At 34.2% G+C, this 72,089-nt stretch overlaps 4 protein-coding genes, 1 long non-coding RNA gene and 2 pseudogenes across 8 annotated transcripts; 6 read left to right on the forward strand and 1 right to left on the reverse strand.

The window, feature by feature from the left end:
- The first annotated feature begins 22,676 nt into the window (after positions 1 to 22,676).
- On the forward strand, positions 22,677 to 24,242 carry LOC133777402 (tyrosine decarboxylase-like). Its single transcript, XM_062217294.1, has one exon. It carries the CDS (start codon positions 22,680 to 22,682, stop codon positions 24,240 to 24,242), a length of 1,563 nt encoding a protein of 520 aa, XP_062073278.1. The 5' UTR covers positions 22,677 to 22,679.
- A 1,727-nt stretch (positions 24,243 to 25,969) lies between these two features.
- LOC133796133 (uncharacterized) lies at positions 25,970 to 27,990 on the forward strand. Of its 2 annotated transcripts, none has more exons than XR_009875511.1 (4): positions 25,970 to 26,121; positions 26,712 to 26,786; positions 27,207 to 27,463; positions 27,554 to 27,990. It is a non-coding gene; the product is annotated as an uncharacterized LOC133796133 (long non-coding RNA). The 2 variants fall into 2 exon arrangements; XR_009875432.1 differs by having other exon boundaries at positions 27,345 to 27,463; positions 27,554 to 27,823.
- Positions 27,991 to 31,536: 3,546 nt separating this feature from the next.
- On the forward strand, positions 31,537 to 34,880 carry LOC133784046 (phenylacetaldehyde synthase-like; annotated as a pseudogene).
- A 17,384-nt stretch (positions 34,881 to 52,264) lies between these two features.
- On the reverse strand, positions 52,265 to 54,383 carry LOC133796908 (uncharacterized). Its single transcript, XM_062234970.1, has 3 exons — positions 53,186 to 54,383; positions 52,603 to 53,093; positions 52,265 to 52,523 (listed from the first exon to the last, which is right to left on the reverse strand). The coding sequence occupies exons 1-3, from the start codon at positions 53,648 to 53,650 to the stop codon at positions 52,370 to 52,372; spliced, it is 1,110 nt and encodes a 369-aa protein (XP_062090954.1). The 5' UTR covers positions 53,651 to 54,383; the 3' UTR covers positions 52,265 to 52,369.
- A 1,536-nt stretch (positions 54,384 to 55,919) lies between these two features.
- LOC133784081 (tubulin-folding cofactor C-like) lies at positions 55,920 to 59,172 on the forward strand. 2 transcript variants are annotated; one of them, XM_062223604.1, is made up of 2 exons: positions 55,920 to 57,107; positions 59,052 to 59,172. In XM_062223604.1, exon 1 carries the CDS (start codon positions 55,931 to 55,933, stop codon positions 57,029 to 57,031), a length of 1,101 nt encoding a protein of 366 aa, XP_062079588.1. In that variant the 5' UTR covers positions 55,920 to 55,930; the 3' UTR covers positions 57,032 to 57,107; positions 59,052 to 59,172. The 2 variants fall into 2 exon arrangements, with proteins under 2 accessions (XP_062079588.1, XP_062079583.1); XM_062223599.1 differs by lacking the exon at positions 59,052 to 59,172 and adding an exon at positions 58,800 to 58,944.
- Positions 59,044 to 62,381, forward strand: LOC133784099 (phenylacetaldehyde synthase-like; annotated as a pseudogene).
- Positions 62,382 to 63,646: 1,265 nt separating this feature from the next.
- On the forward strand, positions 63,647 to 67,740 carry LOC133784056 (phenylacetaldehyde synthase-like). Of its 2 annotated transcripts, XM_062223590.1 has the most exons (13): positions 63,647 to 63,793; positions 63,881 to 64,001; positions 64,074 to 64,146; positions 64,256 to 64,486; positions 64,586 to 64,749; positions 65,050 to 65,190; positions 65,476 to 65,535; positions 65,608 to 65,772; positions 65,941 to 65,997; positions 66,097 to 66,161; positions 66,258 to 66,381; positions 67,037 to 67,174; positions 67,272 to 67,740. In XM_062223590.1, exons 1-13 carry the CDS (start codon positions 63,672 to 63,674, stop codon positions 67,389 to 67,391), a joined length of 1,581 nt encoding a protein of 526 aa, XP_062079574.1. In that variant the 5' UTR covers positions 63,647 to 63,671; the 3' UTR covers positions 67,392 to 67,740. The 2 variants fall into 2 exon arrangements, with proteins under 2 accessions (XP_062079574.1, XP_062079568.1); XM_062223584.1 differs by having other exon boundaries at positions 66,097 to 66,381.
- Positions 67,741 to 72,089: the final 4,349 nt, after the last annotated feature.

The raw sequence follows: 72,089 nt of genomic DNA on the forward strand, positions 1-72,089 counted from the left end.
GCCTTATTGGAGACTGGGTATGACTCCATGAAAAATTTGGATTATAAGTGGGGGAAAATGAGATATCTAAGGATTCACCATAATCATGCATGTCATTAGTTTCTCCATAATTTAAATTTGATTGCACATAATAGTTGTACTCAGAATTCCAACTATAATTAAAATGATTTATATGAAAAAAACTAAATGACGAACTAATTTTTTTTTTAAGATGGCAATTAAGGAAAAATAAAAAAAAAACAAGAAAATAAAATTAAGAGAACAAAACAATGCTAAGATATTAAAAAATTACACGATAATATGATAAAAGACAAAGAAAAATAAGATAAAATTAAGTAAGATTTGTTGTTGGCTTCTAGTGCCATCTTCTGCTGAAATTGAAACATGTGGTTTAACGGATCTCCCTTTCCATTAAATGCGGGCAAAGAAGGGATGACGAAGTCTTGGGGTTTAGGCTCGTTCTAAATCCACTCCGAGAAGGGAGACTTCTCAGTGGTCCTTGATACCAGATCCATATGCTCCGTCGCGTGAGCTAACCTCTCGTCTAAGAACTTTTGCATCACCTCTCTCATCATCTCTTCTTTTCAATTGTCTAAGAATCGGATCAAGGGAGCGCGGTCCTCAGCGGGTGAGTCATGCGCAGCTCAATGTGCGATTTGCTGGGGCCTGGCTTCGGCGGTCGGCTGAGTTGACTGGGTGGGCTCTGCTCCGGTCCGCACATGTGCGTCACAGAGAGGGGCTCGTCATTCTTCAGTCCCAAGACAGAGATGGGTTGGGGAGGGTGGTGGGAGACCCTGGGATCCTTCGTTACTGAGGTGCGTGGTTTACTGAGGGGAATTGATGCGGTCGATTGGAACTTCGGGTCTGCCAGAGTCAAGACTGTTGTTGCCTTGGGTGCTGCGTGTGGCATCGGCGGATTTGCGCAGTTCAGCGATCTCTGCCTCGAGTCTAGCCTGAGCTTCGGTCAACGACTTAATTGCTTCGCGGGACCTCTGCTGGCTAGCTTCCAGCAGGCGACATATCCTGTCGATCTGGTCTCTTACGTCCGCTGGTGGGACGGCCTGGGTGACTGGCCCCGACACTCCGTTGCCCTTTGGTGGCATGGTTCCAAGGTTTGAGAAGATCTTGGCTGCAGAAAAGAAAGTTCTTGGTTTCTTGATTCAACAGTGTGGCCAAAGCCAAACACGTTCAGACGTTTCCCACAGACGGCGCCAATTGTTGGAGCAACAATTTTGTCTTTCTATATTTAGAGGTTTGGATCAATGGTAAATGATGCTCCGACTCTGCTCCGGTGATGAAGATCGCCTTTGACTCGTCGGGGGTACCAGCAAGAAAGACACTCCGATGCTTAAGTCAGTTCAAAGTTCAGTCCCCTTGTTTAAATAAGAATCTCATATTTATAGAGCAAAAAATGTAAAGTGGTTAGTCGGTTCAACCGAACCCTTGATTGGTGGAGGAAATATAACCGAATTTCCCTTCAAAAAGTGTTGATTCTAAATTATGAATTCTGAAGTCAGAGGCATAGACTGCTTCTGTCCCGTAGCTTCTGACTTCGGAGCTTCTGTCGATCAAAACGATTCGTTTTGAATACTCAGCAAATTCGTTTTGAATACTCGACAAATGAGGAAAGAATTCTGGGCCAAATATCTTGGGCCCAACACATAGTAACATGACTTATGAGAAAGAGCAAAACTAGAGAAAATAATGATATTGAAAATCCAAAAGCAAAGAAAAAGTAGACATAAGAATTGCTTGTCAGTGGTGGGCTAGGTAGATGAGGTGGAGGAGATTGTTTTAAAAGAAAATTGGCAACGTTGCCCAGCAGTGTCAACGTTGCTTTCATTTTTTTTTTATTAGTTAGGTTTATTAAAAAAATTATGATGGGACAACTTAAGCCACCTTTAGTGTTGCTTCCATTTTAGATGCTCTAAAGAAAGGGGAAAAAGTCAGGTGTCCCCAATTCTTGTCTCATTCCCGTCCCCACAAATTACATTTTTCCACCTAATTTATAATGGTGATTGATAATCCATGGTCAACTCAAATGTAAATCTCTTCTCACCCCTCAATTATAACTAGATTTGCTAAATATTATAACTAGATCTGATAATCCATTCTTCAATCCTCTTTTTTTTTCCTTCAGATTTGAAACTTTACAACTCAAACCATTGTTTCTCTCTCCAGAATGTGAGAGCTTGAGAGTGAGAGAGCACACTTAATGGAGGGGATATTAATAATAAATAGTTTTTTATTTCATTATATATAAAAGTTTTGTTCAAGCAACCTTTATATATTCATATCTAAATATATATAGGGCAATTCAGACTTCATTTTAAGCCCTACTTGTGGGACTCTCAATGTTTCTCGTTTGTGAACAGTTTTCAGCACAATTTTTTTATGACTGTGTATATTGTAGCTATTTAGAGCATCCTGCAAATTTTCAGAAAATTCCGAATAGTTTACAATACTGAAAACTAGGTTCAAACATGTTGATTTTCACGCTCATAAAAAAAATTAGTCACGCGTGCAACAACATATTTGAACTTAATTCTCGGTACTGTAAACTATTCAGAATTTTATGAAAATTTGCAAGATACTCTAAATAGTTACAATATATATGGTCATAAAAAAAATCGCACCGAAAACTATTCACGGGTCAAAAATACTGAGAGTCCTACCAGTAAAGCATAAAGTGAAACCCTTGTAAAAAACTTCTCCTATATATCTGTATATATATTTGTTGGTTGGTTTGGTTTCATAAATAGCTTATGATGCTAACAACATTACATTTAATGAAATCACAATAGAATAATAGTCCTCTACCAAAGCTTTCAACTATTTACTATGAACTTGTCTAATCCAACTCAACGTCAGTTCCAAGATGAGAGAGAGGAGTAATTATTATTTTTAATAAAAATATATAACGATATAAATATAAGGAAAAACAACTGGTTTTCCAAACGTACACTAACATTTTAAATTAGGTGGCAAAATGTAATTGGTAGGGACAGGAATGAGACAAAAATCAGGCAACACCTCATTTTTTTCGTAAAAAAAGTATACAAAAAGAAAGCTAAGAACATAAATTTCAAACACTGGAATAATTTATGAATTATTGTAGAGAAAATTGTTGTAGAGAAAACAAGATCAATGGAGAACATTAAAAAAAAAAACAGATCAAAATGAGAATATAGAGAGTCATTGATGTTATTACAATACTTATTATTTTGGTTAAACTTTATTAACTTTAGATAGAAAACAGCTTATCAGAAATAAATGTAGTTAAAGAAGAAAACAGTCTAGATTAAATTTATAGAAAAATGAAAAACCAAAAGATTTTTTTTTCTTTTTCAAATCATGGGGAAAAAATAAAATCTTAATCCAAATATGCAAAAGTAAAATTATGAAAACCATACATACTAATGAAGCAACTTAAGACCATAACATGAGTTGGCCAGAAAATAAATGGGAGAGATCGATGAAAAATGAGTTGATTTTTTTTTTTAATTTATAAAATTGTATAAATTAAAAATATAATATTTGAAATTATTTTTAATGTGTTAGGAAATTTCTTTGGTAGGGCATTCAAAAAGAGCTTTACTGGTAGGGCTTTTTTGTGTTTTCAACTTTTGAACAGTTTTCGGGGCGATTTTTTTTTATGACCGTGTATATTGTAGTTATTTAGAACATCCTGTAAATTTTTAAAAAATTTACGAATAATTTACAGTGCCGAAAACTAAGTTCAAACATGCTATTTTCCACGCGCTTAAAAAATTAGTCACGCGTGCAACAGCTTGTTTTTATACTAGTTTTCGGCACTGTAAAATATTCAGAATTTTCTGAAAATTTGCAGGATGCTCTAAATAACTACAATATACATGATCATAAAAAAAAATCACGCCGAAAACTATTCACGGATTAAGAACACAAAAGAATCCTACCGTATAGCTCTTTTTGGAGTCCCTATAGTATAATTATCCAATGTGTTTGTTGACGCCGTTTTTCGTCAAACAGTGAAAGAAGAGCACATAAACAATAACTGATAATGGCCAATTGAAATAAGACAATACAAACACACGATTTTTACATGGTTCAGCAGTTAAATCTGCCTAGTCCACGAGTCTCTGTTATTAAACTCAAGATTATCTCTGGGAATTCTTCAGGAATGAATTCTCCAGAGTTTTCTCTCAAGGTTCAGAATTTCGGTCATTTACAATGGTGGATCGCCTCTCTATTTATAGAGAAGATCGAAGAATAATATCCCACATATTTTGGGTAGTTACTCTTTTTGTGAATAAAATTAATGACTTTAAATGCCTATAATCAAATATAAAAGGAAACGTCCCCTGAAGACCAGGGGACGTATAACTAACCAAATAATATCCCACGATTCTAGGAGATTTACAGTAATAAATGAGGATTACATCTCATATTTACAACGCTTATAGATATTCAAGGTGGTTATCATATATCTTCGAGGCTTTAGCTTCCCAGGTTTCCCATCATCTATTGAGCTAGAAACATCTCCCGAGGCCACATGGCTTTCGAGATCGTATGTGCATCTAGCTCGAGATCTCTGATCCGAGGTCATCCCTGAAGATGAATGCGTCTCCGGAGCTACCTTTCGAGATCATGAACACTCCGAGGTCACCATACTCGAGGTCGTCTATGTCCTGCAGGCTCGATATTTAATCCTGGAGCATACTTCCAACTTTATGAGTCCACTTGTTTGTGAATCCAACTTTCGAGGTCATATTTAATATAGCTTGAAATTTGGGTATAACATGACCAAACCCAAAATATAATCACACAATCAAATGGGAAAAATTAAAAGGAGAAAAATGGTGAAAATTTGGTCCAAAATGGAATCTTCACGCGCCCCCACGCACCCAAAAAAGTTAAAAAAAAATTTGCTGAAAAATGCCCAAAAACGACATGTAGTTTTTCAACAAACTGCATGTAGTTTGTCAGAAAACGACATAAATCATAAAATACGATAGCACTTCGGAAAATGACAAAAAACAAAAAACGACACTAAATCAGAAAAACGACGTGAGGTTGTCTTCAACCTCCAGCGGGTCTGTTCGACCCGTTTCGAACCCAAATTCTGACCCCGTTGGATTTTAGCCACCAGAGCTCCGATTTTGATGTCGTTTGAGGGGTTTTTCTCCATTTTTCATGCTCTTTCTATTTCCAGTTCTCATTCAAACTTATAAACATCCGAAACCCGTAGATCTAATAGCCATTTTCGGCCATTAACAAGCTTTGAAAAAGCTTGGAGTTTTGGGTGTTTTCAACGTAAACGAAACGGAAAATACAATCTAAAATATTGATAAACTCAATACTCATCCTCCAATCTGATTTTATCTACCAATAATATATAATTTCGATTTTTTTTTTTTATGTAAATGTGATTTGAAAAAAAAAATTATTCTAATAAGCCCTAAAATCAAATAACCTGGCTCTGATACCAATTGTTATAATTAATACACAATGAGCACTAAAAAAACAATAATCAATATCAAATCATGCTCATGAATTTCCATGATCAAACATTTTATTTAGGGCATTAATATAATAATATACGTACCTCCAATTATCGCCTTGATCTCTAATAATCATGTTTATTACACTTCTTTGATCTACACATATAGAGAAAAGGAGAGCTTGGGAGTAATGAACACTACTCTATCATTCTCTCAACACCATAGCCACACTCATTCCACCTTAATCATCAATCAAGAGCAAAACTCTTTATATATGGAATTATAGGCCAATTTGGCTTACATGCCCAATGTGAGAGAATTAGTTGTCTTGGCCCAATGGGCTGACCAAAGACATTTTATAACGTGTCCATGGGCCCCGAGCATGTTAGTACATTATGTCCGTCCCATTATGGCTCGATGGTAATATCATGCATTACTGATTATATAGTTATCATTACATGCTAATACCGACACTGTGTGAGCAACACTTAATTATGTTAGTCCATATAAAATATTCTAACAAGTCAAGCAATGCTTCATGAGTTTCTTGGAGAAAATGAATGTTCTTAGAAAGTTAGAGAGATTTGAAAAGTGTGATAAAGTCTTTACAACTCTAAAGGACCCCTTTTACAGTGTAGACATCGTAATTAGGCTAAGCTAATTGATTAAACCACTTAAACACTTCATTTGGAGCTAAAAGGCCCAATTCCATAATGGATAGGCAACATGTTGCCACATAGGTTGCGACATGTCACATCTCCATTGCCTAGGGTGCCCAAAATTACCCTTAGACACCTACAAATGATTTCAAACTTTTAGGGGAAGCTTAGATACATCACTTTAAGCCCATAAAAGTCTATTATAGACGCCTACAATAATAACTCATATTTTCACTTCAAATTAAATGAAAACCGTTAAGTAATTTACTCCACATTGTGTTAAACTACTTAACCATTATATTTAACCAATCTCAACACAAAAAGAAAACACATTTATAAAAATTCAAAGATCTCGGCGCCAACATGTCCTTGCCTAGACACCTCACCTGAAGCCGAATCTTTGCCCAAATATTTTCGTTCCGCCCGATACCTCAATGTTCACCCACGTTGTCTGAGAGGATGAAGACTTGCTGCACGTTGTCAGAGAGGAAACAAACTCTCATGAAGCTTGAAGGAGATCTAAACAAAAACAATAATTCAATACCCAAAAAAGAACGATAGTTCGAATCCAACATAACAATCTCTCACTAAGTGAGATGGGCAGTCAGATCTATTGCAAAGAGGCCCAAATTCAACCTTAGCATGTGTCGACACCCTCTATCTTTGACAAGCACCATTTTCGTCTCCTTCGTGTGCTCCATTAATCCCCGCCCTCACAAATAGCCTTTCATTTCTCCCCGACCTAGATCTACTGCCTGAAAAACCAAAGGTCTCATGTTAATGAGTTCGCCCAAGTCTCCATTCATCCTTTTTTTTAATGAATCTTTTCCCAGATCTTCATATATGATAATTAGGTTTTGTTTATTTGTTTAGTTTAATTTTGTTATGTTTATCTGAATCAATTGTATGCTGCCACGTAGGCGATTACTTGGCACTTAACGACGAGGTACTTATGGCTGCAAATAAATGTTGACGGGATGTATTTTTGTTATTAAAAAAAGAATTAGGTATTTAAGTGCTACAAAGTGATAAACTTGGGTATTTCGGCTACAGATTACTCTAATCGTTATTAACTTTTAGATAGAAAACAACTTATCATAAATATATGTAGATAGGGAAGAAAAAGAAAATAGTTTAGATCTATATAAAAGTGAAAGATTAAAAGAAGGGTATGTAACCATTTGGTACCTTGTGTTTTTGCAAAGTATCATCTTGGTACCTCGTGTTTACAAATAATGCTCATTTGGTACCCTGCATTTTAAAATCGTACATATTTGGTACCCTGCATTTTAAAATCATACATATTTATACCCTGTATTTTAAAATTGTACATATTTCGTACCCTAAACTCAAATTTAATTAATAAAATTTTACAAATTTAATTAATAAAATTTTACAAATTTAATCAAATCACTCTCAATCATGCGAGCTATATATTATATAACTGCTGACAGTTTGGTCATATTGAAATTTTTTATCAATTACGATACCAAATATCTATGTTTTTTAAATACAGGGTACCATATGAGTATTATTGAAAACAGAGGGTACCATAATGATACTTTGAAAAAACAAGGGGTACCAAATGAGTAAATTCCCTTAAAATAATTTTATTTCCTTTTCTCAAATATTTGGAAAAAAATCCTAATCTCAATCCCAATACGTAAAAGTAAAATCCTAGAAACCATACATACCAATGGAGCAATTTTAGAGTTAAGACCATAGCAGGAGTTGCCTATGGGATCATAGGATGACTTGGGGACGGGTCAGACCCTAGGCTAAGGCGAAACAAGCTCATGCCTAAGGCCTCCACATAAATATGTGTGAGCAACATTAATTAAAAATTCTTAACTCATATTTTTAATTTCTCTCTTTTATTTTTATTTTTTTAAAACTTTATTGTCTATGGAAAGATGTGTTTTTTGTCACTAGTTGCAAGCAAATTGCATTGCATGTCTACTTAGTTTTATTTTAAAAATTTATTAATTATTTTTATTAAGTTTTTATGATTGTCAATTAAATTTTAAATAGATAAATAATATTATATATAAATGAATGACATAAACATATTAAAAGAAAAATTAAACAAAAACATTGTTTATGGTTTTAAAAATAATAATATGATAAAATTTTAGATCACAAACTACCATATTTAAGGTACAAAATATTCATGATTTTATTCAATTCATACCTCAATGATTAGAGAAGAAGTTTGTTTATTCTTGATAGAAGATAAATGTTAATCTAATTTCTAATATAGTTACACAATCATACTAATTTTACACACACAATATCTATATATAATGTATTTATAATGTTTGTTGTTATTTAATATGAATACTAGGTGCAAGTAACATGCAATGCACGTTTGCTTAGTTTTATTTGTAAAATATATTAATTATTTTTATTATGTTTTTATGATTGCGACATAAATTTTAAATAAATAAACAAGATTATATATAAAATAATGCATAATCATATTAAAAAGAAAAATTAAACCAAAACATTAAATATGTTTTAAAAATAAATTAATATGATAATTTTTAGATCACAAACTACCACATTCAAAGTATAAAACATTCATGATATTATTCAAATCACACTTCAACGCACTACAAGAAAAAATGCTTTTAATAACACCAAAAATGTGTTATCAAAACCTACGATAACACTTTCTGATGTGTTAAGACAGACTGTATTATCGTAGGTCAGGGTACTTACCATAACACTTTATCAGTGTTATACAGATGTGTTATTGTACTGTCAACGATAACACAATTTCTGTGTTATTTTAATATATAGATAAGTGTTGAATTATGTTATTTATAGTCGATACTATAACACTTTTTTTGTGTTATACTACACTTTAGTATAACACTTTTTTTGTGTTATACTACACTTTACTATAACACTTTTTTTGTGTTATACTACACTTTACTATAACACTTTTTTTGTGTTATACTACACTTTAGTATAACACATTATTTGTGTTATATAATGAAGTTTCCATAACATAATTCTTTGCATAAAAAGTGTTATTGTAATATATTTTATAACTCAATTTTCGTATTATTGTTATATTTAGATATATTTAAATTCTCATTATATATTTTATTTATATTACACTAATTTATTCTATTATATTTTAATTTTTTTTTTATATAATTAAGATTACCTTTCTAATATATACTAGCATCATCAAATGAACTTGACTTTCAAATAACAAAAAGAAAGAACATTCTACATTGAATTAACAATCCACAATTTAGTTTAAAACATACAACACTGTCATTAACAACAAAATATTCTTTAAGTATTCAAAGAGTCTAAAAGTTACTACTTTCAAGGAGTCTTAAGTATCCTTTTATACTTCGCTTGTCATATCTGCAAAATAAACAAAGAAATATTTTATTGTTATTATCTAGCATCACAAATTACTTCTAGAAAAATGCTATGGAAATTATATCCAAGAAAGGACACCACATACAAAATAATAGATTCAAAACTACACCAAAGCAAACAAAGAAACCAAACACTAAATTATAAGACATTAGTTATTTTTTTAGTATAAAAATGTACCTCTTGGAACAACTTTTTTAGAAGGCCATGCAACTGTGGAACCAACTGCTTCTTATATTGTAAGCATTGCATGATTAGGACGAAATAAGTAAGACTCTGGTACAATAGCAACATCAACCCATACTCGCATAAAGTCTGGTCGAAGAGGCTTTCCATGTACAATTATATTTGGATCACTAGAATCCCAACGACCTTCAGCAACAATTGCATCTGCCCAGTCAAGCAAGTAGCAAGCATTTTTCCCTTCTGTAAAGTTATGTCTTTTTTCTAGTGCAACACTCTACCAAATTTATTTTAAAGACAATATATTAGTTTCTGTAATTGTTCTTCTAAAATGAAAATTTAAAACAATAACAACTTTTATAATTTACCTTAGGGGACTGAACATTGTTTGACTGCGGTACATTGCGAGACTGTCCTTCGCTTGGTGTCACTTTACCACCAACCTAAATATAAAACCAAGATAAGTTTTATTGAATTTCAGTATATTTGGGTTATTGAAGTTTAAAGCTTTATTGAATTTCATTCAGGGGCAGAGTTGCTTGTTCAGAGTTAAATGATCACTTTTGCTGAAGATTCTAGAGTGGAGTTAATTACTTAATTCCAATTTACAAATTTGTTATAGTTCCCTGTAGAGTGTTTGGGATATCTTTATGGTCTCCTACCTTTTCTGATTGTTAATGGATATAAATTTATAATTTATTCCAGATTTGTGGTTTATAGATCATTATTAGTTCTCAGTTTGATTATATAACCGTGTATGGTGAGTTGTGTTCAGAATAAGTGGTAAACATTTCTAGAAGAACAAGGTTATTTTAGATTTAGAGAGAGAATTAAGACAGAAAATAAAATAAAACTTTAGAGAGAAATAGAATAATAACAGAGAAGGTGAACATTTAAAGAGAATCAAGAGAGGAAGTATTCAGCAATTCATTCATTTCTTACTAGTGTCAAAAACAGTGTCAAGAAGACTGTGGATACCATTTTAACAAAGCCCAGCAGGTCTAGTCATTTTGACTTTTCTCAGGTAAGCTCTGCTAATTACTAATTTTTTTTAACAAAAATGTGATGAGAAATATTTTTATCACTAATGTTTACTTAGCTCTCCAAAGTTTCTGTTAGGAGGTTGGAGGATATTGGAACCAAAATGATTAACTTATAATTTATTTCTTTTTGGGCACAGATAAAAACACTGAATTTTTTTCCATTAATTTGATGGTTTCAAGTGAATATTTGTTATCTAATTCTTATCTAGGGTGCATGTGAAGTGGACAACTTCAAATTTGATGCACTTGACTAGGTTTGCTTTACTACTGGAAAAAGAAATAGATCTTTGATGTGTGTATAATTACACAGGAAAAAAACTGTCCTAAGCATTTTTAGACTAGGCTTCATTTCATTCTACTCTAGCTTGTATCCAAATTATTAGATTCATATTCAATAGATGTGTTCAATTTTTCTGGAGACTGATTTTAATTTTAGCGACAAGTATGATAGGCTCAAATTGATATCAAACAATAGGAGAATTTTAAAAGAGCTGTGAGTTATGAATTTTCAAAATTTGATAAAAATTTATGAGAATTTACCATAGTTTCTGGATAGCCAACTTTGAGTATCCGTTTTACCAAGTAAAAATGCCTAAAATGATTTTATTTTTGGTGTGAGTGTTTTTTACACAGCCTATTATGGTTCTAAAAATTTTTGGACCAGATTAATAAACCAAATAGATTTTATAAAGTCTCAAAATTTGAGATGACATTGAGGGCTACTGCTACTGCTATGAATGTAGTCCATTCATAGTGCATGTGTTCCCATCACATCAAGCTCTCCTAAAATAACATCTTTCGAATAAAGCAACTTAATTTGTATGCTACTGTACTGAGTAGAGTAGTGACCTGTGCTGTGACCATATGAGCTATCGTAATAACCAATCCAACGAGCTGATGGCAACTCCTTTGCCATAAGTGCAAGTGTTCAAAAATAGTTAAAAGAGGTGTTTGGTATAGGAGTTGTGTATTATGGTAGTAAAAAATTTAGATTAAGAGAATGTTAAACTCAAATATTTATAAGAATTAAGATTATATAAAGTTAAATTAAAAATAAAACTTATTTGGAAACACAAATCTCAAATTATTAAAAATAAATTTATCTTACATGTAATTTTAAAATTTTCATTCCCACCAAATTTACATGAAATGGGCATAAGGAGCAACAGATTCAAGTATAACTATGCAAGTGAAAGTGTAACAAAGTTGTGAAATTTAAACTCTACAACATAAATAGTTTCAGTAAAAGTCGTTCTATGAAAAAAAAATATTTATATAATTTAAATCAAAGACATTATAAACATATCCATACAACACAAAGTAACTCAATATATGGATAGCACAAATAACTTTGAGTACCCCATTAGTGACATTTTTGTAAGAACTAGTGTTGAAAGCCCTTACTATTTGAGGATAAGCTTTTGGCGTGGAATAAGAATGATTAAGTAAAAGAATAAATGACACAATTACTATTAGAAGCTTCTACATTGAAACAAACATAGATAAAACATTAAAATAGTTGCTACTCTTAAGTCATATATTCCTTATTACTATCAATGCATATAGATCTCTTCATGCCCAAGGGTAGCAATTTTCAAAGTTATTCACCTATGTCTGAGGAAGAGCAATGTAACAGATTAATAATCATATATGATGAAAATGAAACGAACAAAAAAGTAAGCATATAATCCATAATCAGAGTAAGAGGTTTGACAAGTATTTACACTATTTAATAAGTTCATTTCTATCTTTTGACATGATTAACTAATCTAGAAAACAAATTACCACTGAAAAACCATTTTCATTGTCAACTACAAATCATACATCAAATTAATAAACCAACTATCAACAATTTTACTAGCCAACAAAAAAAAAAGGACGATACTTGTAAAATCAACTTTTAAATATAATTCTCCCCCGCTCTTATATTGATTTATGTGTGCGAAGGCCAAAAAAAAGTCTTCTGAACCACACTATCGTTGTCAATAAAATAAATCGACTTTACTGTGATATTATTGACTCTCCCAATTCACCTCAACAATAATAATTATAACAAGGCATTAACCCAATAGCATAAATTTTGTTAGGACGTGAAGAAAATAATACACATTGTCCAAAAAAACTGAGAATGAGCAGCCTCCATAACGCACAACTTCAGATATATAAGCTCACAAATACATTGAATAATAAATTCAGCACTAATGAAACTAATAACTAATTTAAGTTTTAAGTCACAACTATAGCCTGCCAAATAAAATGGCAAGACCAACCATTTTAACTTATTGCATCCAAAACACAATTAATACAAAAGAAACTAACTAAGTCTCAAGGGGCGTTCTATCAAATGGGTGGTGTGCAACTCATTTGTTTGAATTAGATTAGAATGTATGTATAGGATCATGCTCAACCAAAATTTATGTTTTTCTATTTTATCTTAATGGTATAACTAATTAATATTCTAATTATTATATGTAACCGAGCTCTTTCAAGTTTCAATGTTATTAATTGAAAAAGCCCTTAAAACACCCAAAAATGATTTGTATAGGTACATATATTAAAATAAATATATGTATATTTCTTGCTATATGGATAGTAAACTTACTACTCCTTCAAAGTGTCTTTTCCTTTTATTTTATTCTTACGTTCTGAACATTCAACTGATTCCAGAAACTGCAACAGGTAATATACCAAAATCAAATGGGTATAAAATTGAAAGTGAAAGAGAGACAACGAAAAAAAAATATCACCACGTTGCTACTACTTTCTGAAGAAATATACAGAAGCAAGACCCACCTAAAAATTTCTCCAAATCAACATGAATAGAAATAAAGATGAAAAAATTGAGATAAACGATCGAAGGTTTAAACACTATCATAGGCCTTTTGCTCAGGGGATGCTCACAAATCATTCTTGACCATTTACCAAAAACACTCCAATATATAAGTAATATAAATCTATAAGAAAAAAAAAGATAGATTTTACATTAAGCGGAAACATAAAACAAATAAGGTCATTAATTGTAAGAATTGAGACTAATCCGTAGGCTTAGATGTATCTTTTGCTTCAGCTACATATATATAAAGTCAGTAAACAAATATAAATAATGTCTTCATTGGAGAGAAAAGAAATAAATTAAAATCGCAACAAGGAAATAAAAGTAACACACTTCAATTTTTTCATTCACACTATATTTTTCCTCAATAGTATATTGTTATTTACAGGTACTCATCAGCTAGGTTATTATGTTTTGTGTTCTTTAAACACCAACAATCAACTTTTTCAAAAACAAAACTATATATGTTTTATCAAATGGATAAAGAGCACCCTAGTAACAAGCTAATAAAAATTGTTTGTTGCTGAAGCACTAGTATCAAGCTTCATGAAAACATAATGTTAAAAAATACAGTAAAGGTGCCTAATTTGTGTACCTGAGAATGAGTGAAACAGCTAACACTGAATCAATATCCATTTAACACTGAAATGAGCCCAGGCAAATACAGAGGAACTCTTCCAGCAAACAAACAAAAAAAAGATAAAACACAGGGGAACTCATACTCTATTAAAGAAACTGAATCAGATAACAAAGTCACTACAATCTACGGAGTCTTTGGAAACTACAAAACAAAAGAAAGATAAAAATTAAAGTTTAAAAAGACAATAGCCATATTCGGTCCCTGATAGTAAAATCTAACATACAAAGCAAAACTCTGAAATATCACAAAAAAAAAAAAAACCAAAGCAAAGCAAAGCAAAACGGCATCCAAAGGAAGAACAAAACACTATATCACAGTTTATATCAAATGCAAAGTCAACAAGCTGAAAGGGCATATATTCGGTCTATACATATATTAAAAAAATTCAAAACCCAAATCATAATCAAGTGGAAACACAACCAAAGAAATTTTAGTATAGATTTATATCATCTAAATATCAACATGAGAATACATAAACATGATCTAGTGTTTGGAAATATATTAAAATCTCAGAAGAAAAATTAAAAATTACTAAAATTATTTAAGATATGAGAAAATGAAAGATGAGAAGCAAACCTGGAAGAAGGAACACTACTCCGTGATTGCAATTCAGATTCTGAAGAAGAAGAATTCATGAGTTCAGGGATTAACATATGTGTTTTACTTTGGACTTTTATCGAACATGTGGTATGCCAGATAATTATTATCATGCTAAATCTGATTTATTTATTTATACAACCAAGCCTTGAATTATTTAATTTATATAGAGAAAACACATCCAACCATTTTGATTTCTCATAATTGCTACTTTGTTGTGACAACAAATAAATATAACAAAATGAATAAACACACACGCGTACTATATGCAAAAAAAAAAAGTAAAATAAATAAAATGAAACTAAAGAACAGAAAACCCTCTGCTCTTTCTCAGTATCCGAAAGGTATTTCTCAAAAAATCCCTCTACTGAAAATGTGTTGAATGAGACCCTATGATATGTATTGCTAGCAAGCAGAATAACTCTCATACGATGTAAAACAAATATACATATATATATATACACATTGATTATCTGATATTAAATTGAAATCTGAATTAATAAAATACCTCACATAGACAAATGGAGGTCAGAGTACTCTTGCCTGGGTTCTTGCTTCCAGCAGAAGAGATGTTGGCATGGAGGACATAGAGCAGCAAGAATCGCGTGAGGGAGAAGGAGCAGCGGGACTCGTACAAGTCGTGGTGTGATCCAGCGGCTCAAGGGAGAGACCGAGAGAGCTACTAGCCTACGGGAATGACCGAGAGAGATAGACCGAGAGAGCTACTAGCCTTCGTGAAGAGAACATTGAAGATTGAAGGGACTGAGAGGAAGGGGAAGACCGAAGAATGGTTGAGGAAATGGTACACGGGTTGAAAAAAGTTAAGTCAAAAAAAGTTAAGTCAAAAAAGCTAAGTTATTTTGGCGGTGCCTTATTTTAAGTTGCCGCTTGAAAAAAATTTCATTTACCATAACTCTTTTTAAAATCTATTATAATCATGTGTTATGGTAATGGGTGTTTGGTGTAGTGACGATTGAATAATCAGCTTGTTTATTCTTGATGGAAGAGAAAATAATTTTTATTCTAATTTCTTATGTAGTTACACAGTTTTATTATTTATACATACACGATACTTATATATAATGTATTTATAATATTTATTTTTATTTAATATGAATATATATTTATATAAGTTAAATTAAGTAATAAAAAAAAATATTTTCATTCTAAATATAAATGATAAATTTTATTATATATTTTATATTTTATATTTAAATTTAAATTTATATTATTGATATAATTATTAAATATTTAATTTTGTATTAAATATTATTATAATAATTATATTTTATAATCATTAAATACATTTTTTTATATAAAATAGATAATTAATTTTGGTCTACAATTTTGTTGTCGTTTACATTTACTTTTTCGTCCTCTTTGTGGTTATGTATTGTTGTCCCTTCTTTTTTGGGGTTTGGGGAATGAATTATTATTTATTGTTGTCGCACATTTATACATAAACAAGATTAGATTATGCTTAAATTAACGTTGTTATAAACTTTTTCAGTGAAGAAAAAAAACTTGTATTCAGGATCTTATGACAGTAATATTTCTCCAATGAATAGTTACTCTATGATTTGACATGTTTTAAAAAAGAAAATCTCAGGCCTCAATTAGGGCTGATTATTGGACGGGTTGGTCGGGTTACAAGGCATTTTTACCCGTCCAATGTCATAATCGGGTTAGCAAAAGTAAACCCGTAACTTGCCCAATTAAGAAAAAAATAAATTTAACCTGTCCAATAGTTTGGGCGGGTTGGGCGGGTCAACCCACCCAAACCGAAGTGGTATTTTCTTTGGGCGGGTTGGTCGGGTCAACCCGCCCAAACCGAAATGGTATATTTTTTTTATTACATTTTTGTAGTTTTTTTTTCTTTTAAATACTAGTACTAATAGTGTGAAGTTTATCTTTTTAAACTTAAAACAATATTTTAAATTTATAGTAAAAAAATAAAACAAAACTTAATTAATTTATATATTTATTTGAAAAAATTTCTTATATATTAATTGGCAATATATTAATAATTGCATCAACATTAAAATTATTAAACAAAATAACAAAAATATATAATTAAAATGAAAAAGAAAATTAATATAGTCCAAAGTCCAATTACAAGTATAAATTTAATTAAGTATATATATAAATTTAATATATTTATTTAAATATATTAAAAATAATAAATTAATAATAAGTTCTTAATTGGGCGGGTTGATAATTATTTTCAACCCGCCCAATGTAACAATTGGGCGGTTTAAATTTTGGTCGGTTTATTCGAGTTGCGTTTTTTGGCAGTTTTTTCGGGTTGGTTTGGACGGTTTATTCGGGTTGTAAAAATTTATTCTCAGCCCTAGTCTTAACCTGATTAAATCTGTCTTTTCTTACAGTCCGAAATTAGTATTATTTTTTTTATTGTTGTAAAGTAATTGAATTTGAACCTCATAAAACATAGCCGTTGTCCTTTCGCTAAAAATCATGAAATTGATGAACTTGCATTTTATTAAACACTTGGTACTCATACCACCAATTAATCCATATTTCATTTTAAACTATTATTAATAGATAAAACAGTCACAACATAAAACAAATTTCTCTAAAAAGTAACTATTATAATAATTTGAGGGGGGAAATGCCCATAGGACTAGTATTCTGGTTCCATCTTAAAACCAGTTAATGTTAAGTGGAGTAACTATTTTTTTTATAAGGATATTGTTGTTCTTATATATTTTCTATGTGTGACTTTTTTCACATTTAATACACCCCCTCACGTTTGGACCTGAAAATGTGAACATTATGAACGACTTTAGATACAATAAGACCGAACATGAATATTTGATAGAATGTCACAAGACCGACTCAGGATATTAGTTTTGTGGAAATATAGGACATCACAAGGCTAGTCTGGAAATTTGTGGATATACACGCCGTCCAATAGTTTGGGCGGGTTGGTCGGGTCAACCCGCCCAAACCGAAGTGGTATTTTTTTTCTTTTACATTTTTGTAGTTTGTTTTTCTTTTAAATACTAGTACTAATAGTGTGAAGTTTATCTTTTTAATCTTAAAACAATATTTTAAATTTATTGTAAAAAAATAAAACAAAATTTAATTAATTTATATATTTATTTGAAAAAATTTCTTATATATTAATTGGTAATATATTAATAATTGCATCAACATTAAAATTATTAAACAAAATAACAAAAATATATCATTAAAATGAAAAAGAAAACTGATATAGTCCAAAGTCCAAATACAAACCAAAATCCAATTACAAATATAAATTTAATTAAGTATATATATAAATTTAATATATTTATTTAAATGTATTAAAAATAATAAGTTTTTAATTGGGCGGGTTGATAATTATTTTCAACCCGCCCAATGTAACAATTGAACGGTTTAAATTTTGGTCGATTTATTTGGGTTGCGTTTTTTTGGCGGTTTATTCGGATTGTAAAAATTTCTGCTCAATCCTAGTCTATATCTGATTAAATCTGTCTTTTCTTACATTCCGAAATTAGTATTATTTTTTTTATTGTTGTAAAGTAATTGAATTTGAACCTCATAAAACGTAGCCGTTGCCCTTTCACTAAAAATCATGAAATTGATGAACTTGCATTTTATCAAACACTTGGTACTCATACCCCCAATTAATGCATATTTCATTTTAAACTATTATTAATAGATAAAACAGTCACAACATAAAACAAATTTCTCTAAAAGTAACTATTATAATTTGAGGGGGGAAATGCCCATAGGACTAGTTTCATCTTAAAACTAGTTGATGTTAAGTGGAGTAACTATTTCTGTTATAAGGATATTGTTGTTCCTATATATTTTCTATGTGTGACTTTTTTCACATTTAATATGACACCTCACGTTTGGACCTGAAAATGTGAACATTATGAACGACTTTAGATACAATAAGACCGAACATAAATATTTGATAGAATATTACAAGACCGACTCAGGATATTTGTTTTGTGGGAATATAGGACATCACAAAGCTAGTCTGGAAATTTATGGATATACACGCCGTCCAAAATAGGTCATAGAATTCAACACGAATCGACATACATTGGAAATATCAGAAGTAGAGTGCAGCGGATGACGAACCTGCTCTTGATACCATATTACAATTCAAGGAAGGAAATGTCACTAACACTAAGAATGTGGTTCCATCTTAAAATCAATTAGTATTAAGTAGAATAATTATTTTCTTTATAAAGATATTGTTATTCATATATATTTTCCACGTAAGATTTCTTTCACGTTTAATATTGATTTTTCAATTAAACAAAATAGGAGCAAAGCCAGGGCAACAACTGTCTCAATAAATGGTCTCTTTTCCACGTGATGTGTTGTTTTAATTTTTTTTCCAAACTTTTAGCTATTTGATAAATTTGAACAATCCCATTCGAGCTCTAATAGCGTATAAAAAATAATAAGAGACTTGAATACAACAAACAATAAGCCAAGATGTATTAATTATTCCATATACAACCAACATACAATGCAATGCACATTTTGGTTATTTTTATTTATAAAATTTATTAAATTTATATCATTGTCATATAAATTTAAGATAAATAAATAATATTATATATAAAAGAATAACATAAACACATTAAATAAAAAATTAAATCAAAATACTATTTATGATTTTTTAAATATATATAATATGATAATTTTTTTATAAAAATTAAGATTATGTATTATATATTATTATAATGATATTTTATAATATTTAAATTTATATTGATATAAGTATTAAATATCTAGTCTTAGTCTTGTATTAAATACTTTATAATATTTGAATTAGTATTAATATAATTAGTAAAAATTAGAATTATATATTATTATCATAATAATATTTTATAACATTTAAATTTATATTTTATAATATTTTTTAAGTCATTTTGTACTTTGGCATAGTTTTGATAATTTTTTGCAAAATAACTTATGTCTAAAATTTCAACTAGCTGTTTGGAGTGTCAAAGATCATTTTGTAAAATATTATCAAAATAAGCTAAAGTGTCAAATGACTTCAAAAAATAAGTCATTTTGCCCAGGAAGTCTTATTATGAAGGAAAAATGATAAATATATAGCATTTTCTTAATTTTGTATTTAAAAGGAATTAAGAGGTGAATCCTTGTCCACCATTAATTAATATATATTTACTAGAGTAAATAATGACTAAAATATCTAATGTTTTCAAAATGTTGTACTTTTATACCTAATTTTTTTAACGATAAATATACCATAATATTTTCAAAAAATTGTACTTTTATACCTAATATATTTTTTTGTGGTAAGTATATCCAATATTGTCAACAATTGTACTTTTATATTCATGGTAAAGATAGATTAACACTATATTAAAATATTGGGTATATTTACTGCAAAAAAAAAAGAGTATAAAAGTGCAACGTTGTCATTTAGTACATTTACTAAAAAATTAGATATAAAGTACAATATTTTGAAAAAATTAAATATATATTTACTACAAAAAAAATTAGGTAAAAAAATACAACACTTTGAAAACATTGACTATTTTAAGATATACATTTAGTTTATTTACTTTTCACATATCCACCAAAAAAGATGCAACACCATCTCAAAACCTAGCAAAGACTAAGCATTGTCAAAACGATTGAGTCACTCAATTTTCTCTAAAGGAAACAAAGTAACAATGAGTAACCTCACAAAATAAAAGAGCCACCATACTATTTAAGAAAGTAAATACAAACACTACTGATGGAATGGTCTACAGTACCCACAAAACGGGTATTATTTTCAAAACAAAACACAAATAAAAAGACAGTGAAAACTAAAACAACACAGGAAGGTGGCCAAGAACTCCATAAATAGTGACAATCTTAGCGTAGCACCATTGACCAGAACCAAGATGTCAGACAATGAACAATGAAATCAAGAGTGAGCCCCGACAAAACAACAAGCCTAGCAATGATCTTCGCACTAGAGAGCACACAACCCCCACATTGTGAAGGAGCTCAGTGCCATCAGATGAAGAGACCGAATTAGAACCAAAAGCCGAGCTAGCACCCAAAACTGAAGACCACCGAACCCTAAGATCTAAAGACTCCTCTAACAAAGAAAGCAGAAACCTCTCGACCAACACACCACTAGTGCACTGGCAAGCACCAACAATGCTTTAGCATACATGAGGAAGTCTCTTTCGGGATTTCTCAAGAAAGAGAGTGATAGAGAGCAACTTCTTTAGGGGAAAAAATATAACATTTTTTTTTACAAAGCTAATGTAGACATGTTAAGAGCAGCTCCAACCGGCCTGCAAAACAATAAATATAGTGCTAAAAATATACAAAATCAAATTCAACCCAACTATAAATTTTACATCAAATATGATGTTGTCTACCGTGCCACCTTATATATAGTGTATATAGTGTGATACTATAGATAATGATATAATAATATTGTACTTATAAATAATATAATAATATTATTAAAAAATTGTTTCAAATATATACTATATTTATTAAATAAAATAATAAGAATATACTATATATTATTAGAGAGTATATTTTTAGTGTTACGATTGGACTAGAAAAATATTTTCGTGCTAAAATTACACTGTTTTAGTCTTGTTTCAACACAAATGTGTTTGTAGTTGGAGTTGGCCTAAGTACTTTAATAAATTACTATTTTAAAAAAGAAAATACATTAGAGTAAGAACTTTCATATAGTACACCTTTCTTTAATATATCAGTGTACTGTCATATTCCTACTAGTCTGATAGGAACAACAACCAACTAACCAACTGTCCAGCTACCTAGTTACATGCAAAAAATAGATATATTTTGTTAATGACTTGAACTATTTTTTTTTTATTTTAAATATTTATACCTAATTTTCTCTATTTATATTATATATACATGTTTTAATTATTGATCATATGGGATCTATTTCCTATTCTTAAAATATTACATATCAGTTACAGAAATTAGATAAAAGTAAATTAAAAATAGGGTAGGTAACTATTTTGTACTCTGTGTTTTTGCAAAGTATCATTTTGGCACCCTCTGTTTTTAATAATGCTCATATGATACCATGTATTTTAAAATCGTACATATTTGATACCCTAAACTCAAATTTAATTAATAAAATTTTACCAATTTAATCAAACTACTGTCAATTATGTAAGTTCTAAATTTAAATTTAATTACTTAATTATATATAAATGATGACAGTTTGATCATATTGACAAAATTTTATCTATCAAATTTGAGTCTAGGCTATCAAATATGTATAATTTTAAAATACAGGTACCATATGAGCCTTATTAAAAATAGAGGGTATCAAAATGATACTTTGCAAAAACAAAGAGTATCAAATAAGTAAATTCCCTTAAAAATAAAATAACTTAAATTAACCAAGTTAACTATGTTGATTCATCAAGAGCGAGAAAGATAAACATTAACTCAATTGCTAAGGGGTATTATTGGTGTCCAACACTACAAAAAATTGACATACTATTATTAGTTTAATTCAACATGAGATCTCCTTTATTTGAATTTAATAAGTTTTATACGTGGTATGACTAATGAATGCCCTTGTGGGGGTGATGAGCACCATTCAGTAACAAATAAATATATAATATATAATTGCTTATATTCATTCCAATATTCTTAATTATTTTTAATTGGTACGTTAAAATAAATCCTAATCACTAAATTTTGGTAGGAGTCGATCTCAACCACTCATTTTAATTGGAAAAAATCTATAAATAGAGAAGAGATACTTGATGTAATAATAGAAAGAAAGCATTATTAGCGAGTAGAGCTTTTCTTCTTGTAATAACCATGAACCCTTTAGAATCGGCGGAGTTCAGAAGACAAGGCCATATGATGATCGACTTCATAGCAGATTACTACAAGAACATCGAAACTTACCCAGTTCTAAGCACCGTCCAACCGGGTTATCTCCGAACCCGTTTACCCGAATCCGCTCCAAACAACCCGGAACCCATCGAAACCATCCTCAACGACGTGAATCAACACATAATTCCGGGCTTAACCCATTGGCAGAGTCCGAACCATTTTGCTCTCTTTCCCAGCAGTGCCAGCACTGCCGGGTTCCTTGGTGAAACACTAGCCGCGGCACTCAACGTCGTCGGCCTCAACTGGGTCTCATCTCCCGCCGCTACCGAGCTGGAGACCATAGTCATGGACTGGCTCGGAGAAATGCTCAAACTCCCTAAGTCCTTTCTCTTCTCCGGCACCGGTGGCGGCGTTATGCAAGGGACCACGTGTGAAGCCATTATTTGCACACTCGTGGCGGCGAGAGATCGGAAACTTAGCGCTATCGGACGAGAAAATATTGGAAAGCTTGTTGTTTACGGGTCGGACCAAACCCATAGTGCATTTCAAAAGGCCTCCAGGATCGCTGGGATTCATCCGGAGAACTGCCGGATCGTCGAGACGAATAAAGCTACGTCTTTTTCCATGTCGCCAGAGATTATTCGGCGAATGATAATCACCGACATGGAAGCTGGGTTGGTACCGCTCTTTGTTTGCGCCACGGTGGTGACGACTTCAACTACAGCCGTCGACCCTCTCGGACCGATATCTGACGTGGCGAAGGATTACGACATGTGGGTTCATGTCGACGCTGCTTACGCCGGAAACGCATGCATTTGCCCGGAGTTCCGCCACTTCATCGACGGCGTTGAGGGAGTGAACTCGTTCAGCTTCAACGCGCACAAGTGGCTCTTCACCACACTCGACTGCTGCTGCTTATGGGTCAAAGACCCGAATGCATTGACCAGATCCCTATCGACAAGCCCGGAGTATTTGAAGAACAAAGCCACTGAGTCAAAGAAGGTGGTCGACTATAAGGACTGGCAGATATCCCTGAGCCGGAGGTTCCGATCCCTTAAACTCTGGCTCGTGCTTCGTAGCTACGGCGTCGAGGGACTCCAAGGGTTTATCCGAAGCCATGTCAAAATGGCGAAGCAGTTTGAAGCTCTCTTAGCCTCGGACGACAGATTTGAAGTTGTCGTTCCGAGGAACTTTTCATTGGTCTGTTTCAGAGTTTCTCCGTTCGCCATTACTAAAGTCAAACTCATTAGTAAAAATCATCATCATCATTACGAGATCGGAAACGACGTCGTTGGTAAGAAAGAAGAGTGTTATGTTATCAATGGTAATGCAGATTTAAGGGACACGTGCATAAATGAGGTGAACAAAGAGCTGCTGGAGTCGATAAACGGGTCGGGTCGGGTGTACTTGAGCCACTGCGTTGTGGGTGGAGCGTTTGCGCTCCGGTTGGCAGTCGGGTCAACTTTGACGGAGGAGTCTCACGTTGTTAGGGCTTGGAACGTCGTGAAAGAACATGCAGACTCAGTATTAGCTAATTATATATAGAGTGTTTGTATTTTGCACCTTAAAGGGTCTAATACTAAATAAAGCATCGCCTTATGATTGCTAAGCGATACTTCATCATTTTTATTAAATTTAAATAAGTGAGATCTAATATTAGATTGCACTAATAATAGTATGCCACCTACTTGTGGTGTTGGCCATCAATGGTGTCCCTTAGCAATTCTCTTATATATAACACCATTCGGTGCACCCAAACCACCATTTCACTATTTCATTACTTAAATAATTTATTTTTCTAATTTTTTTATCATTGTGTATATTGTTGTCATTTAAGACATCTTACAAATTTTCAAAGAATTCCGAATAATTTACATTATTGAAAATAAAGTTAAAAAAATAGACACCCGTACAATAATATTTTTTCGATACGGTAAATTATTTGAAATTTCTTAAAAATTTGTAAGATGTCTTAAATGATTACAATGTACACCATCATTAAAAAAAAATTATTTAGGTGTCGAAATATGAGAGAAAAAAAAGTAGATGTTCTCGATTGAAAATGTCATAATGATATTAATGTATTGTATTGTGTATTTCAGTGAGAGTATTATAATTCATATATGTTCATCCATTAATATTGGAATTTCATTCCAAAAAAACAATGAACATATTTGTCTTAAATTGTTATTTAATGAATCTAATGAGATTTAGTCATCCTACATCATTTTCGAACCAAATAAAATAAATATGTGTGCACTCTTAATATTTACTGCCCATTGATGATTATTTTAATATTAATCATTGGATTACAATCAATTGTCTATATTTCTAGTTTTTAATTAATATTTCTAAAAGTATATTTTGATTTTTTCAAATTTTTGGAAGACTTACTTGATGACATGTAGGTCACATAATTATTAAATTAAAGAATTTAAAAAAAATCTTATCAAAGCATTATATAGAAAATTTGCATTATACATGTAACTCATCACTTTTGCTTTTGCTTGTGACTGGGTTAAAAAGTAAATATCACAAAAAGAAAATGGGAAGGTTCTTGTTCAAAATCACAAAAAAGCAATCATATTAAACCATCATTTAATAATTGGAAATTACTATTATTGCAATATTAATCATGTTGGTACGTTAATATAAAATATATATATTATAATTGAGTTGTTAGAACAATTGAGAGACAAAACACATGTATGCTAGCTCATTATTTGTTGTCAAACCAAACTTTTATCGTTTTGAATTAAAAAAGAAAATGCGTAAGGATTTTGTATTATTATTTTTTTCGCAACTTGGAGTTCATATATAAAATAAATATTTTGATTATATCAAAAAGTTTGTTAGAACTGGTTCGTCAGTTGTCTTGATAAGTTGCTTTTCCTGTTTTACACTACAAGAAATTTGACATACAATGACTCCCTACAATGTCTTACACCATTGGTGTAAGACATTAAAACTTATCAGGGGTTTTAAATGTCTAATGGTGTAAGACATTGAAAGTTTTTATTAATGACTACAATTGGAAGACATTAAAAATGGTGGAAGACGTTGGAAATAGGTTGAGAAGTGGCCAGGGGGACATCTAATGTCTCCCACTGGGAGACGTGGGACACGTGGCACGTCTCCCACTGGGAGACATTGAATGTATAGAGGGGTACATCCAACGTCTCCCACTGGGAGACGTGGGACACGTGGCACGTCTCCCAATGGGAGACGTTGGATGTACCCCTCTATACATTCAATGTCTCCCAGTGGGAGACGTGCCACGTGTCCCACGTCTCCCAGTGGGAGACGTTGGATGTCCCCCTGGCCATTTAATGAATTTTGGGTCTTCTTCTTCCTCATAACACCAAACAGAGAGAGCACACCAAACAGAGAGCACGAAAGGGGTTGCGATTTTAGGGTTTTCAAGGTTAGTTTTTTTTAATTTTTATGAATTTTAGTTAATTATTTTGATAAAAAATCATAGGTTTAGCATTAGGATGAGTAATATACATGATTTTGTGTTAATTTTACATTTTTATGCATTTTTTTCTATACATTGTTAGATTTATTTGTTTTTCCATGGAGGTTTTTTTTATAGATTTAAGATTTCATAGTTTTTTTTTAATTTAACCTATCACATTGTATATATTTCATTATAATATATATGTTCATGATTTTTTTTTATTTTTATCATTATTTATTTCGAAATTTAGATATATTTTTGTATGTATATTTAAACTTTTTTTTTTTAAATTCTAACTATTTTGTTATATATATAGTTATTATGTTAAAATAAATTTATTAAATCATTTTTAAAATATAAATATATGCAAAAATTTATGTTTTTGTTGATTATTGAGATTTTAGGTTATGAAATTTTTTATTGATTTTTTGTTTAGGTTATAATTAGTGGCTCATTGGAGTTTTTTTTTATTTGTTTACCAATCAATTACTTATTAGGAATTTAGTGATATTTGTTTAGTAATGTTTAACATATTAATTAATTTAATTTCGTAGGTTGTGATTTTGGTGGTGAGATTTTAGAGAGTACTTTGCATCAAAACTTCTATATCTATCAATCACACATTTGAGGTAATTAAGTTTCTAAAATTATAATAATAAGTTATATATTGCTAGATATTTAGTGATATTTTATTTATTATTTATTAATTTATTTATATTGGTTTGTGAATTTAATAGCGAATTCGATTACTACTTGAAGTAATTTTGCTAGCTTTTGAATTATTAATTGCAAGAGGTAAATATATATTCTCTTACTTCTACTTTATATATTATTAAACAAATGTTAGAAGAGTTTGAATATCTTAAATATTCATCCATAGTGAAGTAGGTTCTGAGATTAAAATTGTGTGCTGCGGTGATAACGGAAGGTTGAGAACTTGTGTGTATTAGTGAAGTAGGTTCTGAGAAATTTGACTGTGTGCTGCGGAGCTATAAGGAAGAAACTTATTGTATGTTGTTTGAATTGTTTGTTTTGCTATTCACATGTAGATGGTTAGGTCACTATTATAGGGGAAATGCTGCCCGATTTTATCTAGGATAATAAACAATTAATTTTATATATGCATTCTATAAGGAAGAAACTTATTGTATGTTGTTTGAATTGTTTGTTTTGTTATTCACATGCAGATGGTTAGGTCACTATTATAGGGGAAATGCTGCCCGATATTATTTAGGATAATAAACGATTAGTTGAGAACGGGCATTACTTGATTGAACATGCAAGTCCCAGGCATTACTTGAGAACGGTATTATTAATTAAAATTTACAAATTATTTTTGAAACTATAAATGTAATCAAATAATTAATTAATATATTTTACTTTATATTTCTTGCAGCTAACAAGCACATCATATACAGAGGCACAAATTGATGAGTTGCGACAAGAATGGGCGACATATATGTTGCCGATAATCCAAAGTTACCGACCTCGTTGATAGGTTTTTTTTTAATTTTTTAACTCTTTCTTCATACACAATGCAATATTTGTTCATTTTGAATATTTCTAACAAATATTGTATTTCTTGTATATATCTAACAAATATATTTTTTTATTTCAATTTAAATTAATATTATTTCAATTTAATTAATTATTAAATTAATTTCAATTTAGATTAAAATAATTTCAATTTAAATTAAAATAATTTCAATTTAAATTAATATTATTTCAATTTAAATTAATATTATTTCAATTTAATTAATTATTAAATCAAATTAAAATAATATTAATTATAAATTTATTTAATTTATTTTTTTTAAATGTGGGAGACTTTCAATGTCTCCCATTGGGAGAGGTGGGAGACTTCCCACGTCTCCCAATGGGAGAGGTGGAAAGTCAAATGTTGACTTTCCACCTCTCCCATTGGGAGACGTGGGAAATGACTCACCTCTCCCAATGGGAGACGTGGGATGTCTCCTAGGGACTTCCCACGTCTCCCATTGGGAGAGGTGAGTCACTTCCCACGTCTCCCAATGGGAGAGGTGGAAAGTCAACGTTTGACTTTCCACCTCTCCCAGTGGGAGACGTGGGAAGTGAGGCACGTCTCCCAATGGGAGACGTGGGATATATACCTACAATGACCCTAGCAACAACGTCTCACTAAGTGGGAGACATTGTAGACTTCCAATGTCTCCCAATTAAAGTCATAAAACCTCTATTTTGTTGTAGTGTTAACAAGTTGAGATCCTCAAAAATTCAAGGGAGATTCTCCATTGTGCAACTTCAAGTTGGGTCCATCCTTCATGTACATGAACATCATCATCCCGAGTACCTTCTATATGCAAACCGTCCACATCGACTTCCACTTCATGTTTAGACGATGCATTTTCAGTATTTTTTTCTTCATTTTGCACATAATGTTCGTAACTAGTCATTGCTCAAAGCCAAATTTTCTTGTAGATTTAGAATGTGTATAAAGGATAGATGGACTGTATTTATGTCAAAAGTCAATCCAAATAAAAAGAAGATAATATATTTGGAAAAAAGATAATTATAATAAAAATTTATTAATAATTAACTCAATTACAATTGTGCAACATGTTTTATTTTCCATATATAATTAATAATTTTAATATTAATGTGTACGTATATTTATTATTTTAAAATTTTAATTAATGAAAAATTATAATTTTATTGGTTTCTTCAATACACTTAAGTAGTTAATGAAATATTATAATGCTATTTGTTTCCAAAAATAAAAATAGTAATTGATATATTTAATAGTCTGTAATATACATAAAAATAATTTATTCCTTAGCATCCGTATATAAATATAATATTTATTAAAATATCTTTTCGTTATTTTGAGTTTTTATTAAAAAAATCAATATATTTTTAATAATAAGTTTTTCTATAATAAAATACACATAAATGTTCATTTGAAATAAACTATCACTTAATTTTTTTAACAAAACAATATAAATTATATAAAAAAAATGTCACATATTTATATTTATAGAAACTATTCCGACAGTCAAAAATAAATATTCTTGGGATCCAAATCCTCTGTCCCCATCTCAGTCCGATGAGTTGAAACATGACAACTTATTTATGAAATAGTTACACTAAAGTGGCTCCAAGAATAAAACAATAGCTAAATAGAATATACTAAAAATCACCCCAAAATAAAATAATAATTAAACAAATGGAAAATACTATTTTGGTTTATGTGTTATTTTTAATACACAATTAATCGTGTATTTTATTAAATAATAATTCAAATAACATATTTTACAAAATAAATTCAAATAGTATTATATACTCAGTTTTAGTAAAAATATTTTTAACTAAAAAATCAATTTTTTGATCGTTGGCGATACGATGGGTTCAGAGAAGTAGATAAGGTAGTCAAGATGCTGAGAAATAAATATTATATTTAAAAATATTTTGACTAAAATTGGGTCTATGGTATTATTTTGATATATTTTGTAAAAAATACAAGATCTAAGTTATCATTTAACAAAACATCAAGACTCATCGAGTATTAAGGAAAAACACAAGGGTCAAACTGATATTTTCCTCTAAACAAAACATACCCAAATTTTGCATTATAAAAATGCAAAATGAAAAAAAAATCAAAACCATTTATGAAACAATTAAGGAAATCCATACCCTTAAATAAATTAAAACAAACTATCCTATTAATAATATAAAAAGTGAAAGCTATATGTAGTGTAATTTTAAAAAAAAAAACATGTAATTTTTGTAATAATTTTCATTTAACCCCCTTAAATTTTGTCTTTTTATTTTATTTTTCATTTGCTCCTTCCCCCAATCATCGGGTCTGGATTTGTCCCTGAGTAATCATTAAAGACGGGATTGGTCGACACCCTGAGCAACAAGCTTTGCAAGTCTGCCGATCATTTCTGCAGTTCTACGTGGATCGGTAGACTACTCTGACCAGGATACACAACATTTTTCTTATGTTAAAATATCACAAGAGATTCTCGAGATGTGTATTATATTCCGAGATGTGTATTATTTTCCAAAATTAAATCAGGAATTTAAGTGCTAGTAATATAAAAATATAAAAATTTGGTACTTAGTAGCAATTGTCTTTTCGGGTTACTGAAATTAAATCAGGTATTCAAGTGAACAAAATTGTTTACCTATAACAAACAAACAAAAAATGTAACTCCCACATATTTAAAAAAAAAAATTAAAACAATCTACTACCCAAAATATACCAACTCTAAAAATAACAAAAACTTTTACATAACTAAAAAAACCATAAAAATCTAACTTTTTAAAAATAAAAATAAAAAAACATAAAAATCTAACCTTGGGCTTTGGAAAATCAACATAGTCAACCTTTTCTAAATCAGAGGGCACCATTGAAGTCACTTTAATTTTAGTAGGTCATTTTTTTGTATCGAAGAGTAATGGTATGTGCACCTAAAATATGCACATAAATATTACACACAGTGACGTGTCAGTTTAGCCTGATCAATCACATGTATTAAAATTGAGACCAACTATTTTAAAAATAAGTGTCACGTCACTGTGTGCATATTTTGAGTGTATATATCATTACTTTCTATCGAATGTACACACACGTCTTCTTCATCATCACCGAAGTGTTGATCTTTAGGAATGGGGATAACTTTTTGCTCTTCTATTTTCTCTTTGATTTGCAATTGAGAAGATGCAGAGTTCAAATTTCATATGGAATAATGAGAATCAATATAAGTGAATTTACTTCCTAATATATATTTAATATATCATAATTGAAGGAAGAATAGGTGCAGACTTGTATAAACCTTGTATAGATTTTAATTGATTTAAAACTTAAAAAAGAAATTTAAATTTTAAATTAATAATGTTTAAAAAAACTATAAAAGGTATATTTAAATATATATAGGTATATTTTAAAATTGGGTTATAATATTTACCATTTATTGTAAATAAATAACATGGTATTAAAATTGTATATAAAAAATAGGAAATTTCTATGGTAGGGGCTTTAAAAAGAACCTTATCGGTGTGACTCTTTTGTGTGCGCGATTTTTTTATGATCGTGTATATTGTAGTTATTTAGAGAATTAGGCAAATTTTCATAAAATTCTAAATAATTTACAGTGTCGAAAACTAGTTTAAAAACAGCTTGTTGCACGCATGACTAATTTTTTTATGTGCGTGGAAAATATAATGTTTGAACCTAATTTTCAGCACTATAAATTATTCGGATTTTTCTGAAAATTTGCAGGATGCTCTAAATAACTACATTATACACGATTATAAAAAAATCGTACCGAAAATTATTCACGGTTAGAAAATACATACAGTAGAATCCCCTAAAAAATATTTTGTAATAAGTTATGTAAATTTTGTTTTCTTGAAATGTCCAATGAAGAATCATATCATTCTGTGGTGTGTGGTCAAAACTACTCAAGAGGTGTCCACTCTTCCCTTTATTATCTCTGTTCTCCTCTTCTCACTAGTCACCTAACTACTACACCAAAGAACATGTAAGTTGTGATCATAACTATTTGTGCAATCTCTTTATAGATTTTTTTTGGTTATTTTCTTTCTTATTTTCATGTTTGGATGAGTAGGGAAAATGGATTGAAGCCAATGGACTCTGAGCAACTCAGAGAGTGTGGACATAAGATGGTAGATTTCATTGCTGACTACTACAAATCCATTGAGAATTTCCCAGTTCTCAGCCAAGTTCAGGTCGTTATTCTCTCTCAATCTCTTGCTGAACTATTGAATAGCAAACTGTTCTTATTACTATCTTTATGGCAGCCTGGGTATTTACATGAACTGTTACCGGATTCTGCTCCTGCTCACCCTGATTCTTTGCAACAAGTTTTTGATGGTGAAGATCTCCATCTGGGTTTTCAAATTTTAGCTTTTTTTCTTGTTTTTTGTTATCTAAAACATGGCAGAAGCATATGGTCAAGAACAATTTTATTCTGACATTGCAGACATACAGACTAAAATATTACCTGGGGTAACTCATTGGCAGAGCCCTAATTTTTTTGCATACTACCCTTCCAATAGCAGCATTGCTGGATTTATTGGGGAGATGCACAGTGGTGGTCTCAACATTGTGGGTTTTAGTTGGATTACTTCTCCTGCAGCCACAGAACTCGAATCAATTGTTCTTGACTGGCTTGCAAAAATGTTGAAACTTCCTCAGGAGTTTCTTTCAGCAGGTAAGACTGAAAGAATTAGTTTGTTTGGATTGATCAACATTTGGAACTTGTTTATGGTTTATCTTCTAAGGAAGTGTGATTAGTTCATGAAATTTTGATTGGAATTTTTTTTATACAGGACAAGGTGGTGGAGTCATTCAGGGCACAGCAAGTGAACCTGTTCTCGTTGTACTATTGGCTGCTCGCGATAAGTTTTTGGGGAAGTTTGGTAAAAATTCTTTTGGGAAACTTGTTGTTTATGTTTCTGATCAGACTCATTCATCTTTGCAAAAGGCCTGTCAGGTATCTTCATATTGCACTTTCTATCTGAATGTCATGTGTTTTAAGAATTCCAATGTCCTAGTTAAGCATATTGCTACATGTTTTTCGCATGTGGAAATTCATTAAGCAGGGCAGAATGATCATGTTTATTCGGGATTTCTTAAAAATTTGTGTCTATTTTCCTTGAACATGTTTGGTGTGGGTGTTTGTTTAATCTATGTAGCACTCTTTCAAGGTTGAAATTTTTAAGTCAGAAGTTTTGAGAGGTGATAGTGCCTGTTTAAATCAAATATGCTTATGGTTTAAATACAGATTAGGGGTATTCATCCAGAGAATTGCAGGATGCTAAGAACAGACTCTTCAACTAATTACGCCATATCTCTCAATGTGCTAACCGAAGCGATTTCAAGCGATGTTGCCAATGGTTTAATTCCCTTTTTCTTATGTGCAACGGTAGGAAATGAGAACTCTTTTATACTAGCTGTATTCATCTATAGTTTTTTCTCTGCTTAAGTTACTAGGTAGCCTTTATATGAGAACTTTCTCAATTTCAAACTTGTTATTGCTCAAATCAATCTTCCAAGAAAAATATATTACTTCTGATCAAAGTGGTTGAAATGTTTCAAATAGACTTTATTGCACTACTAGTTTACTTCATAACACACACCAATCCAGTTTATCCTTTGTTGATGAAAGAAGCTTTTTCATTTGTCCCTACAGGTTGGTACCACTTCATCCACCGCAGTTGATCCTTTGACAGATTTGGGAAGAATTGATAAGGTAAATGAAGCCTTGTAAAATACCAAATATTTATGTCTACAAAATCTTATAGTGGCATGTGACCTTTTTCAAGGTTATGGAATTTGGCTCCATGTGGATGCTGCATACACTGGAAGTGCTTGCATATGTCCAGAATACCGCCACTACATCGACGGTGTTGAAGAAGCATACTCGTTTAACATGAATGCACACAAATGGCTTCTAACAAACTTTGATTGTTCAGCACTCTGGATTAAGGTATGCAAAAAGATATCATGGCTGCCACATAATTATGGCCACTAATGAACTTGGAAAATTCTCACTTCTCCAAGTTTTTTAAACCTCTCTTTTTACTAATAGCTTTAGTAAGTTTGATTTGATCAAACATTGATTCAAACTGACTTGGTTTAATCTCTTCATAACAGGATAGAAATGCATTGATTTGGGCCTTGTCTACAAATCCTGAATTTCTGAAAAACAAGGTAGCCCTTTTGTAAAGCACATTATGACAATAGTGCTGAGAGATTCAATATGAGAATGATGAACCAACTTTCTCTTTTCATAATGAAACTGACATTTAGGCTTCTCAAGCAAACTTGGTTGTGGATTACAAGGATTGGCAAATACCACTTGGACGTCGGTTTAGGTGTGGCTTTCAAAGTTCTGAATCACTCATATATAGATTTAATAGTGCATTTTTCCAAACTTTGTGTTTTGATGAACAATTATATATTTCTAATAGGTCACTTAAACTATGGATGGTACTACGCCTTTATGGTTTAGAGAACTTACAGTGCTACATAAGAAACCACATCAACTTGGCTAAACACTTTGAAGACCTTGTTGGTCAAGACCCAAGATTTGAGGTAATTCATCGAGTAATAGCTATTACCTTCATGTCAGAGATGTGCATGGAGACAACTAGTACATACATGTTCTATTTTTCTCATAGTCACTTCTACAATAGTTTCTTTTTATCATTTCTGACACACTAGACACCTTGTCTAAACACCATTTTGCAAAAAAAAAATATCAAATAAAGGCTATTCTGCATTTTTTTGTGTTATGTTGGCATGGCAGATGGTCACTCCTAGAATATTTTCTCTGGTTTGTTTTCGCCTTCTGCCGAGCTCCAAGGATGAAGGTTTGGCCAACAAAGTGAACCAGGAGCTGTTGAATGCTGTGAACTCATCTGGAAAGCTTTCATTTCTCACACAGTAATGAGCTCACTTAGTCACTATAGTACTGATCAGTTCATATATTCTGATAGTGAAATTAGTAATGATATCATTATATATGTATGTGTAAATGCAGGTGTTATCAGGCAAATATGTGCTATGCTTTGCAATAGGAGCTCCATTGACTGAAGAGAGACATGTCAATTCAGCTTGGAATGTTGTGCAAGAGAAAGCTTCTAAACTATTAACAGCTTAAAAACTTTGTAAGATGAGTCTTTCAAGTCCAACATTTATAAATGAAATGTCTTTTTTAAAATGTCTTTTTTTTATGTAAATTTTTTAAGAGTAATGATATGTAGACCCAAAATATGCATCAAAACATTATATTCAGTGACGGGACACTATTTTTTAAACAGTGGGTCTCAATTTTAATAAATACGATTGATTAGACTAAACTGTCACGTCACTGTGTCATTACTCATTTTTTTAAATAGCATTTTTCAACAATCGCAATACTTTAATGTGCAAATATTGAATGACATAGTATTAGTGAAGCTAAATTATGTTCAAAGGCAATTATCCATTTATTTCTATAAATTTATTTTTAAGTTAAATATATTTGAAATAATATTATTTTTTACTCAAATTATAAGTTTATAAATGTGACTCCTAAAATTTCAATTTGGATACATTTAGATATCTACTCTAATTTAGGCTAAAGTTTAAATATGTATGTTGTCTTTCTTTATTTTGTGTGGATTTTAGGAATTTTTTATTTATTTATATATTTATTTATTTTTGGGTCCCACCTCAAAAATCTATATTTAAAATGGGAAATTCTGGCGTCCCTCACAGGACTAAGTCCTTTATGTGGGGCTCAGAAATTTTCCAAGTGTCAAATGTACATTGGTATTAAAATGTTGACTTTTGAGTATTTTGACTTGGTATAACCGGTTATACAACCGGTTGTGTTTTTTTAGTTGGCACTGTTTAAATAAGTGGGGGTAAAAGCGTAATTTTAGGTCCAATAAATAGTACAGTTGAGGGTTCTATAGTAAATATAGGTAAGGGTTGTGACTTATTTATGATTGTGGACACGTAACTATTTGACTGGTACTAAGTAACTATTATAATTGACTTAGACAAATGTATAATAAAATAACGTAACAAAAACTAAAGTTGTTATATTTTTTTTATGCTATATAAAAAATGAATATAATGTGGTGGCAAATTTTTAATATAAATAATAATTTTTTTAAAATGTATTAATTATTGAATGACACACCGCATTACCATTTAGTAGTTAATTTTTGCATGGGCTTTTTATTTTGCATGAATATTGGGCATATTGGTATATGTATTAGCCACGTAAGAAGTTTTCCCTGAATAAGTCAACACTCTTCATTTTGGCCCCTTGGCAACAATGGCAAAACATTTTCTTCTTTATCTCGTCAATGTCCGTTCGGAGATTGAACAACATGCTGAAAGCCACTTTCTGGAATGTACTCCTGCTCATGTAAATCTCAGGGTCCGATATCTCTGAGTCTGAAGAGGAGGAAGGGACCATTTTTGCATTTGACTTTTCCCGTCCAGCACGAACAGAACTCCCAGGGATGGGGTTTTTCCGGGGTCATCCTTTGTTATAGCAAACAAAAAAACAGAAATGTCAGTTTGTGAAAAAAAAAGTTTACCCAATGTGCATTGACTACCCTCTTCTCTTTTTAAAAAAAAGGTGTTCTTTAGCAAGAGGAAGGGCAACTGCTACATAAAGTCTTTACCTCGCTTACGCCGTGGTTGGGTGGTGGAAGGATGCCCTTGGAGTTCGCCACCTTCCACACTCTGTGGCTATACGCCCTCTTCCACTGGGCTTGCATCACTTTTGATGGTCATTTTCCTGGGACGACCGACCCGTTGGAGGGAACGAGGCCTGTGAGAGTCCTCGATCTTTTCGGCCGTCATTGCGGGGGAGCGGGTGGCCAAGGCTTTGTATCTCATTTTCTTTGGAGTGGGAACTCAAAGTAAAGTCCAGGGAGAAAGAATTCATGAGTACATTTTCAAGTTTATTAAGTAATGTGAACCCTTGTTCTTCAAACAGAGAAACTGAACAGTCTTTATCAGAGTTAGGGAGGAGAATAACCTTGTTCGATTAGTCGGGGGAGGGAAACAAACTGATTCAGTTTTCATAAGTTTTTTTGAAAAAAAAAATGCAGTTAACATGAAGAAAAACGGTAGCCGGTTAATGGGTACACATATGGGGTATTTAAGTATTTTTGCACACCCAAAGCCTTCAGATTAAATCCAGCCGTTGAACACAAAAAGTGCACACATCCAACGACTCACATTTAGTGAAGGACTAAGTCCTCCCAATGGAACTGAGGGACTTTAGAAGTGCCCATTTAAAATTGGTAACAACTTTTATTGGACTGTCTAAAAGCAAAAGATGTTTTGCAAAAAAAAAAGTGCTAACCTATCTACAAGTAAAAACACTCAGCACGTTTTTGCAAATTAATATTTTAAAATATGCATGTTTATACTAATTATTCTAAAAATAAAAATTATTTGCACCAATTTCATGAAAAAATAAAGGGTACCTAAACATTTTAAATGATAAAACTAAACATGTTTTCTTTTGTTGAATAGACATGTTTTTTTTTTTAAAAAAGAATTCAATTTATAGATTAATAATTTTCATCGGCTAGATAAGAAATACAACGTTCAACAACATCATAAGATAAATGATCATAATTATCGAGTAAACTAAGTTTTGTCAAAGAATGAACCACTTTATTTGCCTCGGGAGGAACAAAGTGACATGTTTTGATTTGGAATTTTATTTTATTAAATCTTATAAAGTTCAATTATAATATACTTAAGTACTTGTTTAATCTAAAATAAATAGAATAATAATATTTCCACTAAAATTATCATTGATGAAAACATTATAACAATCAACAAAAATAAACTAGTATGTCCAACTAAAAGATTGGATGACATAAAATGTTGAGCTAAAGTCTTGTCCTTTGACATGGTTTGCTAGTGGTCGTTTTTTTCTTCCTTTGGTTATTCTGATCGTGGTTACAAGTGTTAACATGGCGTCATCAAGTTCGAATATGGATTCCTTGGAGGCGAGATGGGACGAGTTGCAGATAGATGATGAAAACGAAAGGGGATTGGCTTTTGATGGAACAGTGGATAATGAAGAGAATATTGATACGAGGTGGTGTTTGGTGGGAAAGATACTGTATGAACGCTCAACAGATTATGACTCCTTCAGGAATGTCATGGCGTCTCTCTGGCGCCCCGTCAAAGGAATGTTCGTAAAGGAACTTGAGCCTAACAAATATCTATTCCAGTTTTTTCACGAACTGGACGTCAAAAGGGTCATGGCAGGGTCGCCATGGACTTTCAATAGGACCCCTTTGATTTTGGAAAGGCTGAGTTTAGGAGGAAATCCCCGTACGGTGACGCTGAACATGCTGGAGATTTGGGTGCAAGTTTACGATCTTAAGCCAGGTTTTATGTCGGACCGAATACTTAAGGCCTGTGGGACTTACATGGGGCAGTTTGTGGAATCATGCCCAAAATACTATACAGGTATTTGGCGAGAATACCTTAGAGTTCGGGTGAGGATTAATGTTGAGCTCCCGTTGAAGCGCCGAATGAAGATCTTCGCTTCAAAGACCAACTATTTCTGGGCCACTTTTAAATATGAACGTCTCCCCACGTTCTGTTTTATTTGTGGCATTTTGGGACATTCTGAGAATTTTTGCCATAAGATGTTTGATGAAGATGATGAGAACATGGCCAGACCATATGGTTTGTTTATGCGTGCCCCTGAGCGCAGGAATCACAAACATATCGGAGCCAGATGGCTGCGGGACAATATGGCAAGACCCCTAGAACAGTCGCCGGTGGTGAATAATCCAGTCAGAAACGAACATCAAGGTGGTGCGGCGAGAGGAGCAGGGGCTGAGATGGTGTCGCGTGATTTGAGGAGGGATGGAGGAAATCGTGGTCTGACTATGGAAAGGGATACGATAATAATGGGAGGAGATCGTGGATTGAATTCTGGAAAGGGTATGGGTTTAATGAGAGGAGATCGTGGTTATGAGGTGGTTGGGGATATGCACGTACTTAATGAATTTAATGCTGGAGATAGAGAAAATCGAGGTGTAATTGGGGATCTGGATCCGTTGACCACGGGATACCAGTTTGTCGATCCCAAGCGTCACAGGACCACTGAGCTGGAGGATATGGGCCACGATAATAACATTTCATTGGGCCAGGGAGTTTCGGGTCAGAAAAGCCGAGTGAATCAAGTGGATATAGGCCTGAAGGAGCTGTTTACTGGGGGCCTTACAGAGGAATTACCACTGGGCCGTGATAATGATATGCAAAGGGATTATAATATGGCAGAAAGTTCAGATGTGGGCCTCACTGATGCTCACAATTTGGGCCTTGTTATTTCAGTATCTGACCGGGAAGATGACGGTGTACATGCAAAGGTTCAAGAAAAGAATCTGACTGCTGAAATATCTCCAAAAAACGTTCATGGGGCGGGCTCCACCAGCTGGACCCGCCGAGCATTATGAGTATTATCTGCTGGAATTGCCAGGGGCTTGGGAACCCGCGGGTAATTCAATTCCTAAAAGACATGATTGGTCAAAAGCAGCCCAAAGTTGTGTTTCTTTGCGAAACGTTGTGTAAAAGGGAGAAAGTGGAAGCATTTAAAAGAGCTATTGGTTTTGAGGGGTGTTTTGTGGTGGATTGTATTGGGCATAGTGGCGGTGTGGCAATGTTATGGAAGCTTCAGGATGAGGCCTCATTGATTAGTTTTGATAATAATCTTGTTGACATGGAGGTTCAGTTAGGAGGGCATCCCAAATTTCGTTTAACAGGTTTTTATGGGGAACCAAGTCGCAATTTAAGAAGAACCACTTGGGAGAAGATTCGTCACTTGGCTAGCACATCTACCCTACCGTGGTGCTTAATGGGGGACCTGAATAACGTCCTTTCTAATCGAGATAAGAGAGGGGGGCGCCCCTATCCTTCTTGGTTAATTAATGGTTTTCAGGAGGTGGTAGAGGATTGTAATCTGGTGGACATGGGCCTGGTTGGTCACCAATTTACCTGGGAGAGAGGGCGTGGGACAGATAATTGGGTCGAGGTCAGGTTGGACAGAGCGTTGGTCACTCATGGTTGGCTCTCTTTATTTGACAAGGCCCGTTTGCATAATCTAGGGGTCTCGGCGTCGGATCATAGTCCGCTATGGTTGGATTTGGGTGTTAGGAGGAGCACTCCTTATACGTACCATTTTAGATATGAGAATGCTTGGGCCCGGGATCCATATTGTCGACAGATAGTGCAAGATTCTTGGGGAACTCCTCACGCGAACTCGCTTCTTCAGAAGATTAAATGCTGCAGTACTTCGCTGGCAGAATGGGGGCGAGACATTACAGGTCGGTTTAAGCATAGGATATCTCGTTGCAAAGCTATCCTAAAATACACTCGAGGGCGAAGCGATCCTAGCTCAGTTCACACACACAAAGATACCCAAGAGATGCTTTTCGAAGTGCTTTCCCAACAGGAAATTTACTGGCGTCAAAGGTCTAAGCAATTGTGGCTTAGAGCGGGAGACTTGAACACCAAATACTTTCATGCGGCGGCTAATACCAGGAAAAGGAGAAATCAGATTATAGCCTTGAAGGATGAGGACGGCATCCTTCGTGATTGGGATAATGGGTTGGGCTCGGTTATGCTAGATTATTTTAGGAGGCTCTTCTCAGCCTCTCAGACGAATTGGAGTGTTGTCATAGAGTGTATACCGAGATCTATCTCTGAGGAGATCAATAGCGAACTTGTGGCCATCGTGGAGGATGAAGAAGTTAAGCAAGCTCTATTCCAGATGCACCCAGACAAGGCGCCAGGTCCAGATGGATTCTCACCAGGTTTCTATCAAAGGTTCTGGGACATTGTTGGTGCCGATATTGTTCGCATGGTCCAGGATTTCTTCACAAATGGTGTGCTTCCAGATTATCTGTCTGAAACTAACATAGTGTTAACCGAAGAAGACTTCGCCAGAGTCTATGGGGGATTTAAGACCCATTGCGCTATGTAACGTGGCATACAAGGTTATCTCAAAAGTTATGGCAAACAGACTAAAGAAGGTACTTGATTTGGTCATTTCAGAAACTCAGAGTGCTTTTGTTCCTGGGAGACTCATCACTGACAATATTATGGTTGCTTTTGAGGTAATGCACTATTTGAAAAGAAAGAGTTCGGGAAGGGATGGGTTCATGGCTATAAAGTTAGATATGAGCAAGGCCTATGATAGAATTGAATGGAGTTTTCTTGAAGCAATGATGAGACAAATGGGTTTTGGGGAACGCTGGATATCTTTGGTTATGCAATGTGTCCGAAATGTCTCATACAAAATTACTATTGCAGGTCACCATTTGGAGCCGTTTGGCCCGTCAAGAGGTTTGAGGCAAGGGGACCCATTATCCCCTTATCTTTTTATTCTTTGTGCAGAAGGTTTTTCGGCGTTAATCTCGAAATTTGTCCATGAAGGGAGGCTCACTGGTTGCAGTGTTGCGAGAGGTGCTCCCGTGATATCTCATATGATTTTCGCGGACGATAGTTATTTGTTCTGCAAAGCAACTAGGGAGGAAGCGTTTCAGATCAGAGAACTACTTCATTGCTATGAGCAGGCTTCGGGACAACAGATTAACCGTTCTAAATCCTCAGTATTTTTTAGCACAAACACCCAAAGGGAGATGCGAGACACGGTTTGCTCCACTCTTGATATTCCAGAAGCTGGGTCATCTAGCCTTTATTTGGGCTTGCCGAACACCTTGGGGAGAAATAAATCTATTCTGCTTGGGTACATCAAGGATAAAATGAGGAAGAAAATCCAACAATGGGAGGGTCGTTTTCTGTCTAAGGCAGGCAAGGAAATTTTACTAAAAACTGTGGCGCAGTCCTTACCATCCTACGCTATGAATGTTTTCCTGCTTCCTCTTAACATCTGTAATGATATGGAGAAACTTATGGCAAAGTACTGGTGGCACTCCTCTGCGAGTAAAGGCAGGGGTGTTCATTGGAAAAAATGGGAGAAGTTGACTATGCATAAGGTTCAGGGAGGTATGGGCTTTAGAGATTTACATGATTTTAACTTATCAATGCTATGTAAACAGGGGTGGAGGTTAATGAGCAATCCAAGTTCGCTGGTGGCCCGTGTGTTTAAAGCACGGTATTATAGAAATGGAAATTTCTTGGATGCCAGTCTGGGCTCAAATCCAAGCTTCATATGGCGAAGTATCATGGAGACGCAACTCATTATTAAATCGGGGATTAGATGCCGTGTGGGTAATGGGTGTAACATCAACATATGTTCTGACCCATGGTTGCCCGACAACAACAATCCATGGATTACTACATCCCACCCATCGTTACAGTCGGCAAAGGTTACATCTTTGATGCATGTTGATTCTCTCACCTGGGATACAGATTTGGTGACCGACCTATTCAATGAGAGAGATGCAGGCTGTATTCTCAGCATTCCACTTAGTCCCAATCGTCTTCTTGATAGCTGGTTTTGGTCTTTTGAGGCATCGGGGCGCTTCACAGTCAAGAGTTGCTATAGGGCTATGCAGAAGCTCAAACATGGGGAGGCGTCTGAGTTAGAAAAGGAGTTCTGGAGTAGTCTGTGGAAGGTTCGTGTCCCTCCAAAAGTAAAGGACCTCATGTGGAGAGCTTTATCAGGTTGCCTACCCACAAATGTCCAACTCCGTACGCGTCATATCCCCATTGACATGGTTTTCCCTTTGTGCCAAGAAGAAAGTGAATCGGTTACCCACTGTCTTGCTGGGTGCCGACTTGTCTGGCCTGTTTGGGTGAGAATGGGTTTCAGCTTAAATTCCCCTAGGTCAGAAACCTTCTCGACTTGGGTTAGGAGCAGCTTATTCGGCCTGGATGTTGATCAAAAATGTAAGTTCTTCATGCTTTGTTGGGCAATATGGAGAAGGCAGAATGACTGGGTTTGGAGGAGGAAAAATGGGTCAACTCAAGGGATTCTCTATCTTGCTGAATCTACTCTCCAAAGTTGGTCCCAAGCTCAAGATAAGGAACTCGCCCCTCTGCCTTCGTTCCTCTCAAGCGAAGATGACCTTTTGTCTTGGATGAAGCCTCCTATGGGAACGCTAAAGATCAATATAGATGCGGCAATTTTCCCAAACAATCACACATATAGCTGCGCCGGTTTAGCCAGGGATCACGAAGGGAATTTTGTCGAGGCTTTCTCCTGCTGTCGAGCTGGAGTTGTCACGCCTGAGCTAGCTGAAGCTTTCGGGATCCGTGAGGTTTTGAGCTGGGTGAAGAGGAAACAATGGGTGAACATAGTGATTGAAACTGATAGTCTCCTGGCTGTGCAAGCTTTGAGGAGCAATATTTCTATGGAATCCTATTTTGGGTGCCTCATTGATGAATGTAAACTTCTCTGGAAGGAGTTGGCTTCTGCTTCTATTTACTTTGTAAAACGCTCTGCCAATGGAGCAGCTCATGCTATTGCACGGGCTTCTTCTACAGTGGTTGATCGTGTCTTATTCATAGAGGATCTACCCTCTAATGTATTGGATGTACTATTTCAAGAAAGTTATTAATAAAGTCCAATACTTTATCTCAAAAAAAAAGTACTTGTTTAATCTAATTTTTTTAAATGATTTTTATGCCTCCCTCAACTAAATTTAAAGCCTCATCAACCAATGATCACACATCAATTGGAGTATAGTCAAGAGACCTTTGATCATCTCCAATGCAAAATGCAAAAATAGTGCTAAATTTAGCACAAAAATTTAATAATTGATATATTTGGTACAACTTTTATGATTATGCTCTAATGCATATAGATATAAAAGTGATGTAAAATAATATACATTTAATGTCAATAATAAATAATGACAAAAAATTAAATAAAAAAAAGATAATTTAATGTCGATAATATATAGGATAACCAAAAATAATAATTAATGACAAAAATAGTAAATAAAAAAGTAAACATTTATTACTGATTTGGATCCTGTTATATTTTTATCCAAATTTGGATATACTTAAATGTGTCAAATTTGGTATAGCTTTTAGCACATCATTAGAGAAGTTTTAATTTAAAATGTGCTATATTTTAGCAATGCATCATAGATTTGCATATCCATTGGAGATGCTCTTATGTATAAGTACACCGAAGGCTCTTATCCTTGTGGGTCTTGATGGTAAAGTTTTCCATGCTCTAGATGTTGTGTTCTCCGATGACACCGTCGCTTGGACTTCTTTGTCTGTCTAAATTTTTGTTGATGTCTTTACTGGGCTGGCGGTGGTTGTTGTTGATGACCAGTGATAGTGGTGGTTGCTTTGGGTTTTGTTTGTTATGTTGGAAAAATAATTATTTTTAACAATATTTTATGAGATAAATAAGCTATAAAAAATATATGAAATGTAAACTCTTCTTTCTTCTCCTTTAATACTATAAAGGATATGGGAGTTACACATTGTGTACAAATCACTCTGTTATTTCCCTTTAATAATATAAAAAGAGAATTTCACCTCTTTTTCTCACACCATTTGAATTAGCTCAATCTTATTTTCCAATTTCTAGCAAGTTATGTACTTATATGCAAATTTATTGAATCATATAAAAGTGTTTTATCAAATTTTTTAAAATAGTCCAAATCCTTCACTCGAAGTCCTTACTACTGCAATGAACAAAGTAGTGCCCATATTACTAGGGTGTTCAGTTTTTGAGACACCATCAAACTCATTTATTTCTTCATCATCCCCTCCATTAGCTATATTATCATCAACTCTAAAATTCACATTAATTATATATTTTGTCGTATTTCCTCTTCATCATCGTCAACATTACCAGCATCTGTTCCAGTTGTACGATCTCGACCATATTTTTCTACTAGCTTGTAGTAATAAGGAAATGATTTTCCATATAATCCACTTGCATCTTTACGTTTTTGTGTATTCACAAAACAATGTAATCACATGTTCTCATAAATAACAGACATTAATATATATATGATTATATATAAATTTAGGTCAAATTATATTGTATTTACCTTCACCCAGTCATCAAATGTATTTTTTTTTTCACATAATAGCATCATATGCTCATTGTCCCAACCAAAACCACTTAAAGACAACAATTCAGTCAAGCAATAATAGTTTCCCTTCAAAGTTTTAATACGAGATTCAATATGAGGTGAGACCTTCAATCCAGAACGCTGTAATTTTGTTTCTAACATAATCTCTATTTGTTGCAAATATCCATTTATAAATCCACAATCAGCCCGCCATGTAGGATTTTGGCTTAACTCCAGAAGACAGCCGATCAAAGCATTGTCTTCCATTTGAGTCCAATAATATTTATTTTGACCTCTTCCTCTTTCACCTACATTAAAGTTAGAACCCATCATCCCATACATTCATATAAAACTTATCATGACTATAAAAACAAAACTGAGAAGAATTAAGTACTCATAAATCAATACAAATCAAATTAAACTCAAACAACTTGGACAAAATTTCAATAGTAAACAACTTAAACTTGAAGAAATATATCATCCTCTCCTCTTCATTCATTCATCCAAGTAAAGTTCATTCTTAAACTGTCCTTCCATCTAAGACTCAATCTTTCCAACCAAACACAGCCTTAGCCTTCACTTGCCTTTGAAATTTTAAGTATATTAAGAGTCAGTTTGCAAACTAACCATAATGAAAACTTTTATTAGCAAAATGATTTTTGAAATATTTTTATTAGCAAAATGACCACCTTTTAAACTTAACTTAATAATTAATTTAATAAATATAATTAACATTAAATTAATTTTTCTTTATCATTTAAAGAAAAAAAAAGGGAGTAAACCCTAGGGAAAAAGACCGTGACCTCTCTTGAAGGTCTTCCTCTCCACATTTTCTAAAGTTTTCTTCATCTTCATTGAGTTCTTCTCTTCATCTCCATTACAATACTCAAGTCTTTCTTCTTCAATGATATTCATATTCACATTTGATTTAAGAAAATCAAGAAACCATTAAAGAAGAAGTGAAAATTCTATCCAAGAATTGTTAAGGTTAGTAATTGACTATAATCTCATGTTTAACGATTGAGTATTTGTTATTTACAATTATATAACAACATGAAGCATAAATTTAGGTTTTTCTAAGAAAAAAATAAAAATCTGGTGTGAAAATAACCTCAGTTCGAGGTTGAAGACGACCTGTAATATGCGACCATATGCGACCAAAAGCGACCCTTTGGTCGCACATGGTCGCTTAGTGTAAATGGAAAACTATACTATGCGACCATGTGCGACCATGTAGGTCGCACATGGTCGCTTAGTGTAAATGGAAAACTATACTATGCGACCATGTGCGACCATGTAGGTCGCACATGGTCGCTTAGTGTAAATGGAAAACTATATTATGCGACCATGTAGGTCGCACATGGTCGCTCAATGTAATCGAAAAACTATACTAAACAACCATATGCGACCTTAGTGTAATTTTCAGATTCACACATGTGGTATTCTTATTTTACACTTGTTAATTTGAATATTTAACTTTATGACAGGTATGGATCACATCTTTATATGCATGGACTATAATGGTGAGTGGAAGATTACAAGTAATCGTATTTGGGAATGGTTTGGTACTGGTTGCAACAAGGGATTTGTGGTTGACCGGAGTATCAAGTTTCATCAACTAGTGAATAAAGTCTATGAAAAAGTAGGTGTTGATCGAAATTTATATGAAATTGAAATAACTCATAAGGTGGCTGGTGAAACATTCAACAAGATGGCACCAAGTAAGATTTGTGGTGATTCTGATGTAGAGGATCTGTTGAAGGAGTTGTACAAAGCTAAAGAAGTGATTCCTTTGTATGTGTGCGTCAAAAAGAATAATGATAAAGGAAAGATGAAGCTTGTCAATGATGGTGATGGTAATGGATTCACTGGTGATGATGTTGAATTTCGTTGTGATGATGGTGTTTTTGATAATGGAAGCTTTTACGATAACTATTTTGGGTGTCATGTAATAGATCAATTTCCAAATGATCCAAGCTATGTCCCAAGTGAAGATATAGCGCAGAGTGGTGAAGACATCATTGGTTCCAATCCCACACCAGATGATATAGTACATGAGGGAGGTAACAATGTACTCGAGGAATGTGAGAAAGTAGTTCAAGAAAATAATGATGTAATTGGGAATGACAATATAGTCGGGGGAGGCCAGATTATCCCTTATCAACATTTTGATACGTTTATGGGAAATTTTGCACAATTTAATAGAGAAGCAAGTCAAAATAGTGGCAGACATGATGGATCTGATTTAAAAGTGGGTCAACACTTTGAGAGTAAGGATGATTTGAGTTATTATCTTAGCATCATCGCCATTAATGGGAGATTTGAAATGCGAACAACCAAATCAACCAAGTCTGTAAAGGAGGTTCGTTGTATTAGTGAAGATTGCTCATGGAGAGTCCGTGCTACAAAGATGAAAGATTCACATTTCTTTGTCATTCGACAATACTATAGTCTTCACAGTTGCTCATTAATGAACCGAAATGCCAATCATAGACAAGCATCCAGTCGTGTTATTGGTTCTCGTGTACAGGGACACTTTAAGAATAGTAAAGACCCACTCAACCCAAGAAGCCTCGCAGGATTCATGCGTGAGGAAATGAAAGTTCAAGTCAGTTATTGGAAAGCTTGGAAAGGAAAACAGTGGGCTCAAAATTTGATTAGAGGAACGGCCAAAGAAAATTTTGCCTTGCTCCCTTCGTATTGTCACATGTTGAAGCGGGCAAATCCAGGTACAGTTACCCACATTGAACTTGATTCAGAAAATAAGTTCAAGTACTTTTTTATGGCTTTAGGTGTGGCCATAAGAGGGTTCACTTACATGAGGAAAGTAATTGGTATTGATGCGGCTTGGATCAAAACTAAGCATAAGGGTGTGTTATTAGTAGCAACTACACAAGATAGTGAATATCATACTTACCCCATTGCATGGGGTTTGGTTGACAGTGAGAATAACGCTTCATGGACATGGTTCTTAGAGAAGTTGAAGGAGTTGATACCTGATAGCTCAGACTTATGTTTTATTTCTGATAGACATCAAAGTATCAAACATGCAGTTCGTCATGTTTATGTTATGGCTTCTCATGGGGCATGCTATTGGCATGTAAAACAGAATATAAAACACCGTTTCAAAAGTGCTGCAGGGACTAAATTGTATAAGAAAGCTGCAATAGCGTACCGTATCGAAGAGTTTAATAAACACTTCGACCAACTTCGCAAAATATATCCACGTGTCGCTAAGTATCTTGAGAATGATGTCAAGTTCAGAAAGTGGTCTAGAGCACATTTTGGTGGTAATCGATATGAAGTCATGACCACTAACATAGTTGAGTCAGTGAACAATTTGATGCGAAAGGCAAGAGAGTACCCTATTATTGCTATGACTGATTTTATCATAAGCACGATGGGACAATGGTTCCTTGAACGTCGACGGGAAGCATATGCAGTGACAACTCCATTGACACCGAGGAGGGAAGAAATATTACGTAAAAGATGGGATGAAGTCGGTTCATTGATAACTCTCCAGTTAAACGAGAATGAGTACAATGTGATGTGTGGAGAACTTAATTCAATAGTAAATTTAAGGTCAAAGAGTTGCACGTGCAAAGTTTTCGATATTGATAACCTTCCATGTATCCATGCAATAGCAGCAGCAGGAAAGGCACAACCCCAAAATACTGGGGAACTCATATATTCTATGTGTTCAAAATACTACACGTCAGAATATTGGCTATTAGCATATGCTGAAACTATTTATCCTGTTCCTCCAAACTCACAATGGACCGACATTCCTGAAGATGTTATTGCAGTACAAGTGATAGCACCTCCTGAAGACAAGACTAAAGGAAGACCAAAAATCAATCGCATACCTTCCCAAGGTGAAGTCCCGAAGAAAAAATATAATTGTGGAGCATGTGGACAATCAGGACATAATTCAAAAAAATGTCCTAGTCGACAAGTGCCATCAGATGTTAGAAGCACAACTCATGTGTGATTTATTATTATTTAGTTATCTAAATACTATATTTAATGTTTCTTGTATTTGATCTATGCAAACTTGATTCAGATCTATCTGTCAAATTTATGCTAATTAAAGTGCTTAATGTGGATCTTGAGAAAGCTTGTGCGACCTTAGTGTATTTCAAAGTGTATCATAATATTGGTTTATACGACCTGTGCGACCATGTGCGACCATGGTATATTTCAGAGTATATCCTAATATTGGTCTATGTGACCATGTACGACCCTATGCGACCATAGTTGATTAATTAATTTTTTGATAATTAATTACAATATATAAGTGATGACATCATTTCTATACATTATATAAGTTTGATTAACAATTTAATTACATTATCTAAGTGTGTCAATATATAATTAGATTATGTGACCATGTGCGATCCTGTGCGACCATATTATATAATTGTTTGTAATCATCTAAGTACATTATGTAAGTGAGTCAATCATTTAATTACAATATATAATTAGATTATATAAGTGCTTTCACCATTAAAGCACATTATATAAGTCTTTGTAACTATTTAATTACATCATTGAATTACAATATAAAAGTATAAGACCATTTAATTACTATGTTATAAGTGATTTTATCTATGAATTTCATTTAATTAGTGCAAATTCAAGGTCTTCTTTAAAATGGTGGAAAAACCCCAAAAGATCATGATGGTCGCTTAGTGCAAATTCAATGTCTTTTGTGGTCGCTTAGTGCAAATTCAAGGTCTTCTGAACTCCAAAAGACCATAATGGTCGCTTAGTGAAAATTCAAGGTCTTTTATGGTCGCATAGTGCAAATTCAATGTCTTTTGAACTCTAAAAGACCATGATGGTCACTTAGTGAAAATTCAAAGTCTTTTATGGTCGCATAGTGTAAATTTAAGGTCTTTTATGATTGCTAAGTGCAAATTCAAGGTCTTCTTTAAAATTGGTGGAAGAACCCCAAAAGACCATGATGGTCGCTTAGTGAAAATTCAAGGTCTTATATGGTCGCTTAGTGAAAATTCAAGGTCTTTTATGGTCGCATAGTGCAAATTCAATGTCTTTTGAACTCCAAAAGACCATGATGGTCGCTTAGTGAAAATTCAAGGTCTTTTATGGTCGCATAGTGAAAATTCAATGTCTTTTGAACTCCAAAAGACCATAATGGTCGCTTAGTGAAAATTCAAGGTCTTTTATGGTCGCATAGTGCAAATTCAATGTTTTTTGAACTCCAAAAAACCATGATGGTCGCTTAGTGCAAATTCAAGGTCTTTTATGGTCGCATAGTGCAAATTCAATGTCTTTTGAACTCCAAAAGACCATAATGGTCGCTTAGTGAAAATTCAAGGTCTTTTATGGTCGCATAGTGAAAATTCAATGTCTTTTGAACTCCAAAAGACCATGATGGTCGCTTAGTGAAATTCAAGGTCTTTTATGGTCGCATAGTGTAAATTTAAGGTCTTTTATGATTTCTAAGTGCAAATTCAAGGTCTTCTTTAAAATTGGTGGAAGAACCCCAAAAGACCATGATGGTCGCTTAGTGAAAATTCAAGGTCTTTTATGGTCGCATAGTGAAAATTCAATGTCTTTTGAACTCCAAAAGACCATAATGGTCGCTTAGTGAAAATTCAAGGTCTTTTATGGTCGCATAGTGCAAATTCAATGTTTTTTGAACTCCAAAAAACCATGATGGTCGCTTAGTGCAAATTCAAGGTCTTTTATGGTCGCATAGTGCAAATTCAATGTCTTTTGAACTCCAAAAGACCATAATGGTCGCTTAGTGAAAATTCAAGGTCTTTTATGGTCGCATAGTGAAAATTCAATGTCTTTTGAACTCCAAAAGACCATGATGGTCGCTTAGTGAAATTCAAGGTCTTTTATGGTCGCATAGTGTAAATTTAAGGTCTTTTATGATTTCTAAGTGCAAATTCAAGGTCTTCTTTAAAATTGGTGGAAGAACCCCAAAAGACCATGATGGTCGCTTAGTGAAAATTCAAGGTCTTTTATGGTCGCATAGTGAAAATTCAATGTCTTTTGAACTCCAAAAGACCATAATGGTCGCTTAGTGAAAATTCAAGGTCTTTTATGGTCGCATAGTGCAAATTCAATGTTTTTTGAACTCCAAAAAACCATGATGGTCGCTTAGTGCAAATTCAAGGTCTTTTATGGTCGCATAGTGCAAATTCAATGTCTTTTGAACTCCAAAAGACCATAATGGTCGCTTAGTGAAAATTCAAGGTCTTTTATGGTCGCATAGTGAAAATTCAATGTCTTTTGAACTCCAAAAGACCATGATGGTCGCTTAGTGAAATTCAAGGTCTTTTATGGTCGCATAGTGTAAATTTAAGGTCTTTTATGATTTCTAAGTGCAAATTCAAGGTCTTCTTTAAAATTGGTGGAAGAACCCCAAAAGACCATGATGGTCGCTTAGTGAAAATTCAAGGTCTTTTATGGTCGCATAGTGAAAATTCAATGTCTTTTGAACTCCAAAAGACCATAATGGTCGCTTAGTGAAAATTCAAGGTCTTTTATGGTCGCATAGTGCAAATTCAATGTTTTTTGAACTCCAAAAAACCATGATGGTCGCTTAGTGCAAATTCAAGGTCTTTTATGGTCGCATAGTGCAAATTCAATGTCTTTTGAACTCCAAAAGACCATAATGGTCGCTTAGTGAAAATTCAAGGTCTTTTATGGTCGCATAGTGAAAATTCAATGTCTTTTGAACTCCAAAAGACCATGATGGTCGCTTAGTGAAATTCAAGGTCTTTTATGGTCGCATAGTGTAAATTTAAGGTCTTTTATGATTGCTAAGTGCAAATTCAAGGTCTTCTTTAAAATTGGTGGAAGAACCCCAAAAGACTATGATGGTCGCTTAGTGCAAATTCAAGATCTTTTATGGTCGCATAGTGTAAATTTAAGGTCTTTTAGGGCCGCTAAGTGCAAATTCAAGGTCTTATTTAAAATTGGTGGAAGAACCCCAAAAGGCCATGATGGTCGCTTAGTGCAAATTCAAGGTCTTTTGAACTCCAAAAGACCATGATGGTCGCTTAGTGCAAATTTAAGGTCTTTTAGGGCCGCTAAGTGCAAATTCAAGGTCTTCTTTAAAATTGGTGGAAGAACCCCAAAAGGCCATGATGGTCGCTTAGTGCAAATTCAAGGTCTTTTGAACTCCAAAAGACCATGATGGTCGCTTAGTGCAAATTTAAGGTCTTTTAGGGCCGCTAAGTGCAAATTCAAGGTCTTCTTTAAAATTGGTGGAAGAACCCCAAAAGGCCATGATGGTCGCTTAGTGCAAATTCAAGGTCTTTTGAACTCCAAAAGACCATGATGGTCGCTTAGTGCAAATTCAAGGTCTTTTATGGTCGCATAGTGCAAATTCAAGGCCTTCTTTAAAATTGGTGGAAGAACCCCAAAAGACCATGATGGTCGCTTAGTGCAAATTTAAGGTCTTTTATGATTGCAAAAGACCATGATGGTCGCTTAGTGCAAATTCAAGGTCTTTTATGGTTGCATAGTGCAAATTCAAGGTCTTTTTGGGTCGCATAGTGCAAATTCAGAACCCAAAAGACCATGATGGCCGTATATACTATATTAAGGTCTTTTAAAGTCATTTTTCCCACAAAAAGTATACAAAAATTAGAAACTATGTATATCTAGCTAGCTAAGGATCCGCACTACCCACATATAATTGAACTGCATATGCCTGTCTGAATGTATCTATGTTGTTGTCGTTGAGCACCAATGTAGCTGACTTGTCACACTTATCGGCAATGTGCATTTCCATTGTCTTAAGCATGAATATACCACAATCTCCGCTATAAAGATAAATTTAACTACGTTAGTACCAAATTTGTAAGTATGGATTTAAAAAAGAATATATAAAATAAAACTTACGTTCTCTTGTTAAGAGGAACAGTATCTGCAGGGGCTACTTTTATATTCATGTGACGATTGCACTGATGACGTAAGTTTTCAAAATGACCACTGCCTTGAAGTAAAAAAGGAAAATATTCTGCAAGTGGTTGCACAGATTTTTTCATGGCCTCTATAGAGATCCAGTGACTTGGAATCGAGTCATAAATCCATATCGTCCAGTTACAGATGTCAATTACCACTAACATCCAGTGTTGTTCACCGTCATTCCAAGGCACATAGAAGTAATTGACGTCCGACCAAACTCTTGCCCTAACTGGTCTGATTCCATCAACAAACAACATTAGCTCTGGAGTTTTTTTACATACATTACTATTTTCCTGTCGAGACGCGTGGTATAGTGCACGCACATGTTGTCCAAACTCATCAGTCAATATGCATATATCTTTTGGAAAGATATTATGAAATTTATCCATTCTTTTTCTAAATAAATAGGTAATTTCATCGACATGCTGCCAAAAAAACATTTATTAATTATTAATTATGATGGGAATATAATTAGTATTATATAATTATTATGATATATTTGAATGATAAAGCTTACCTCACTATCAATATATCGTTGCTTTGCCAACAATATCTCAAAAAATCTTCTGTCATGTGACATCTGGCCACAACGAATATAACTTGTACCACCTGTATCGCCATTGTACCACCTAAAGAATGCTTGCACATCATCTTCAATAGGTTGCCTAAAAGGGTCGAAAATAGGAGGTTCTAACTTAGAGTATCGATGTTTCCTCGGCCACGGTGTAAATGGTGATTTCAAGCTTGGGGCTCGTTTTCTTAACCTCAACGGTCGACCATCTCGAACGATTTGTTCTACCTCGTCACCAGGCTCTTCATTAGTAATTCCTTCATAAATAATGGATGGCGGTGTCTCATAGGAATTTGCAGACATATGAGATTGTGTGGTGACTTCGTTTTCTGCAGATTGTGTAGGAAAACCAGATGCTGTATTCTCAACCATCTTCTCTCCTACAGGCGTGGAGGCTTGGCCACCCTCCATGTTCCTTTCTCCTATAGGTGTTACAAATCCATCTCCAAAAAAGTGTGCATAAGATGGTGAATCCTACAACCATGAAGTTACAAGGCATATTATTATAAATAAAAATATAGATGACAATAAAAATAGCTATATTAAAGTTATTGCAAATAAAATTTACTTGTTGGTTATCTTTTGTAGTCTTTTCTCCTCCAGCTCCAGAAAGTTGTGCAGCTATAGGTCGAAAGATGTCAATCAAAATATCAAATCTTTCTAATAGTGTCTCATGCCTCACTCTATTCAAGTAAGCATGGTCGGCGATGGTTGTCATTATTGCGTCGTGCCTTTCTTTATTTACACGTTCAATCTCCTCATATCTTGCATTGTGCAACTTTTCTTGGTCGGCTATCAAACGCTTCACTGAGTCCAATAACTCACTACGAGCATCATAAGAAGAAGGAGGCTGTGAAGATGGATGCAAGTATGATATTTGACGAATTGGACTGATTTGGGAAGGCTCCATATTCGAAGATGGAGGCTCCACACCCGAAGATGGAGGCTCCAAACCCGAAGATGGAGGCTCCACATGTGGCGCAGAACACTGTGGATCACGTAGAATGACATCACCCACTAAAAATGAAGAAATCTGATCAATTACGTCATCTTCATTGTCCTCGTAGCAACCAAGCCTTTCATAAAAAAGTTCTGCCTTCTCCTTTGAAGTTGGAGCTAATGTAGGTCGCACAAAAAACTAATACACAAAGAAAATAAACTAACATATAATTTTGTTCAGAATGATGAAGAATCTAACATTGACTCTGATGAATCTAACTTAGATGAGTAACTTTAGATTTTGCAACTGTATTAGTAGTAATGACACGGGGTATACAAGGAAGCTCTGTCGTTAATACAGTTCTGGGCATCTACAATAATAATTTGCCAAATGAATAAAAATAATAAGAATATAAATATAAAAACTATAACATGAATTACAAATTTAACTAAACAACCCAAATTTATTAACTAAGTGACTTTATGCGACCAAAAATTTAACTAAAAGACCTTGTGCGACCATGTGCGACCCACATGGTCGCATAGGGTCGCACAGTATATTCCATATATTTTGCAAATCATGTGCGACCATGTGGGTCGCATATGTGCGACCCTATGCGACTATGTGCGACCCTATGCAACTATATAGTGCGACTATGTGCGACCCTATGCGACCCACATGGTCGCACATGATTTGCAAAATACATGGAATATACTGTGCGACTCTGTGCGACCCTATGCGACCATGTGCGACCCACATGGTCGCACATGGTCGCATAGGGTCGCACAGAGTCGCACAGTATATTCCATGTATTTTGTAAATCATGTGCGACCATGTGGGTCGCATAGGGTCGCACATAGTCGCACTATATAGTTGCATAGGGTCGCACATAGTCGCATAGGGTCGCACATAGTCGCACATTTCACAGTTTCATTTTTTTTTAATTTTCAAGTATTGAATAATGAAAATTTCGAAATGCAAAGTGTAAAATTGATTGTTGCATTTTATCTATTTTTTTCTTTCATTTCTATATAATAAAGATAACATTCAAACACTAATTTTCATGTAGAAAAAAAATAAAAAATCATAATACTTACTTGTTCACATTCGTTTGATGGTGTGGGAATTGTAGTTAATACATCATTGGTTGATTCCATTACAATTGTGGAAGAATAATTATTGCAAATAAGAGAATGAAGAACAAAATCCCAAAAATATTAATGGAGAATGAAGAAGAATGAAAAGAAGATAAGAAGAAGAAGAAGGGGGGATTGGTCGTTGATGAAGAAGACAAGAAGAAGAAGAAGGAAAAGAGAAAGATATTTGTGGCTGGTCTTTTTGGTCTTAACAGAGGAAGAAAGAAATGGAGTGGAGAGCTAGTCTTCTTGGTCTTAACTATGGAAGAAAGCAAAGGGAGAGGTTGAAGAAGGGTATCGTGACAGAGAAAGACTTGGGCTGGTCTTTGGTCTTTTTGGTCTTAACAATGGAAGAAAGTAAATGATGAGGAGAAGAGAACATGTACTATATCGTGGGGAAGGGATTTTAGGGTTTTCTGTTAATTTGAATTTTTTAAATTAATTAAGTGCCATTTCATTAAATTTTAATAAATTAAATAAATTAAAAATAAAAATAAAATGAAATGTTATTTTGCAAATATCGGTTTGTTAGATGGTTATTTTGACAAATTTCCCGTATATTAACTCTAGCAACACAACCTCCGGCCAGCCGGCCGAAGAGCAACTCTAGCAACAATGGAAGAAGAAGAAGGCTCCTTAAGCCCCAACAATGGCGCAAATCCTTCTGATGCCTCAGAACAAGCCCATCAAAAGAAACATGCCGCGATGCTCGAGCGCCTCGCCAATCGTCAGCACACTCGCAGCTCGCTCAGCCGCAGATCGGGAGAGTCCGATGACTCCTCTGCCTCTCCTGCTTTCGAGTCCACTTCCTCCTTCCTTTCTCACTTCATCGATTCCAAACGCTCTATCGAGACCCAAATCGCCCAATCCCGACTCACCCCGACGCCCGAGTCGACTCAGCTCAAACCCCACCTCGACGCCATCTCTGCCTCCATCTCCGGTCTGGAAAAGCTCGTCGCTGAGAACTCATACTTTTTGCCTTCTTACGAAGTTCGATCATTGCTCAAAGCCATCTCGGATTTGAAACAGAGCCTCGACAGTTTGAGCTCTGATCTAGTTCCCAAAAAGAAATTCTCTTTCAAGAACAAAGCTCCGAAGAAAGACCACTCCGGCCTTGATTCAAACAGAGAGAAAGAGGCTGAAATTGTCAAACCAGAGAAAATGGGCTACGCGGTTCCGGATTTGCCTGGGTTTCGAAACAAGACGGGCGAGGTTTTGGTGATGAAATTCAATGGTTCCGAGATTGGAGAGTTTACAATTTCGGACCTTGATTCTTGCGAGGAGAGACTAATTGGCTGTGTTAGAGCATTGTTTGTTCACAGGCTTCGGAATTGTCTAGTCTACGGAGGTCCTGTGATGAATTCAATTCTGTTCGAGCAAGTTGAGGGGTGTGTTTTCGTAATGGCGTCTCATCAGATTCGAATTCATCATGCCAAGGCCACTGATTTTTATCTTAGAGTCAGGAGCAGGCCCATAATCGAGGACAGTAGTGGTGTGAGGTTTGCGCCATACTGTTTGGGCTATGATGGGATTCATAAAGATCTTCAGGAGGCCAGCCTTGCTGAAGAGACTAGGAATTGGGCCAATGTTGATGATTTTCGGTGGTTAAGAGCTGTACAATCTCCGAATTGGTCGATTTTGCCAGAGAATGAAAGAATTGGTTTCGTTAACTTTTCAAATTCGAATTTGGATACCAGAGCCGAAGAAATTTCTTAGATTGTTCAAGTTTTCAAAATTGAATTGATCCACAATGTGTTTCTCATGAGTGCTTCATTGAGTTATGAGAGTTCAGGTAACATTCCTTGCTGTATTTAATGGATACCATTATTCATTATTTAGATAAATGGTTTTTTTTTTCTTTTTCTATTAGTATTTGGTTGATTATTGCAAATGAGAATGCTTTCAAACTTTATTATTATATTTGCAATACAAGTTAAACGACTGTTCTTGCTCGCTTTAGATTTTTCTTGACTTTAGATATGAACCCCCTTTAAGCTGTAGTTATATATATATATATATATATATATGATTGATTACATTACAACTAGACAAATACGGTTAATATATAAGAACCCATGATGCCAGGTACAAGTCAAAATTTCATTCTTTACTATGAAGGACCCTTTTTGTGTCACAATCTAAGTTATTGTAGCTTTGTTTTCCTCTAGTCTGGTAAGTGTTGGGTAAGTTTGGTTGGGAGTAATAAAAATAATAAAATAAAGTATCATAGATTTTTCTTTGAATTTAGCAATGCATCATAGATTTGCATATCCATTGTAGATGCTCTTATGTTTAGGGACATCAGAGGCTCTTATCTTTGTGGGTCTCGATGGTAAAGTTTTCCATGCTCTAGATGTTGTGTTCTTCGGTGTCACCTTTGCTTGGACTTCTTCATCTGTCTCAATTTTTGTTGATGTCTTTTCTGGGCTGGTGGTGGTGTTGTTGTTGTTGACGAGTGGTAGTGGTGGTGGCTTTGGGTTTTGTTTGTTATGTTGGAAAAATAATTGATTTTTACATCATTTTATGAGGTAAATAAGCTATAAAAAAATATATGAAATGTGCAATATGAGAGAATCTACATTGGAAAGAAACTCTTCTTTGTTCTCCTTTAATTCGAATCACTTTGTTATTTCCATTTAATAATATAAAAAGAGAATTTCACCTCTTTTTCTCACACCATTTGAAAATGAATACAATTTTGAAATATTATAAATATATAATTTAAATATTTTAAGGTGTAAATATAACTCTTTTTTTTCCAATATTTAATATCTATTAAAAATAAAATTATATATAAAGGAATATTGGCAGCGAAACTCCTCAAACTTTTGCGAGAATTTTTATCTATCGCGCTTACAAAAATTTAGGTAATTTCATCACAAATATCCTTATTATATAATTAAAAATATTTTGACTTCAATAAAATATATTTATATTGGCGAGTGATTACATTCTCGCAAATTAAAAAACTTAACAACAACCTTAAATAATAAATCACTATGTAAAATAATTTTGGATAGATATTTTATTTTAGATTAAACTTTTAAGGTAACATAAATTACATATTTAAATTTTTTTAGATAATTATTAAAATAGAATGTCAAGGTTTTTTTTAATATCAGGTGCAGTTTAGAACTAAAACTTTTCTTAACTTAGGACCATTTATAAGAAAAATATATTTATATTTTTTTTTTTTGTGATTATATAGGAGATATTTTTCTAATATTTTAGAGAGATTTTACTAGTTGACATACTTTTCGTATTCTTACCTTAATATTAGTTTTTTTGAGGAACATATATGCACCCAAACATAATAAAGTGACATTATTTTTTGAAATAGTGGGTCTTATTAATATGTTATCTTATTATGAAAGCACAATTACTTTAATATTAGTTGACCCTAACTTATATATAAAACTACCATTAATGTAAATTGTAATGTTGGCCATTCCCAATTCTCATGCTTTTCAATTTTCAAATACAGCCGATAAAGAAGCCACTGAATCTGCACCTCTGTGCTCTCTCACTCACTCACTCCCATCTTCTTAGAACAGTCCAATATTTCAACAGACCACTGCTTTCTTCGTCCAAATTCCCAACACAACCATTCATTTTAAGAGTCAAATCAAAATATGTAAGTTATACAAAAAAAAACTTATAATCCATTGATGTAATTCAATATACAATGGTGATCTTAGTGATTAATATGATTTGGTTTTCATGTTTGGATGAGTAGGGAGAGTGGATTGAAGCCAATGGACTCTGAACAACTCAGAGAGTGTGGACATAAGATGGTAGATTTCATTGCTGACTACTACAAATCCATTGAGGATTTCCCAGTTCTTAGCCAAGTTCAGGTTTTTATTCTCTCTCACTCATTGAAACGATTTACTAGAAATGTTTTTAGGTTGATAGTGAACTGTTGTGCTTACATTTATTTTTTTGGCAGCCTGGGTATTTACATAAACTTTTACCGGATTCTGCTCCTACTCGCCCTGATTCTTTGGAACATATTTTTAATGGTGAAGTTCTTCAACTGGGTCATACCAAGTTTATGCTTTTGTTTCTTTCTTTTTTTTTTTAAAAAAAAAGAGAGGTATTTTCATTTTGTCTTTATTAATTTAATATTACTGTTCCTTTGGTTTTTTTTTTTTTTTTTCTCTAAAATATGGCAGAAACATATGTCAAGAATAAGTCTTTTTCTGAAATTGCAGATATACAGGCTAAGATTTTACCTGGGGTAACTCATTGGCAGAGCCCAAATTATTTTGCATCCTTCTAATAGCAGCATTGCTGGATTTATGGGAGAGATGCTCAGTGCTGGTCTTAACATTGTGGGGTTTAGTTGGGTTACTTCTCCTGCAGCCACAGAACTTGAAACAATTGTTCTTGATTGGCTTGGAAAATTGTTGAAACTTCCTCAGGAGTTTCTTTCTGCAGGTATGTTTAGCTTTAGATTGATCAAAGTTTGAAACTTCTTTATGGTTGAGTTTAGTCCTTGTTAGACAGACAGTAAGACGAAAGGTTTAGGCAGTAGGATTTCAGTCGCAAAACCAATTGCTGATGAATAGAGCAATGCATATTCTTATAAACTGTTGAATGTGAATGAGTTGATCGAACTTTTTTATTGGAATTTTTAATGCAGGACAAGGTGGTGGAGTCATTCAGGGAACAGCAAGTGAAGCTGTTCTAGTTGTATTATTGGCTGCTCGCGATAAGTTTTTGGAAAAGTTTGGTAAAAATGCTCTTGGGAAACTTGTTGTTTATGCTTCTGATCAAACACATTCATCTTTGCAAAAGGCTTGTCAGGTATCATCACATTTCAATACAATGCTTTCTATCTGAACTCCATTCTTTCTGAAATTCAAGTTTCTGAAATACAATGCCATCAACTTATGGCAGATAGGGGGTATTCATCCAGAGAATTGTAGGCTGCTAAGAACTGATTCTTCTACTAATTATGCCTTATCTCCCAATGTACTTAGTGAAGCAATTTCAAGTGATGTTGCCAATGGTTTCATTCCCTTTTTCTTGTGTGCAACGGTACAAAATGCAAACTCTACATGGTAGCTGTATTTATCTGTAATTTTTACTAGTTAGCAAACTCTTCATTCCCTTTTTTTCTGTCACCAAATAATACATAATTTCAATTGCATTACCTAATTTGTATTTGTTGTTATCAAAAGGGCATACCATACTGGTAAACCACATTACTGACTAGCTACTGATGAGTTAGGATACCTTTACTTGAATCCTATTTCATGTTTTTTTTCTTTTTCTTTTTTTCAATGTAATATGCAACTACAACTTCTATTGACGAAAGAGGGTTTTCATTGGTCCCCACAGGTTGGTACCACTTCATCTACAGCTGTGGACCCTTTGTCAGATTTTGGAAAGATTGCTAAGGTAAATAAAATCATTTGTTCAACTGTTATGTTCTCTATATTCTTTTTAAAGTTCCTTAAGTGCATTCTTGATCTATTCACTTGGTTTGGTTCATAGAATTCTCACATTAACAAAAAGCCTTTGGTTTACATACTTAAAAACCAAACAAATTTCTAATGATTAGTACTATAAGAAGCAACTGTTGTCACCAAATTTTTCAATAAATGGCATTCCAAAGGAGACTTCTATTAAGGAGCTAGTTGGCATTCTTTAATTGAGAAGTTCAGATAATTAGAATAAAGAAAACTAAATGTTTACACAGTCTTACAGTAGTTGAAATGTGGCCATTTTAGAGCCACGGAATGTGGTTCTGCATATGCTGGAAGTGCTTGTATATGTCCAGAATACCGCCACTACATTGACGGTGTTGAAGAAGCTGACTCATTTAACATGAATGCACATAAATGGCTTCTGACAAACTTTGATTGTTCTTCACTCTGGATCAAGGTATGTGAGTACCATTAATGCACAAAAATGGCTTCTAACAGTATCGAGTTTGATTTTCCATGCATTCTCTTACATGTTACTTATTAATCCATTATGACTGACTGGTTTAAATTCTTCACAACAGGATAGAAATGCTTTGATTCAGGCCCTATCTACAAATCCTGAATAACTGAAAAACAAGGTATATCTTTTTGTGTACATGTCTATAATGCTGAGAGATTCAACATGGAAATCAAACAACTTACTTTCATAATGAACTTGACATTTAGGCTTCTCAAACAAACTTGGTTGTGGATTACAAGGATTGGCAAATACCACTTGGTCGTCGGTTTAGGTGTGGCTTTCAAAGTTCTGAATCACTCATATATAGATTTAATAGTGCATTTTTCCAAACTTTGTGTTTCGATGAACAATTCTATACTACTAATAGGTCACTTAAACTATGGATGGTGCTACGTCTTTATGGTTTGGAAAACTTACAGTGCTACATAAGAAACCACATCAACTTGGCTAAACACTTTGAAGACCTTGTTGGTCAAGACCCAAGATTTGAGGTATAAATTAAGTAACAGCTATAAATTTCATGTCAGAGTCATTTGGTGTCATAACTTGGTAAATTAAGTTGTGTTGGCATGGAAGATCGCCACGCCTCGAATCTTCTCTTTGGTTTGTTTTCGGCTGCTGCCAGGCTCGAAGGATGAAGCTTTGGCCAACAAACTGAACCATGAGCTGTTGAATGCTGTGAACTCAACTGGGAAAACTTTCATTTCTCATACAGTAAGCTCACCTCACTTAGCCACTAGTTCATATAGTTTGATAATGAAATGATCACTTTCACTGCCTTGTGTTCTTCTTTCCATGGTTAAAAAAAGACTTAAAAAGAGTTCTTTTTTATGTGAATATGTAGGTGTTATCAGGCAAATACTTCCTACGATCTGCAGTAGGAGCTCCATTGACTGAAGAGAGACATGTTAATGGAGCATGGAATGTTTTACAAGAAAAAGCCTCTGCTCTGTTGGGAACTTTGTAAGACTATTTTTTCAAGACCTCATCAAGTTTAATAATTCTTAACTAGAACTGTTCATAGTTAATTAGTGACTCCCATTAATGTGGAGTTAAAGACAATGATACCAGCAGTTACTAGTTAATGAATGAATAATCATAATTTGGCTTACTTTTATTTTTATTTTTAATATGAACAACCAGCTCAGATGGTTTGCAAAAATGGGTTATTTTTTAAGACATACCACAATTTGTTTTAATAAAATATAAATACAGCCAGCCAGTTCATATTCTTTTCAAAAATATGATTTTCAGAAATCATATCATATTTTGGTTTTATTTTATAGAAAAATACCACTCCAAATTTTTAACAATCATACAATTTTGGATTACGAAGTGTCATAGTTGGCCTGATTAAAAAGCCCAACAGGAAATGCAATCTATCTGGGCCATTCAAAGTGAAGCCCATTTGACTCACATATTATCAAAGCTCTTACATAAAATTACTAGGATAGGAGCACTCACATTAGAATAGCTAAAATATAGCTAAAAAAAATATAAAACTGGGATGATTCCACAAAGAAGATAGAAAGAAAGAACAGGACATTTACATGGTTCCACACACAGATAATATCCTCCATTGTGGTCTATTTCAAATAGGTCCAAATTGTTGTTGTTTTTAAAGATAACATTTCTATCAGTATAGATAATGACATAACATGTGTGCAATAGTATTATTTATCTGGTTTCTTCTATAGAATAATAAAATTCCTGTATTAGAATATTCAACTGGAAAAACCATGGGTTTCATTTATTTTGAAATATTGACCTTTGAAACTCTGTAAATAGACTCCTACAACAACATTTTTTATATGTAGAACAAATATACTTAAGGATAATTTTATGGTTGGGACTTAAAAAAGAGTCCTACCGATGTTCTCAACCCGTGAACATTTTTTAGCGCGATTTTTTTTTATGACCGTATATATTGTATTTATTTAGAGTATTCTGCAAATTTTCAGAAAATTTCAAATAATTTACAGTACCGAAAATTAGTATAAAAACAAGTTGTTGCACGCGTGACTAATTTTTTTATGCGTGTAGAAAATAGCATGTTTGAACTTAGTTTTCGGCACTGTAAATTATTCGGAGTTTTCTGAAAATTTGCAGGATATTCTAAATAACTACAATATACACGGTCATAAAAAAAATTATACCAAAAACGGTTCACGAATTGAGAATACAAAAGAACCTCACCGATAAGACTCTTTTTAAAGCCCCTACCAAACAATTTTTTTATACTTAATTTTTTTTGTTCATTTATAAATAGGAATTGAAAAAAACATTATTTTTTATAATTAAAAAAAGTCCCAATTTTTTTTTTTTGAAGCCTCTATTGTAGAATCCTCCTAAAAAATATTATGTAATAAGTTATGTAAATTTAGTTTTCTTTAAATGTCCAATGAAGCATCATATCATTCTGTGGTGTGTGGTCAAAACTACTCAAGAGGTGTCCACTCTTCACTTTATTATCTCTTGTTCTCGTCTCCTCACTTGTAACGTAACTACTACACCAAAGAACATGTAAGTTGTGATCATAACTATTTGTGCAATCTCTTTATAGATTTTTTTTTTATATTTTCTTTCTTATTTTCATGTTTGGATGAGTAGGGAAAATGGATTGAAGCCAATGGACTCTGAGCAACTCAGAGAGTGTGGACATAAGATGGTAGATTTCATTGCTGACTACTACAAATCCATTGAGAATTTCCCAGTTCTCAGCCAAGTTCAGGTCGTTATTCTCTCTCAATCTCTTGCTGAATTATTGAATAGCAAACTGTTCTTATCACTATCTTTATGGCAGCCTGGGTATTTACATGAACTGTTACCGGATTCTGCTCCTACTCACCCTGATTCTTTGCAACAAGTTTTTGATGGTCAAGATCTCCATCTGGGTTCTCAAATTTCAGCTTTTTTTTTGTTTTTTTTTAATCTAAAACATGGCAGAAGCATATGGTCAAGAACAATTTTATTCTGACATTGCAGACATACAGACTAAAATATTACCTGCGGTAACTCATTGGCAGAGCCCTAATTTTTTTGCATACTACCCTTCCAATAGCAGCATTGCTGGATTTATTGGGGAGATGCTCAGTGGTGGTCTCAACATTGTGGGTTTTAGTTGGATTACTTCTCCTGCAGCCACAGAACTCGAATCGATTGTTCTTGACTGGCTTGCAAAAATGTTGAAACTTCCTCAGGAGTTTCTTTCAGCAGGTAAGACTGAAAGAAATAGTTTGTTTGGATTGATCAATATTTGGAGCTTGTTTATGGTTTATCTTCTAAGGAAGTTTGATTGGAAATTTTTTTATACAGGACAAGGTGGTGGAGTCATTCAGGGCACAGCAAGTGAAGCTGTTTTAGTTGTACTATTGGCTGCTCGCGATAAGTTTTTGGGGAAGTTTGGTAAAAATGCTCTTGGGAAACTTGTTGTTTATGCCTCTGATCAGACTCATTCATCTTTGCAAAAGGCCTGTCAGGTATCTTCATATTGCACTTTCTATCTGAATCTCATGTGTTTTAAGAATTCCAATGTCCTAGTTAAGCATATTGCTACATGTTTTTTGCATGTGGAAATTCATCGAGCAGGGCAGAATGATCATGTTTATTCGGGATTTCTTAAAAATCTGTCTATTTTCCTTGAACATGTTTGGTGGGGGTGTTTGTTTAATCTATGTAGCACTCTTTCAAGGTTGAACTTTTTAAGTCTTGGAAGTTTTGAGAGGTGTTACTGTTGATAGTGCCTGTTTAAATCAAATATGCTTATGGTTTAAATACAGATTGGGGGTATTCATCCAGAGAATTGCAGGATGCTAAGAACAGATTCTTCAACTAATTACGCCATATCTCCCAAGGTGCTAAGCGAAGCGATTTCAAGCGATGTTGCCAATGGTTTAATTCCCTTTTTCTTATGTGCAACGGTAGGAAATGAGAACTCTTTTATACTAGCTGTACTGTATTCATCTGTAATTTTTCTCTGCTTAAGTTACTAGGTAGCCTCTATATGAGAACTTTCTCAATTTTAAACTTGTTATTGCTCAAATCAATCTTCCAAGAAAAATATATTACTTCTGTCTTAAACCTTCTGATCCAAGTGGGTGAAATGTTTCAAATAGACTTTATTGCACTACTAGCTTACTTCATAACACACACCAATCCCGTTTATCTTTTGTTGATGAAAGAAGCTTTTTCATTTGTCCCTACAGGTTGGTACCACTTCATCCACTGCAGTTGATCCTTTGACAGATTTGGGAAGAATAGCTAAGGTAAATGAAGCCTTGTAAAATACCAAATATTTATGTCTACAAAATCTTATAGTGGCATGTGACCTTTTTCAGGGTTATGGAATTTGGCTCCATGTGGATGCTGCATACGCTGGAAGTGCTTGCATATGTCCAGAATACCGCCACTACATCGACGGTGTTGAAGAAGCAGACTCGTTTAACATGAATGCACACAAATGGCTTCTAACAAACTTTGATTGTTCAGCACTCTGGATTAAGGTATGCAAAAACATAATCATGACTGCCACATAATTATGGCCACTAATGAACTTGGAAAATTTTCACTTCTCCATGTTTTTTAAACCTCTCTTTTTACTATTAGCTTTGGTAAGTTTGATTTGATCAAACATTGATTCAAACTGACTTGGTTTAATCTCTTCATAACAGGATAGAAATGCATTGATTCAGGCCTTGTCTACAAATCCTGAATTTCTGAAAAACAAGGTAGCCCTTTTGTAAAGCACATTATGACAATAGTGCTGAGAGATTCAATATGAGAATGATGAACCAACTTTCTCTTTTCATAATGAAACTGACATTTAGGCTTCTCAAGCAAACTTGGTTGTGGATTACAAGGATTGGCAAATACCACTTGGACGTCGGTTTAGGTGTGGCTTTCAAAGTTCTGAATCACTCATATATAGATTTAATAGTGCATTTTTCCAAACTTTGTGTTTTGATGAACAATTATATATTTGTAATAGGTCACTCAAACTATGGATTGTGCTACGCCTTTATGGTTTAGAGAACTTACAGTGCTACATAAGAAACCACATCAACTTGGCTAAACACTTTGAAGACCTTGTTGGTCAAGACCCAAGATTTGAGGTAATTCATCAAGTAATAGCTATTCCCTTCATGTCAGAGATGTGCATGGAGTCAACTAGTACTAGAAATGTATACATATAACCTACATGCATGTTCTATTTTTCTCAGTCACTTCTACAATAGTTTCTTTTTAGGGTAGGTAACCATTTGGTGCTCTGTGTTTTTGCAAAGTATCATCTTGGTACCCGTGTTTACAAATAATGTTCATTTGGTACCATGCATTTTAAAATCGTACATATTTGGTACCCTGCATTTTAAAATCATACATATTTGGTATCCTGTATTTTAAATTGTACATATTTGGTACCCTAAACTCAAATTTAATTAATAAAATTTTACCGATTTAATCAAATTACTCTCAATCATGCGAGCTACATATTATACATAAGTGCTAACAGTTTGGTCATATTGAAAATTTTTTATCAATTAGGATATCAAATATCTATGTTTTCAAAATACAGGGTACTATATGAGCACTATTGAAAACAGAGGGTACCAGAACGATAATTTGCAAAAATAAAGGGTACCAAATGAGTAAATTCCCTTCTTTTTATCATTTCTAACACACTCGACACCTTGTCTAAACACCATTTTGCAAAAAAAATGATCAAATAAAGGCTATTCTGCATTTTTATGTGTTATGTTGGCATGGCAGATGGTCACTCCTAGAATATTTTCTCTGGTTTGTTTTCGCCTTCTGCCGAGCTCCAAGGATGAAGGTTTGGCCAACAAAGTGAACCAGGAGCTGTTGAATGCTGTGAACTCATCTGGGAAAGCTTTCATTTCTCACACAGTAATGAGCTCACTTAGTCACTATAGTACTGATCAGTTCATATATTTTGATAGTGAAATTAGTAATGATATCATTATATATGTATGTGTAAATGCAGGTGTTATCAGGCAAATATGTGCTACGCTTTGCAATAGGAGCTCCATTGATTGAAGAGAGACATGTCAATTCAGCTTGGAATGTTGTGCAAGAGAAAGCTTCTACCCTATTAACAGCTTAAAAACTTTGTAAGAATGAGTCTTTCAAGTCCAACATTTATGAATGAAATGTCTTTTTTAAAATGTCTTTTTTTTATGTATATATTTTTTAAGAGTAATGATATGCACACCTAAAATATACATCCAAACATTATACTCAGTGACGTGATACTATTTTTTAAACAGTTGGTCCCAATTTTAGTAAATGTGATTGGTTAGGCTAAACTATCATGTCACTGTGTGTAATGTTTAGATGAATAATTTGGGTGCTTATATCATTGCTCATTTTTTTTAAATAGCATTTTTCAACACTCGCAATACTTTAATGTACAAAGTGAAGCTAAATTATGTTCAAAGGCAATTATCCATTCATTTCTATAAATTTATTTTTAAGTTAAATATATTTGAAATAATATTATTTTTTACTCAAATTATAAGTTTATAAATGTGACTCCTAAAATTTCAATTTGGATACATTTAGATATCTACTCTAATTTAGGCTAAAGTTTAAATATGTATGTTGTCTTTCTTTATTTTGTGTTGATTTTAGGAATTTTTTTATTTATATATTTATTTATTTTTTGGTCCCACCTCAAAAATCTATATTAAAAATTGGTAACAACTTTTATTGAACTGTCTAAAAACAAAAGATGTTTTGCAAAAAAAAAGTACTAACCTATCTACAAGTAAAATATTCAGCACGTTTTTGCAAATTAATATTTTAAAATGCATGTTTATACTTGTTGACTGCGTTTTTAGTCAACGACGTGAGAACGTCAATAACGACAAGCCTTCAAGAGAATGTAAACGACAACAGACAATTTTATGAACAAAAAGTAAATAACATGAGATTTTATAGTGGTTCAGCCCCGATAGTCCGTAATAACCTAATTCACTTAGAGATTTTATTACTGTATTCACACTCAAGATCAGATGAACCAGTGTCAACTGAGTTTCTTAATGTGAATATTCCAGAATACAAAAAAGGGGTTCTCTCCAAAAAAAACACACTTTCTCTCTCTAGAACACAGATTAACTCTCAATTTGCCAAAAAAGTCCCGTTACGATCCTCCCAACCCCCTATTTATAGGTCTGGGATCCTCAACTGATATCCCCTTTAGATAGGGATATTTTATTATTCATCTTATATTTATATTACAAGAAATATTTAAAATGCAACTGATTCCTCAATTTGAGTGAGGAGTGAGAGATTCCCGGGTGCTTAGACCAATTCTTGTTGAAGCCGTTCCGGGGATTTTGACGTAGTCTCACATGCATGTTGATTACTCCTTCAAGCTTTCCTTTGACCAAGGTGATATATGCATGGCTCTCCTCAGACCAAAGGTCATGCATGCTTGGCTCTCCTCGGACCAAGGTGGTCCGAGCCAACTCCCTTGGCCTCCCTCCTCGAGTAAGTCCGAACTTACCTCCTTCAATCAAGGTCTGATCGGACCTTGTGGCCTTCTCCTCGGACCAAGGTGGTCCGAGCCAACCTTCTCTCTTGCTTCTCACCTCAGACAAGTCCGAGCATACCTCCTCCAATCAAGGTCCGATCAGACCTTGTGGCCTTCTCCTCGGACCAAGGTGGTCCGAGCCATCCTCATTGGCATCTCACCTCGGACAAGTCCGAGGCACTTTACTTGGCATCTCAGCTTGGACAAATCCGAGGCAAGCCCTAGGCTCCTCCAACCATGTTCGATCGGACATTGCGTAGGCTCTTCTTGGCCAAAATCTGAATCTCAAATCTTGGCTTGTATGGGACTCCTCCTTAGCTACTTACCCTGGACACGTTCGAGCCAACACTTAGGAAACCTTGGGATGCTTACCTCAGACACACCCGAGCCAAATACTTGAGACGCTCCTCAAGCTAAGGTCCGATCGGACCTGCCGCTTTTGCCCCTAGAGCCAAAATCCAAACCCCTCTTTTAAGCTCCTTAGACTTGGGTTTGAAACCAACACTTGGCTCAAATATTCTTCTCGAGTGTATTTGACTTGACTATAGCATCTCTCAAACAGCCCAAATTCTTAACTGATGCATTGGGCTACTCCTAAGCCAGATCACCCAACTAATTCACGCTACGTGTCAATTTTATTGCCACATCATCCTATTCAAATTTTTGGGATAACATTTGCCCCCCAAGTTTATTATATGATACATTCACATAATAAACTTTTTCTCCAGCTGACATCATTATAAAAAATAATAATTGTTCATCTCCATGCAGCAGACCCACGATCACTGCAAAAAACCACCCATGATCGTGGAGAGAAAAAATAGTCCCAGAATGCCAAAGGTCCAAAAATAAATAAAAAACTCACTTTTTTCCCTTTAAATAACCCAACTTTACACACTTTTCTTCACACAAGCAAAAATCACATTTTCAAAAACCTTTCATCTTCTCCCTTCCCTTTTGGCCGAAATCCCCAAGATTTTTCTTCTCCTTGCTGATTCCAAAAACTTCAAGGGGAGCTCTTCATCTTCAAGCAATCTTCAAGCAAACCAAAGGTCATCCAACCTTGAGTAAGTCTTCTTTTCCATGCCTTTACATTGTTATAATTTTTCAAAAAATTTCTAGGAAAACCATGCCATGGCCGAAACTCCCCATAGCTTTGCTTGTTCTTGAAGTTCTTATGAATGCTTTGTACAATGTGTTAGCTTGTTGCCTTGATGATGTTTGTGGTATGGGTAACCTGAAATTACCTTTAATTTCATAGGAATTTCAAGACAAATGGGCTAATTTGACATGAATATGAGTATGGGTTTTGGGGTTTTTGATAGTATAATGGGTTTTCAAGAACATAAGAAAAACTTTTCATTTCCATACTTTGATCTTGTTTTTGTATGTGTGAATGAAGAAATGTGTTTAAAATAGGGATTCTAGGGCTTTGCTTACACGGTTTGGGTTTGAGGTAGGAAGAGTGTGTAGTTAGGGGCTTTGCCTACACGGTTTTGCCAAGAAAATTCTGGGCATGCATGTGGTCCGATCGAACCACATTTTATCCTCCTTGGGAGCCCATGTCCGATCGGGCATGGTGGGCTGTGGCTAGGACTCTTGAGGCGCACATCTCCTCGAACGAGCCGAGTGAGCACTTCCGAACGGGGCATTGAAAACTCTAGGCAAGTGTGTAGTCCGATCGGACCACACTTACCTTTCTTTGCCTTGAAGTGTGTCTCTCATGGCTTCTGGTGCCCAATGCCAAGTGAGTTGAGCACTTTTGTGATGTTTATGGTGGTGAGAGAAGCTTTGTTTCTTGACGAACAGAGATGTCTGAGCGTTGATCTTGGCGGTGTTGTAAATCTCCTTGTTTGTGTTGCTTATGAAGCAAAAGCTCTCACCACCATTGATGTGGGTAGTCAGATTAACTCCCGGCATAATTTCCTTATCTGTCCAGTTTCCGATCGGACACGCTGGGCTTGGTTGCTCGAACGCCACCGCTCGGACCGCACGGCACGCCTCTCCTCGGGTGTGCTACGTCCGATCGGGTCTCTTGGGGGAACTTGGCACTGGGCTCGCACGGAAGCAGCTTCCTTGGTTTCCCACGGCTGCTGAACGTCTCTTTGGTCATGCACATTGGCGTGTCTAGGCATCCGATCGGATGCACTAGGCAAGGCCACTTCCTAGAGTTAACAACGTGGTCCGATCGGACCACACCTACTCACTCCTAGGCTTCGGCCTTCTTCCTTTTCTTTTGAATGCATACCCGACCTTTTGGCATGCACACTCACACGCATAGGGAATTTAGCCTCATAGGAAAACCCCAAAAATTTCCATTTATACAAACTTCAGTAATTTCAACACCTCAAGTACTTTTTAGGCACTCTTGGGCATTAAGATTATTTTTCCTTATGTGCTATATTTTTATAACTTAGATAAATTTTTCTAAGTATAAAAATAAATTTTATTCTTGTTGAATTTTCTCTGTATGGTTACTCACCTCCCCATGTTTTATTCATTTTTGTAGTGAATCGCTCTGACTATAGGGGAGGTGACAATCATACGGACTCTGATACATCCATCCTACAATCAATCGAGACTCCTCTAAATAGCGATTCCTCACCAAACTCGTCCACCGGTTGTACTCCAGAGGACCGCCTCCGCCGCTTAAGGCAAATCCTCCCTCGCTCAGCTTTGTATCTCCTTCACGAGGAACAGTTCCTTCAACAGGTTTCCCAGTCGACGATGAGGGTGAAACAATCCAACAGACTTCCTCAGGAACATGATCCACAGGTTGCCCGTAGGGCGGTGCAGAAGGTGGTAAAGCGCAGTCACGCTCGCACTGCCACAACTTCAGAAAAACCTTCTCAGAAATTTGCTACCGCGATCCAAGACTTGGCTGTTCAGAAACCACGCAAGGAGGGAGAAGAAGAACCTTCCTGGTTCATTGCCGAATCTTCAAAGCTTAATCCCGCGTTGTTCCAAAAACATATTGAAGCTTTAGGCCTGAGCGAGGCAAACGTGATATGTCTGAGCTCTCACCAAAGAGCCAATAGGCCTGGTGGAACATACTGCGCCTGGTCCAGGCACCATGTGCACGCAAGAGCGACACTTCCTCTACACCCATATTTCCGGTCTATAGCGGATTACTTCAATGTTTCCCCATTCCAGATCGCACCGAATGGGATCCAGGCACTCTCTGCGTTGTACATCCTCTACTTCCTGCATGGTTGGGACGAGCCCACCCCTCATGAGGTGCACTACTTATTTGACCTTAGGACCAAT

Source organism: Humulus lupulus, chromosome 1 (assembly GCF_963169125.1).
Source record: "Humulus lupulus chromosome 1, drHumLupu1.1, whole genome shotgun sequence".
NCBI lineage: Eukaryota > Viridiplantae > Streptophyta > Magnoliopsida > Rosales > Cannabaceae > Humulus > Humulus lupulus.

Bases quoted from the DNA above. Each gene is read 5' to 3' on its own strand.
- LOC133777402 (XM_062217294.1), top strand. From the start codon at position 22,680: ATGAACCCTTTAGAATCGGCGGAGTTCAGAAGACAAGGCCATATGATG.
- LOC133796908 (XM_062234970.1), bottom strand. From the start codon at position 53,650: ATGGAGGGTGGCCAAGCCTCCACGCCTGTAGGAGAGAAGATGGTTGAG. The intron at 53,094-53,185 runs GTAAGCTTTATC...TTTTTTTGGCAG, and splicing joins AACGATATATTGATAGTGAG to CATGTCGATGAAATTACCTA. The intron at 52,524-52,602 runs GTAAGTTTTATT...TTATCTTTATAG, and splicing joins GTTCCTCTTAACAAGAGAAC to CGGAGATTGTGGTATATTCA.
- LOC133784081 (XM_062223604.1), top strand. From the start codon at position 55,931: ATGGAAGAAGAAGAAGGCTCCTTAAGCCCCAACAATGGCGCAAATCCT.
- LOC133784056 (XM_062223584.1), top strand. From the start codon at position 63,672: ATGAAGCATCATATCATTCTGTGGTGTGTGGTCAAAACTACTCAAGAG. The intron at 64,002-64,073 runs GTCGTTATTCTC...TCTTTATGGCAG, and splicing joins CAGTTCTCAGCCAAGTTCAG to CCTGGGTATTTACATGAACT. The intron at 65,773-65,940 runs GTATGCAAAAAC...TCTTCATAACAG, and splicing joins GTTCAGCACTCTGGATTAAG to GATAGAAATGCATTGATTCA.